The sequence below is a fragment of the Medicago sativa genome, chromosome 2 (assembly GCF_051527215.1).
Source record: "Medicago sativa cultivar Bolivia chromosome 2, Bolivia_mono, whole genome shotgun sequence".
Lineage (NCBI taxonomy): Eukaryota > Viridiplantae > Streptophyta > Magnoliopsida > Fabales > Fabaceae > Medicago > Medicago sativa.
In genome coordinates, this window is record NC_140750.1 from 68947554 (window position 1) to 69019642 (window position 72089).

A 72089-nucleotide genomic window follows, 5' to 3' on the forward strand; every position below is an offset into this window, starting at 1 on the left:
GAATTTAATCATGAAGCATGTTCTTATCTTAAATTCTTAAACTGTACCACAATGCACCCAATATGTTATACATAACAAATAGTGTTGTCAATGTGGATCGTGGAAAATAGTGGTATGTTCAAATCCCGCTATGCAACAGTGTCACAGCGGCGCCTATATCCGCACCTTGACAAAATTTTGTACTAAATAGCGCACTGCGGAATAATAGTGGTGTGTGCAAATGCTGCTGCACTACAACGGCTATTCAACATTGATAACAAATAAAAAAACATACCTGGGTTGAACTACTGGGGTAATACTTTTACTACATGTTGCTGCTGTTTGAAGTTGGCTAGTTTGAGTCTCTTTCGACTCCATGCATGGATTGCATACTAGTTTTGACTCACCCTTGTTGGATTCAAGAATTTGCATTGCTTTTAGGATTCCTGGAGCATGATCACCAAAATTATTTGTATCAGCTGATGATGTGGTTGTGTTGTAGCCATACAACCATTTCTTCAACCTATCAGAATTCATGGTGGTTGATTAAGGAGGAGGAGGAGGAGGAGGTGAAAGAGGAAGATGGGTGTTTTTCGGGGAGTGATTCAGGAGGAGGAGGAGGTGAAAGAGGAAGATGAGTGTTTTTTGGGGAGTGATTCAGGAGGAGGAGGAGGAGGTGAAAGAGGAAGATGAGTGTTTTCCGGGGAGTGATTCAGGAGGAGGAGGAGGTGAAAGAGGAAGATGAGAGTTTTTTGGGGAGTGATTCAGGAGGAGGAGGAGGAGGAGGTGAAAGAGGTAGATTGATAGTGTTGTGTACTTCATCCCTCAATTTATATAATTTAATTATTCATTTTCATGTTTTTTCCATAGTGTGTGCTATTACTTAACTATTAAAATACATGAATATATTTAATAAAATAATTAATATAGTTTATTTACTTTGAATTTTATAATTTCATAATACATTTTAAAAAAAAGTCAAGTCAAATCAAAACACAATCAATACTGTATTAATAAAGTCAAGTCAAATGTTTTTGGTCATGTACTTGGACCAAATACATTTGACTTCTTGAATACATTTTTTTCTTAAATTTCGTTGCTAAAGGAGTAATAGTTTAATTTGTATAAAAACCCACTTGAGTTGGTCTGGTGATTGGATTGGTCCCTTAGAGTATGCTCATTCTCAAGGTATATTATGACCTGTATGATGGCCAAGATAGGATAGAGATATGATAGGATATGAAGCTGGATAGGGACGTAATATGACATGGACATGATAAACATTAATCCTATCATGGGTTTGATGCGCATATGATAACAAATAGGATATCATTATAATTAAATAAACAAATTACTCTAATAATTATTTAAATATTGTAAAAATGACATGTTATTTAATTATAATAACAAATACATGATATCATTATTTTAAATAATTAAATAAAAATTACTCTAATAATTAATTAAATATTGTAAAAATGACATGTAATTAATTATAATAACAAATATATGATATCATTATTTTAAAATTACAACATTTTAAAAATGGCAGAATATTATGATAAAAAATAAGAAATGATCTTCTAATCATATAATGATAGTTTCTAACTCAGCTTATACTCAACATAAAAATTACAAAGGAAAGCCAAGATTGGATAGGAAAATTGTTTATTTTATCCAATCCCTTTGGTGCATCAAACATGAGATTTAAGCAAGATGTGATTAGTATATCATATCATGTCTCTCTATCATGACAATCAAACAGGCCCTTAGCTTAGTTTTGATTCTCCCAGGTGTCAATTTGAGTGGGGGCTAGTTTAGTTTCTTAAAAAAAAAAAAATTAAAAAGTTTAATTTGTATAAAATATTTTAATTTGTATAATATCACTGGAATATTATCATATTATTTAACAAGTATCTATATGGATGATGTGTTTGTTTTAGCGGCATCAAAAACAAAAATTCAAAGATATGATCTAACTTTACATTAAGGAAGGGTTCTAAAAAAAAATCAAGTCAAATCAAAATATAAACAATAAATACTAGCAATATTTATAACAATAAAGTTAGGTCAAATGGCAATAAAAAAAACTCAGGTCAAATGTTTTTTGTCGTGTATTGGGACCAAATACATTTGACTTCTTGAATATATTTTTCCTTAAATTTTGTTACTAAAGAAGTAATAGTTTAATTTGTATAAAAACTCACTTAGGTTGGTCTGATGGTATTGGATTAATGGTACCTTAGAGTATACTCATTCTCAATGTGTAAGGTTCGATTCTCCCCGATGCCAAATTAGATGGACTAGTTTAACTTCTTAAAAAAAGTTTAATTTGTATAAATTATTAGTAGAAAGGTTCGATTCTCCCCGATGCCAATGGACTAGTTTAACTTCTTAAAAAAAGTTTAATTTGTATAAATTATTAGTAGAAAGGTTCGATTCTCCCCGATGCCAAATTAGATGGACTAGTTTAACTTCTTAAAAAAAGTTTAATTTGCAATAAATTATTAGTAGAAAGGTTCGATTCTCCCCGATGCCAAATTAGATGGACTAGTTTAACTTCTTAAAAAAAGTTTAATTTGTATAAATTATTAGTAGAATATTATCATTTATTTTGTTTAACAAGTATCAAAAACAAATTCCTTAAAAAAAAAGTATCAAAAACAAATATTCAAAGATATGATCTAACATTACATTATGGAATGGCTGTAGCAACCTATTATGGGAAGCAGATCTTGTTGGGCCATTTTTTTGCGTATAGAAATCATATTCATAGTCATGCCATATGCTCCCTTTGATTGATGACTACATTTTTTTAGTTTGATTTTGTTTAAATGAAATTAATAGACGACAGAAAAATGAATCATGTCATGGGAATTAAATTCCTAATCATCCTTCTTAAAAACAATAATGTCTTTTGGAATCATTCCCTCGACACCAAAACTAATCGTAAATGCTAGGACACTAGATATCCTCTTCAGAAGGAGACTTTTTGTCCAGATCTTGCAGCACCAGTTTTTGTTGTTGTGGGATTTATGTTTCCATCTCCAGCAGCAGCAACAACAGTAGTAGAAGAAGAAGATTCTCATGCTGATTTCTCTTTCTCCACTTCTGCAATAATCTAATTAACCAATAGATACCGTCTCACATGTATTTTTCAGTCAATATTAAAGAAATTAAAGATTGTTAACATGTTTTTCATACTTCAATAGGGCCGTCTGCTATGAGGGAATTCACACCGGTACTTTCAAAAGTGTTTCCCTTATCATCGGTCAATAAAACGGAACATGCTGCCTTATTGCGACAAGGACGACAATCTTCATCAGCGAGACATTGTAGAGATAAAGAAGTTTTATCTGGAGACGGTGATAAAAGGAATTTATGATTTATTGTTATCAAGAATGATAGTCCCTTTGGCCTTGAGACTAGATACAATGCATAATACTACTTTGGTCCAAACTCAGCAAGTAACAATCAAATGAATTATCATACTATAGTAGGATAATCATAAAAGATATAAAATTAATAGATGACAGAAAATTTTCATTAACAATATCCCATGGTCCAAATTTTATATCCACTGCTAAAGTGTCAGAATTATTCATAACTCTAATACGATTATCTCCACTTTCCTCAACAAGAAAAATGAATCTTGTCATGGGAACTAAATTCTTAACCATCCTTTCTAAAAACAACTAAAACAGCAGAAAAGAAAACAATGATGTCTTTTGGAATCATTTCCTGAATCTTTGCACATCCTCAACACCAAAACTAATCGCGATAGGACTCTAAATGTCCTCTTAAGAAGGAGACTTTTTGTCCTGATCATTTGCAGCACCAGTTGTTGTTGTTCACTACAAGAATTCCCCAAACTACTAACCAAATCCAAATTGCATTACTGAGGGATTTAGACCCTCAGTAATTACTGACGGAATAAACCTTTAGTAACATAAAAAAAGGCCCTCAGTAATGTTACTGACGGAATAAACCTTCAATAATTTCGAAAATTACTTTACTGGCAGATAAATCCGTCAGTAATGTTAATGACCAATCTACTTTGGATTAGTGGCGGATATTTTCGGACAATAATGTTAAGTGTCACATTGAGGGATTTTAATCCGCTAGTAATGTTGTGAAAAATCCGCCAGTACCCTTTTTTTCACAAAGAAACACATAACACCCTCACTCTTCTCTGACGCTGAGATCTATCTCTTCCCTTCACCTTCACAGTTTTCTCTTGCCGCCCATCACCACCACGATGCAAACGTCCCTCAACCTCAAAGCCTCCTCACCTTTCAAGTCTTACCTCATCTCTGCCTCCCGTCCTCGACCTCACTCAAGACCCAATCAAGTTCAACACGACACGACAACACCGTTGGACCAGAAATCCTGTCTCCTCGCTGCTGCATCAGGTAAGCCATTTGATTCCTTCTCTAATTTTGATGCTTGTTGTTGTTAATGGGTTGGATACAATATTGATTTTCCCCAGTTTATTATGCTTGTTTAATCCCCAATTTTGATTTCCCCAATATCAATTTTGCAAGGGATGAATCATGAAATACTGTTTTGATTTCCCCAATATTGATTTTCTTTCAGGTGGAGCTAGCAAGAATTTTTTTAAAACATGGAAGAGATTTTGATTTAGAAGGCTCGTCTCATATTTTTTTGCTAGATAGAGTTGATCACTCAGTATTTAATCTTATGTGTGATGAACTGAACAAATATATACATTAGAATATGTAGATTGGTTATCGAATATAATACATCAGAATTTTAATTTTTTTAAAGAATTGCTGCTTGCCTATTTCGAAGTTTTGGTTAAAAAATGAAGCTGATATGGAGGAGTGACAAATTAGTAGTGGTTTTGGCATATGTCAGGATTATTATATATACTAGTGCAAAACATGTTAGTTTTTTTTGTAACTTTTGCTGAACAAATGTTATGGTTCTTTCTTTTGCAAAGGCCAAAGTGAGTTTTATTAGTATGGAATAAAGATCAGTTCATTGGTATAAGATGTTCACCTTCAACATTAAGGACAGACTCAAAATAGTTATAGAAATGAAACTATGCAACAATGAATATTTCAACAAGCCACCATTCACGTAGACAAATATATTAGGTGTTGTCTATCATACCAAAGTTCTTCACCACTTGATTAATTGAAGCTGCTGCAAAATTCACATGTGATGTTGTTGATATGGGATGTTGTGGATAAAGCTAAGGGAAGAGTTTTCATGCAGTAAGATTCTTGTGATGTTTTGTTTTAGTTTCATTTTATCGTTTGAGACACTTTGGTGATTTTTTATTTACCTGTTATGCAGATTTGTTTAGAGATATGCTTTGAGCCAAGTACCACTCCTTGTTGTCACAGGTATTAAATCGTAACACAAAATACCCTATCAGATTTCATTTTTCTGATTTGGACAATTCAAGTTATACCAAATGTTATTTGGAATTGGAATTTGTTAGTTTATGAACTGTCTATGATGTATGAAACACACTTGCTGAGTAGCTTTGATTTTCAAATTGTTAGTTTTTGAAAATTATGATTTCTTTGATAACGAGGGATTCTGTGTTTGGATGATTGTGGTTAATGATCATGATAAGGTATTCATGGTTTCTAATATTATCATGGTTTCGGTCAGTTGTAGTTAAATTTAACTAATGTACCATGCTTGCAGATAATGGATTTTCAGCCTGGAGAGTTTCTTAATGTTAAGGTATTCATATATGAGTCTACGAGACAGTTAGTTTGTTAAGTTTTTTGCAAGTCTTGTGCAGGCTTGGTATCTAATAAATTTGTTGATTTACACAAAAATAGTTTATTTTGTTAGTTTTTTGGATTATATGAATATTATTGAAATATTTATAATTTTGTACGAAAACTCTATATAAATTATATGAAATTATGATGATATGTCGTTTAATTAATTTGTGTCTTTTTAAATTTTATTTCCTTAATTTATTTGTGTTATTTAATTTATTTCTTTAATTAAAATAAAAAGTGGGAATGGAATAAAAAAAAAAGTGTAAAGTACATTACTGGCGGAAATTTCCGTCAGTAAAGCAAATCTACATAATCATTACTGGCGGAATTTTCCCTCAGTAATGTAAAAGTGGTTTTGACAAAGCATTACTGAGGGAATAATCCCTCAGTAATTACTGGCGGATTTGTTCCCCCAGTAATTACTGAGGGAATAACCCCTCAGTAATGCTTTGTCAAAACCATCTCAGCATTACTGAGGGAAAATTCCGCCAGTAACATTACTGACGCCAGTATTACTGAGGGACACCAATCCGTCAGTAATGTGTATTACTGAGGGATTTTCTCCATTACTGAGGGTTTAATTCCGCCAGTAAAACACAAAATTCTTGTAGTGGTTGTGGAATTTATGTTTCCATCTGCAGCCGGAAAATTTGATGGAAAAGCTTCTAATTCTTCGATGGCCTTTATGGAATCTGAATTACCATCTTGAGCACCAACAACAGTAGATTCTCCAGCTGATTTCTCTTCCTCAAGTTCTGCAGTAATATAACTAACCAATAGATAAAGATTTTTAATTCAAAGATACTCACTTTTCATAAAACAAAATGTGTGTAACATTCTCTAAAACTCTTTTTAACACTTCATTTATTACCGAAGTGAAATATATGTAAGTTCTACGATTTTGAAATATAAGTCTTACATGAATTTTTCAGTTAATAGTAAAGATATTAAAGATTGTGAACATGATTTTCTTACTTTTCAATAGGGCTGTTTGATATGAGGGAATTCACACCGGTACTTTCAAAAGTCTTCCCATTATCACCAGTCAATAAAACGGGACATGCTGCTTTGTTGCGGCTAGGACGACCATCTTCATCAGCGGGACATGATAGAGATAGAGAAGTTATCTCAAATACTCCCTGCATACAGGAAATTGAAATAAACCAAAAAAATATATTATAAAAGAGAAAAAGAACTTTTTTTTTTGGAAACAAAGAGGGCCTAAGCCCGAAGAGAAAAAGAACTTTACATAATACATATTATAAGATTCAAATTTCAATTTACTGAGATTTGGAGCTTCATTTAATTACCTTGCGCGTGAAAGTACCGAACTGATCACAAATGAGAATGTCTGATACAGAACTGGTCACAGAAATTACGTTAACAAATCTACGATGATCATATTTCTCAGATAGTAGGTATATAGCATCCACCACATCCTGCAAAATAATTAATTAATTCAAAAACTTTTTAATATTTAGTCAATGAAATAATAAGTTCTCCAATGGCAAATTTTTCAGTTCCAATTCAGTGGATAATAGTAAGTTTTCTCTAGAAACAAGAAAAGATAGATAAAACACATAAAGTAATGTCGTTCAATTTTTTTTAAGAGTAAAACAAATGAAAATCTTGTTAAGAGTCATAAGGTTAGAATCATGAGTTCGAATCCGACATTGAGCATGTAGCATTTTCAAAACTCTTAAGAAGAGTTTGTTGTCCATTTATATCTCACAAGGCTCGAGAGATTAGTCTCTGCAGTTGCGCGCAGACGATAGATACAAATTTATACTCTAGAAGATACCAATCATCATTAAATAATTCTTTAACCTTATCAAACAAAGCCAAAATATTATAACTTTTTTTAATAGTGTAATAATCAAAACAAAGAAAGTAATTGTCGTGAATTCGGACTCAAAATCACACCAATACAAACTATGATGTGTGGAGCAAAGGAAAGTAGTAACCAATTTCAAAGTAAACACAAGCAATAACAACAATAACAACACCTAGATCTAATCTAGGAATCAAAGTGAAAAGCACAAAACCACAAGCAAAAGATAAAGAGAGAAGAGAAACAAACACACCAAAGATTGTTGACCGAGTTCGATCCAACTTGACCTACTCTGGAGGAGAGATTGATCTCTCCAATCCACTATCAATGAGTTCTTACAAAGTGATACAAATGGGTTACAAGAAATTAGCTTCAACAAGCTCACAAAGAACAACCCTAATTTCTACCCATTTTCCCAATCTCACAAATGAACAAGACACTCAATGATTTTCACTCACCCAAGGTGTTTACAACGTTTCCCAACCCAAGAGAACTCTAATCAAAGACCCTCAACCCTAAAGTTACCTCCTTTGATTTCCCAAGTTTCTCTCTCTTGAACCTCTCTTGAACCACACTTCAAAATCTGCAAAGAAACACTTAAATAGCACTCTTCAGCTGTCTAAATCGTGTCACGTTTTGCCAAATCGTGACATGGTTGGTACGTACGACCCAAGGCACGACCAACCTTATCCTGAAAACGTGCCCAGAAAGCCGAAAATCGTGTCACATTTTCCCAAAATCGTGTCACGATTGGACACCCTGCAAAACATGCTCACGACATTACGAAATCGTGACACGCTTCACAAATCGTGTCACGATTCCAAGTTTTCCCAACTTCACAATTTTGAAGCCAATTACAACAGTAACAGTTTATAATTTTCAAAATAGAGCATACAACATATCTAATTTCTAATTATATCTCCATGATGACTGTAAAACGCAAAGCGAATTGACGGGCATAGGAAGTTTCAACTCCATCACCAAGATCATAATCAAATAATCTCTCATTGAAATCGAACAATTCAAGAACTTCAGGCACAAGTCTTTGTGATGGTTCCTCAAGTGATTCATAGGGAAAGTCATGGTGGTACACGATACACCAAATTGTATCTTGACCCTGTTGAAAGAACCTTTTGCAACTCACTTCTTCATAATCATGGAATAAGGTGTTGAGGCACGTAACTGAGCTAGAATCAACTGAATGTGATAGAACATTGTGTGAAAAACTATTCGATTTGCAGGCTTGAGCTTGGGTTGTTGCACCTCTAGATTGTAGTTCATACTTCTAAGGTATTCATATTGCTCTTTGTATTATGCAGACAATCCATAATGGTAGCGTGCTGGTTCTAAACAATGTGAATAAAACATTATGTATATGATGCATAAAATAAAATTATTTAAAATTCTATACACACACAAAGCAGGATTCTCATCGGGAGTTTAAATTACAGTTGTAATAACCTCCATGATCACAAAGCATGCTATAACCTTTCTTTTTATACAAATTACTGACCTATTCATAAAATTATAATCCTCATAAATCAATTAATAAATTAAAAGGTAGACAATTATCTTAAAATTATATATAACAGAACCATTAACATGCACAAACTTGAAAAACATAAAGAAATAAAGAGCATCGTCAATCAATTATGCATGATTACAGTAAGTGCCATAGTAACATAGCATGATAACTTTTTCTCAAAATTATGGTTTTTCTTACAATATCAAAGATTTCAAATTAATGGTTGAACCTATTAAACAGGGCCAAAATATTTGATATTAATTCAACATATGCATTAAATAGTATGATCAAGACAAGGAAAATAATAGTTTTTAATTTGAAAGATAAAGCCTACTATATATCTAAATATGTCTAATTATATCTCCACAATGCTCAACAAAAAAATTAAATCTCCACAACAATTGTAAGGCGCAAAGTGAAGTAGCGAGCATTGGAAAGTCCAACTCCACTGACAATATCAGAACCGAATAATTTCTCATTGAAATCGAACAATTCATGAGCTTCGGATATGAGCCTGTGTTAGTTGCTCAAGTGGTTCAGACAGAAAGTCTTGGTGGAACAAGAAAGACTGAATCTAATCTTGACCCTCACGGTAAGTCTAGAGTAAAGTGTTAAGGCGCCTAATTGAGTTAGAATCAACTAAATGTGAAAGAACATCGATGAGAAAATTTAACCGATCATTGGGTGTGAGTTTGGGGAGCTGCACCTCTAGATTTTACTTCATGCATCAAAGGTATTCGTATTCCTCTTGGTATTGTGAAGACAGTCTATAATAGTAACGTGCTGGTTCTAACTAATTGCCAAAGGAACTATTATAATTTTTGAGTTATGGTTAATTTATGGTATCCATGTATCTGTTTATTTTAGAGGTAAATTGAATGAAATTTTCAATGGTTATTGCCATTTCGTCACACCAATGCTGGTTGCCCTACCAATTGTGAGATCTTTACCATAAATGATTTCATAAAGTGGAGCCATCAAAGTATTCAATGGTTTATGTGTACTTCATTCAAATTAACTATTTTCCAAATAATTCAGAATAAATTATATTAAAATTAAAATATATCGCAAAAAATTATTTTACTAAAAAGGGAAACAGTTATGACTAATGAGTGAGCATGAAAAGTTCTGTTGCTAAGCAGAGAATTTCACAATATCTGAGAAGCTAAGCTCTGTGGGTGGTTAGGGATAGTATTCTCTGCTACTTTTCTATCTTTTCTTCAATAATATACAAGCATTTCCAGTATTTTCCGTTGAATCCTGTACTGTCTACTTAATTGTTTCTGGTTTACTTTTACCTGAATTAAAAAATATCAATACAATGCACAAAATATTTGCACCCTACAGATCCGATAAAAGAATTTAAACAAGAACTCACGGCTTGCGTCGAGATGACCATCCAGCGTGAGCTTCAAACGTAGTAGCACTAACCACTGCACTGCAACAGGTACAAAAAATTCCATATCCCTTTTTGTAACCGACCAATAGTTTCTGAACACACCACAAAAGCACAATCAGGAAAGATGAAAGTCATTAAAAAAGGTAAAGTAGAACCCATCTTTAACCGAAGCTACCTTTCCATGAGAATAGTAAGCAACTTCAGTTCCATCTGGTAATGCATATAATATATAATAGACATCTAAATTAGTAAATTCTAATTTTTTTCCAAATGTGTTAAGTGCTTAAAAATCATACTTACGTTCTAGCTATTTTTCCTCGACTCTTGCAACGAGATGCACTCTGTTTCATGCCATTATTCAATGCCTTTGGAATCATATTTGTGTCTAATGACTCTCGAACCATATTTGTGTTTGATGAGGTTGGAACCACCATCTCAATGTTCGATGACTTCTGAACCACCTTCTCAGTATTTAATGACTCTGGAAGTACTACCGTTTCTAGCGATCTGAAATAGTAGGATCACTCGTCATATATGCTATGATTCCAGTGAACTTCGATACATCACACAGCATCTCTACTATTCATATTCAAATACAAGTAATTAATATGCTCGATTATCACACGTACACATAGCTTGTGCCATAGTACATACAACGGAAAGTGACGTTAAATAAAACAATATAGGACAATGAGCCTTCTGATTTTAGCATAAGTAACAGTAAGGATCTAAAATGGCCAACAAACATTATGTCATTACAGCGTTTTAAAATGAATTTAATCATGAAGCATGTTCGTATCTTAAATTCTTAGAATGTACCACGATGCACCCAATATGTTATACATAACAAATAGTGTTGTCAATGCGGATCACGGAAAATAGTGGTATGTTCAAATCCCACTATAAACAGTGTGACAGCGGCTATATCCGCAATTTGACAAAATTTGTACTAAATAGCGCACTGCGGAATAATAGTGGTTTGAGCAAATGCTGCTGCACTATAGCGGCTATTCAACATTGATAACAAATAAAAAAGATACCTTGGTTGAACTACTGGGGTAATACTTTTACTACAGGTTGCTGCTGTTTGAAGTTGGCTAGTTTGAGTCTCTTTCAACTCCATGCATGGATTGCATACTAGTTTTGACTCACCCTTGTTGGATTCAGAAATTGACCCTACAAACAATTGTTCATCAAAATTACATGTTTAATCAACATAATTGCAAATTACATAATGTAACATCTAGGAAAGAAAATATGTGCATTTCAAACCTCTGCAATTGAAACAGATATTAGATTTCTGCATAGTGAAATCACCCAGGACCACGACAGACTTAGAACCGAAACAAATTACCACTACAAAAGACACTAACAACCAAAAAGAGATAAGCAAATCAAGACAACAACCAAACTATGTGGGCTTTTTTTTATACGGCTTGGAGAAAACATAGACATAGTTCCATATATATCATGTTTATACTATTACTCAATCCAAGTGTAACACGGTGGATTTTTTTAATTCAGTAAAAAGTTAACGCTGGAGATCCGATAGTGGTGAATTTTTTTCTTTGGGTAGCAGCCGTAATTGTAATTGTTATTATTGATTTTTTTAATTCGTGATTTTCCTTAATTTGTAATTTTAAATATGTTTCTCTTTAGTCGTATTCTTTGGATAGTAGGTGCCTTTTTCATTGCCATTCTTGATTTTTCTTAATTCGTGCACTTTTGTTAATTTGCGGTTTTAAATTTATTTCTCTTTTGTTGTATTATGGATAGCAGGTTCGTAATTGGTGTTACTAAGTTTCCTTAATTCGTGATTTTCCTTAACTTAAAGATTTAAATGTGTTTCTCTTTAGTCCTATTCTCTTTAGTCTTTAGCTATCTTGTATTTTCTTTAAGGAGCAGGTTTATTTGTAATTGGTTTTTTTTTTTTTGAAACAGCAAAATATTATTAGGCAAAGTTAGCACAAGGAGTGCGAACCAGCAAAGGAGGAAAAAGAGTACAAAGAGAGGGCCTTATAACAATAGCCACTCCCCCAATGATCACTCGATAAAAAAACCCCTAAAAACAAGCTTCCTACAAACAAGGAGCAAGCAAGCAATACAAACAAACACCTAAAAAACAGAGAGCAGACCAAAAAACAAACAGCCCAACACAGCTACAGACTCCCACCGCAATGACAGAGAGCGAAGCCTACTGCTGATAGCAGAAAAACCTGCAGACATACACCCACGCAGCCACTGCCCACCGCAAAAAACCTACCCAGCAGTAAGGACAACCCACCAACCGCGGCCCTATACACACACCAGTTGCTCTCTATCCCAAAGCCTTCCAACAGCCACCATACAGATCAGCCACGCAAGCAATAGCCCCAATATAATTTATTTTTAGTGTTGCATAATGCATATAATTATTTTTATAATATTTTTATTTCGATTAAAAGTACAAGTATAGATGCCTAAAAAATTATACTTATATATATTTTGCACCTAACAAACTATGCATATCTTTTTCTTATTCAAAAAAATTAAACATATCTTTTTCAGTGACACCTACAATGTAACAAAAATATGGTATTCTTATAAAGAAATTTGTTATAGATTATAATTGGAAAAGAAAAAAATCAACTATTTTGATATTATTTATGTTATTATTTGAGCCTCCTTAAATTATTTCTCCTATTCAAATATTTAACAAGTCATTTATACAATGATACGAATTTGTATTAATGTTACACAAAATAAACGTCATTGAGTAAATATAGTATTTGTGAAAAATATCTTTTATATTTTAAACATTTTTTTCCTTCAAAAAATATTTTAAACATTTTTTTATTTATTATGTTAATTCATAATAAATATAAAATTTTGTCCTCGTGAGCTTAACACAGTTGATAGGGACAATGCATAAATATATGCAAGGTCCGGGGTTTGAACCCCGGACACCACCAAAAAAATAATAAATTCAAAGTTATGTATAATATTTTGCCAAACAACTTTTAACTTAAAAATAGTTTTAAAACTAAAAAAAATAAAGAAACCAAACAGCTTTAACTTCTTTCTCAAAGACCTTTTTTTTAACTTCGTTTTAAAGTAGCTTTTAGACCGTAAAAAAGTCTGGTCAAACGGTACCTAAATGAATAATATAAAGCTTTGATTTGGTCTTGTCGACCCCGATCATCTACAAGATAATAAACTATTCAAAACAACTTATGTACGAGGGGACCTCAACTAGTGTGATGAGGACATAGAGTTGAGCCACAAAAGGTTTTTCCACTACAATAGTTTTGAACATACCTACGAAACACATTGAAAAGCCAACATTGAGATGGATGCTTTTAGCAGATGATATGGTCCTACTTGAAGAGTTAAAGGAGAAATTAAATGGGAGTTGAGAGGCTTGGAGATAAGTCTAAGAAACATATGGCTTCCGTCGTAGAAGCAAGAGAGGGTATATTGAATAAAACTTAGCAAAAGACAACATTTCCATCATAGATTTGAAAGTTTACGATAATCTCATTCCACAGCTTACACAACTTAGATATCTTGAGTCCAAAGTGTAAAATGGAGGTCTCATGTGGCTGAAATGGAAGATCCTCCGAGGTGGTTTATGTGATAAAAAAATAGATTGAAGAGGAAACGTTATCGTATGTTGTAAAACCGACTATATTTTATGATACAGAGTGTTGTCAGTAAAAAAAGTAACCCTAGAATAAAATAAGCATTGCATAGAGTGAGAATATTATGTTGAATGTCTAGTAAGACTAGACAAAATAGGATTAAAAATGGCAATATTATAGAGTTGAGGCAACACCTATCTGGTAAGACTCGACTTAGGGAAAACCTGTAGATTATGTGGTAAAAATAACATCAAATGGAGGATAATCAAATTCTAAGAGGCAAAAGAAGATCTAGAAAAACTATTAGAGCGGCTATTAAGAAAGACCTAGATACTACTGAGTTGGAATGAGATGTATATATGGCAGATTATTGTGATGTCTATTGATCAATGTAGTTGACCCTAAAGGCTGGTTGTTGTTCTTAATAATCTTAACAAGAAATGATAGTACTAGCAAACCTTGAATTATAATGCATAGCTTATCATGTGCTAAGACAACCATTCATTTATTAACTTTAGACTGATAAAATAAGGGGATCCATGATTTAAGAAGAACTACAACAAAGTGAACTACTACAACATGTTTTGCAAAATCATTCACCGCCATAATTTACACAAGATATGTCAAAAAGCTACTCTTCTAAGCTATCAGTTTTCTCATGGGGAAACTCTCTGTATAAAATAAAATAAAATCAACTATAACAAGAATAAAAGTAAAGGAAAAAAGGTCTGAGGATTCCATATAAAAGAGTCCATTGAGGAGCTGATTGTACTTCAACATTTCAACCCTATATCTTTCTTTATCTCTCAACCTTTTCTTCTGATAAACCTGCATTAAATTAACAAAATAAAGTACAAAAAAGTCTAAGATAAATAATACCAAAATATAAGACCAAGTTCTAACAGATAAGAGCAGCTTCATGTCTTTGTTTTGTTTTTGACATGCAAATATGTATTTTGATTCTGTAGTTTGCATGCAACTTTTTCTCTAAAAAAAATGAGTTTTATTGATATGCACTGTGAGTATAAAAAATGTAAACACGTGTATCCAATCACATCTCACTACATAGATGATAATGGAGATATTTTAGAAGCTAACATAGCACAAAGTTGCATAATCATATGAATGGATGCATGTGTACTTTTTTACACTGACACCGCATACTAATTAATTCGAAGAAAAAATTATAACTACAAGTGTATCCTTACTATTATATTATAGCCCTATTTTCATATAGACCTAAGAAGCCATTTTTTCATAAGTAGATTTTGAATGTGGTTATTTATCACAAATAGCCTCTTAAGAAGCCAGTAGAAAAATAGTTAGGTCTGTATACACTATAAAGCCTGTGGGAGCAATCTCAAATGCTGAAAAGACAACATCATAACTATGGCTACAACTAGAAAAGGGCCTGCTACTTTATAATCTTGTACAGACGTTATCATGTTACTTCCTTTCACACACTCCGACAATAAATCTATAAATGTTTTAAGGAAAATTCCATGAATCCCACTTTTGGCTTTTCCAAGGAACATCAAGGCAGTTTCGCAAATGAAAGGCTAAGGATTTGTCAAATTTAGCTTTGTTACAAATAATAGATCACTAGACAACAAGGTTGCAGATCGGAGATTGCAAAAAATGGTAGTTTGATCAAATTCCGCTGCGCAGCAGCGCAATAGTGCCTCTATTTAACAACACGGCTTTGCGCCTAGCTTAGTTTGCCAATCAGAGAACAAATGTATTTTTTTAAAAGTTAACGTGCATCAAGTTATGGAAAATTCAAAGTAGAACAATACCATACAGATATTACTAATTTTATGAATCTCAATGAATCTTAATGCAATGTTTGCCTGATTTGCAAGACAAAAATGAAAGAAAATGTCTATGTGCCTGAATAAACTATTCCAGATATACAATTAACCTTTCCTTTACCTCCCCTTCATCATCGTTAAACAAGCCAGAGACAAATATGTTAAGGCTTTGTTTGCGAGTTTTGAGGGGAAGGAAAGGAAAGGCTAAGGAGGGGGAAGGGAAGGGAGGGGAAACCAACAAGAAAGGGAAAAGGAGAGCTTATGCTATAATTTTACTATTTTACCCTTTTCTTTTCTTCTTAAAATCAATAATTTGTGTTATACTTTATAATTATTATATAAAAATATTTTTTTTTTGCCGATCTTATCAAAATTCTTGAAAACATTTTTTTAAACAAGTGATACAATAATGAGAAATTAATTTCACTATATATACAAAAATTATATTTCCTTTTATTTCATAATTATTATTTTTAGGTACAAATTTCATTAATAATTTTTTAAAAAATAAAAGAATGATACAAGAATTGAAATTTTGAATTATTGTAAGGATAAAATTGTCAATTTGTATTTTAACCCCCCGAAAACCCCCCAATATGGGGGAACATTGAAATTGGACCAAATAAGCCATTCAAAAGCATAAAAAGAAATCGTAACCACTCCTATTTGATTTCGGTCGATATAATCACATAATGACAATCTTGATTTCTTTTGTATGTTTGAAATAAGTGTACCTCCAATCGAAGAACCCTTAGATGCATTACTTCAAACATGATACAAGACACCTTTCAGCTGTTCAGAACCCAGGTCCACCGTGACTATATATCCGTCATCAAATTTCCCGTCAATTGTTCCATGCACTGAAGAACCGAGTGTCTGTGCTGGACTAATTGGACTAACTGCATATAAGAAAGCAAATCTTTAACAGACATAAACGAAAAGTATATCTACTAACCAACATAGATAAGAACTTTGTTTGCATAACAACTTAATAAAGTGCTTATAGCATAAGATCTTATCATTTAAGTACTTATGTATAAGCTACTTCTATTATGAAAGCTAAAACAAAGTCAAACTGTTTTCATAAATAAAAACTGTTTTCATATAACCTATAAGTTGTTTCCATTAGTTCTCTAGGGGAGTTTAAGAAAAAAAGCTGAAAAGAGTTTTTTAACGTCATAAGTTGTTTCCAATATCCATAAGCTCTCCCAAACAGTCACCTATGTGCTTATGGCAGTAAATAAGCATTAAATAAGTCAATCGAAAGCTTTATCGCACTAGGTGAGATCAGCTACCCAGATTAAACGATGTCATAATGTTCTATCATAAGTTGTGTCGATGGTAAATCTTTCTCAAAAGATTAGATGTACACGAAGCTAATAAAAACAATGCCAAGTCTAAATTAAAGAAACGAATCATCTATGAATGGTTATTTGTTTCGCAACTACCAGTTTCAAAACAAAAGAATCAGATATTTTCTAGTATTTTATTCACGTAACAAGAGAAAAAACCAAAAGAAGTCAACCAAAACTCATGCTCCTTACTTCTATTTCCACATCACAGAAAAATATTTCACATAACAGCTGTTTGTAAGTGTTTTCTTCAACTTTCTTAATGTTGACAACAATATGTATACCCTAACTCATGATGGACGTATAGTCAATATTATTGGCAAAATAAAGTTGCAGACAATTGTATGTTTACAAGTTTCTAAGTCATGTAATACCTCTTATTTTCTTGCAAGAAGTTTCTGCAGAAGTAGTTTTTTCGGAAGGTCCTTCTTCTCTCTTATTTTTTGATCCGAAACCAAGAGCGCATCCTCTTCTTTTCTTGGAAGAAGTTCCTGCAGAAGTCTCTTTCAACTCCATGCATGGATTGCATACTAGTTTTGACTCACCCTTGTTAGATTCAGAAATTGACCCTACAAACAGTTCATCAAAATTACAAGTTTAATCAACAGGATTGCAAATTACATAGTGTCATAGCTAGGAAAGCAAGTGTGTGCATTTCAAACCTCTGCAGTTGAAACAAATATTAGAATTCTGCATTGTGAAATCACCCAGGACCATTTGGACCTCTTTATCCAATGTATCCAACAGAAGACTTGAACAGGCATTCATGACATCCCGAAGGAGTTTTCCATTCTCAAGGTAAGTATAATCCGGAGGACGTTTACTAGCACTACCAGCATGCAACTCAAAAACATTCGGCGACACAACCTACTCTCAACAAAAAACAACAAATAGCAAAAAAAACGTATTAACCTACAAGATGCTAAACCCACACAAGCAAAAAAACAATAACCATCCCTCCATTTACTTGCCTGATTCCCCTTACAACTCCCACAAAAGCACAAAATTCCCGAATCTTTGATCACACCTTGTAAATCCTTTTCTCCCGATTTACGCGCCTACACATCATTTACGAATAAACTCATATCACACTAATGCACCACAAGATAGAAAAAAAAATCCGAACATCATTCACAATTTCACAAACCAGACCAAAATCAAAAAAGTTCAAAACAATATACCTTCTGTCCCTTGACATATCTCACTTTCAATCCCTCCAGAATCCCAGTAGCCAGAAGATCCTTCACCTTGACATGAAACCTCTTATCAGGCTTCACCATAATCGGCGAAACCCCAGAAACCCCATTTTCCCTTTCAACAACATTAGCAGCAACATTATCAACATCAACTCCAACAACAACATCGTTATCCTTGATTTCTTCATCCTTTTCCCACCAACTACCAGAGCCTCCCTTCATTGTTTGGTCACAAGAAGAGAGAGAGATGGATTTAATTTGCATATACAGAGGGAGTTATATTGATAGTATGAATGAAGAGCCAACTTTTTAATAATTGTTGACCATTTAAAAAATTCTTCTAAGTTTTTTTGGTATCTAATTATTTTTGTTTGTAACTATACCATTTGAAACCTGCCAACTTATCAACAACTGTTAACCATTTCAGCTATCACTTTTGAGTTTTAAGGTAAAAAAAAAAGGGATAAGTAAAAAAGTCATTTCAGCTATCATTCCTCAATTTATAGAAATTTAATTATTCATTTTCATGTTTTTTCCATAGTGTGTGCTATTACTTAATTATTAAAATATACAAATATATTTAATAAAATAATTAATATAGATGATTTACTATAAATTTTATAATTTAAAAAAAATAGTCAAGTCAAATCAAAATATAAGCAATACTATATTAATAAACTTCGACACCAGACTGGACGTTGGATTACATGTTTTTAGGTTACATTGCAGGCACATCTGACATCCTTCTTGCTGAGTTTCATGCCATTCATCGAGGGTTGTTACTTGCTAGGGAGATGAACTTTCAAGAGGTTTTCTGCTACAGGGATTCTCTCCATTATGTTCAAATCCTTAAAGAGCTAACCCCTAGATTTCATAAGTATGCTACGTTGATTTAAGACATCAAGGACCTCCTCAATCTTGACTGGCTACCGCGGAGTATGTTGTTCACACCACCCCTCCGACAGGATTATCTGATCTATTAGCTTCAGACTCTGCGGGAACATCCGTAGACTTTAGTCTTTTCTTTTTTTGTGTTTTTGTTCTCTTTTTTTCCTTTTGTTTTTCTAAGCTTTGTAACAAAAAAAAATATAAAGTCAAGTCAAATGTTTTTGATCATGTACTTGGACCAAATACATTTGACTTCTTGAATATATTTTTCCTTAAATTTCGTTGCTAAAGGTGTAATAGTTTAATTTGTATAAAAACCCACTTGGGTGTGTCTGGTGATTTGATTGGTACCTTATAGTATGTTCCTTCCTTGTATTTGTTTGATGGTAATGATATGAAGCAGATACAAGATATGATATAGACATGATAAGCATTAATCATATCATTGATTTGATGCGCACATGATAACAAACATGATATCATTATAATTAAATAAAAAATTGCTCTCATAATTAATTAAATATTTTAAAAATGACATGTAATTAATTATAATAACAAATACCTGATATCACTATTTTTAAAATTACAACATTTTAAAAAAGACAGAATATCATGATAATAAATAAGGAATGATCTTCTAATCATATCAGGATAGTTTCTATCCCATCTTATACTCATGATAAAAATTACAAAGGAAAGTCAGGATAGGATAGAAAAAAGGGTTTATTTTATCATATCCCTTTGGTGCATCAAACATGAGATTTAAACAGGATATGATTAATATACCATATCATGTCTTCCTATCCTGACCATCAAACGGAAGGTTTGATTCTCCCCAGTGCCAATTTGGTTGGGGGATAGTTTAGCTTCTTCAAAAAACAAAAAAAAAAGTTTAATTTGAATAAAATATCACTGGAATACTATCATATTATTTAACAAGTATCTATATGGATGTTATGTTTGTTTTAAAGGCATTAAAAACAAAAATTCAAATATATGATCTAACTTTACATTAAGGAAGGGTTCTCAAAAAAAGTCAAGTCAAATCAAAATATAAACAATAAATACAAGCAATATTTCTATCAATAAAGTCAGGTCAAATGGCAATAAAAAAAAAGTCTGGTCAAATGTGTTTTGTCGTGTATTTAGACCAAATACATTTGAGTTCTTGAATATATTTTTCCTTAAATTTTGTTACTAAAGGAGTAATAGTTTAATTTGTATAAAAACCCACTTGTGTTGGCCTGGTGGTATTGGATTGATACCTTAGAGTATACTCTTTCTCAATGTCTAAGGTTCGATTATCCCTTGTGCCAATTTGGGTGGATTAAGAGTATACTCTTTCTCAATGTCTAAGGTTCGATTCTCCCTTGTGCCAATTTGGATGGATTAGTTTAGCGTCTTAAAAAAAATATTCAAAAAAAAAGTTTAACTTGTATAAAATATCACTAGAAAATTATCATTTATTATGTTATTATGTTTAACAAGTATCTTTAACAAGTATCAAAAACAAATTCCTTAAAAAAAAGTATCAAAAACAAATATTCAAAAATATGATCTAACTTTACATTATGGAATGGTTCTCAATTGCGAATGGACATAGAATACACAAACTTAAAGCAAATCCTGCTTTGTGCAAACAAGCAGGAATGGCTGCAGCAACCTATTATGCGAAGCAGATCTTGTTGGGCCATTTTTTTTGTGTATCAAAAACATATTCATAGTTATGCCATATGCTCCCTTTGATTGATGACTACGTTTTTTTAGTTTGATTTTGTTTAAAGGAAATTAATAGACGACAGAAAAATGAATCATGTCATGGGAACTAAATTCCTAATCATTTCCTCGACACCAAAACTAATCGTCAATGCGGTATTGGACTCTAGATATCCTCTTCAGAAGGAGACTTTTTGTCCTGATCATATGCATCACCAGTTGTTGTTGTTGTTGTGGGATTTATGTTTCCATCTCCAGCAGCAGCAACAATAGCAGAAGAAGATTCTCCTGCTGATTTATCTTTCTCCACTTCTGTAATAATATAATTAATCAATAGATACTGTTTCACATGTATTTTTCAGTCAACATTAAAGAAATAAAGATTGTTAACATGTTTTTCTTACTTCAATAGGGCCGTCTGCTATATGAGGCAATTCACACCGGTACTTTCAAAAGTGTTTCCCTTATCATCGGTCAATAAAACGGAACATGCTCCTTTATTGCGTCAAGGACGACAATCTTCATCAGCAAGACATTGTAGAGATAAAGAAGTTATCTCAAATACTCCCTACATGCAGACAAACAAACAAATAAATAATACTATACAAGATAAAGAACTTTACATATTATAAGATTTAAAGTTTAATTTAATGAGATTTGCAGGTTGACTTAGTTACCGTGTGTACGTGAGAACCATCTTGATCGTGAAAGAGAACGTCTGATACATAACCGGTCGCAGAAACTATACTAACAAGTCGTCGATGATCAAATTCCTCAGATAGTCGGTATAGAGCATCCACCACATCCTACAAAATCATTTATTATGTTCAAAAGCATATAATATTTAACGAATGAAATATAAAATTGCATAAGAAAAATGAAGATTGATTAATGTTATACACCTCTCCATGGTTCAAATTAGTGGTATACAACTCGCCAGAAGAATCACTCAATTTGAATAGTGATTTGTATGCACAAAAGGAATTATATTATGTGCCTGACTCATTCATTACTGCAACATCACCACTAATAGTAGTGAAATTGATCATCTTTTCCCACCAACTACCAGAGCCTCCCTCCATTGTTTGGTCACAAGAAGAGAGAGAGATGGATTTGATTTGCATGTCCAGAGGGAGTTATATATATTTATAGTATGAATGAAGTGCCAACTCATTAATAAACTGTTAACGATTTAAAAATCCTTATAAGTTCTTTTTTGGTATCTAATTCCTTTTAGTTATAACTAGACCGTTTGGGGATTCTTTTGAAAATAGTAATGGATCATATATTTTGGAATTTACGTAACTAACTTGCCATGTAAGTAACTATCTAATTCATGACAGCTAGACTACAATGTACTCTATTTAGAAGCAAGATACAAATTACAACTCATCAATAATTGTTAACAACTGAAATGTTCTGTCCTTTTTCGTAGTATCACTGAACTATAAATTTCCGAAAAATGGTAAAAGACCCTTGCTTTGCAGGTCAATCACGGAAGTATTTAGGCAGCACAAGATCTATTTTTCATAGGACAATTTGGTAGTTGCCATTGTTGTGATCAAACATATAGTACTAAATAGCGTATAATGAAACAATTGCGCAATAACACCACTATTGCCTCTATTTGACAACATTTTTGTCAACTACGCAATAGTGTTGAAGTGCCACTATAGCCGTTATTTGACAACATTTTGTACCAAAGAGCATATTGTGGAACAATTGTGGTTTGTCTTAATTATTTATTATACTCACTTCCTATTTCCCTAATTTGAAAAATCTGAAAAACCTAGGAATTTTGTTGTGTTAGTTTTGCATTGAGAAATGCAATGATGTGCAACATGCAAATTTACAATCCTAAGAGGCAGATTTAAGGACTACTTTTATATTGAGTAAAAAAAAAGACTACTTTGTTTTTTCTTGTCTAGTGACTATAATTTCATCCAATAAGTAGAAAATCTAGGGTTCGAGCAAAACATACATGCAGGCTGCGGTTTTCTATGATGGCAATTTCCATACCTGGAATTGACCACCCAACCCCATCCTAAACCACTTCTACGTCCCACAAAACCCCCAACCCGTTTTGACCCGCCCGCTGCTACTTTTTTGCTTATGGATCAGTCGGGTTCGGGCGGGTGTGAGCCATTCCACCCCTAAGTAGAGGCGCACAAGTGAAAATTATCCTCCAATTTGTCCTGCAACCTCCACAATTAGATGCTTATTAATCTGGAAAAAATGTATCTAGGTTAAAACCCTATGAAAGTTTTTATTTATGACAAAACACCCTATGAAAGTTGAGATACAAGAAAAAACTATGTGGGGCTTTTTATAAGGCTTGTAACACGTGGATTTTTTTTTAATTAAAAAAAGTTTAACGTTGAAGATGGACGAGTGATGAATTTTTTTTCTTCTTTGGGTAGCAATTGTATTTGTAATTATTATTCGTGATTTTTCTTAATTTGTAGTTTTAAATATGTTTCTCTTTAGTCGTATTCTTTGGATAGTGGGTGTATTTGAAATTAGTATTTGTGATTTTTCTTAATTCTTAGTTTTAAATTGGTTTCTCTTTTGCCACATTTTTTGGGTAGCCGGTTAATAATTGGTATTACGGACTTTCCTTAATTCATGATTTTCCTTAATTTAAAGATTTAAATTTGTTTCTCTCTAGTCCTATTCTCTTTAGTTATCTTGTATTTTCTTTGGGTAACAGGTGTATTTGTAATTGGTATTATTTGCCCGTTATTCTCTTCTCAAGAATCCTATCTATCCTATGTAGGACTTAATCCCACTGAGTGTTGGCCGCTAACATGTACCTCTTATAAAGCAAAGGGGTAATAAATGTAGAGCATTCTCAATTTTGATGATTATATTTGAAAATATTAATTGATCATATATTATAGTTTGGAATTTAGGTAGCAAAAATGAGTCACATTTCATTACTAGAGCAAACACTTCATTCAATCTTATGCTGATTTAATAACCTTTTCTTGAACATTCTGAAAAAATAAATGATGATTGCCTTTTCATAAATAACAGTGTTGATATCTATAGAGATATTTTAATTATACTCACAACACCACCTTGATATCCCCTCCAACGAAGTACATTGTAAGAAAAAAATTATATCTCAAGTTACAAGTTTCACATCAACTAAAATATCACAACTGAAAATTGAAATTTCACAACAATGAGTTAGAAACCTAAAATATATCGTCATCGCTTCTACAAAGAATTAGATCAAGAGGATCTATTGCAAGAACAAGAAGAATCTATATTTTCTCAACCGAACAATCAAAATTCAACACTCTCACTCACCCTTGATGATTTCCAATGCACTAGTGATAATAACTTTGGTAATACCGACATACACACTATGATACCAAACACACTCTTAGTTCCCAACACTACTAAATTTCTTATCACTAGTGCATTGAAAATCATCATGGGTGAGTGAGATGGTTGAGTTTTGATTTGTCGGTTGAGAAAATGTAGATTCTTCTTGTTCTTGCAATAGATCCTCTTGAACTAAATTTCTAATTATTTGCAGGACAGAAGGACTAAAAATATACCATGTGACTCTTTATCATGCAAATGTCATAGGCTCTCATCATTAGAGAAAATATACTTCATACATTCTTCTGCTAGGTTATAATAACCTCCTTGGGCAACTATTGAACATATACAAATTTCATTCATGTTTTGTGAAAAATTCTTGGATTTTTACAAAAAAAATTTAAATTAAGTAATGATTTCCTTCTCATAAAAAATGAAGTTACAATTTCAATATGCAATAGAAATAATTTTGAAAAATAAATTCAGAAAAGTTCTAAATCTAAAGCAAATCTTAAAAAGTGTTGTAATAAATTAACCACTAGATTGTCATTTACTATATCGACCTCAAGTTACGAAGTTTCACTGCATCATCAGAACTAAAATATCATCTCTTCTACAAAGATTTAATAGATGATGGAAAAAGTGTCGTAATCACTTTTGATTAGATACGCTAAAAGATTAAAATTATAACAATATATATAGCTAGGAAGTAACTAAGAAATTGCTAGGAACTTGCGGCTTGAGATTTACTTTAAGATTATTGTGTCAATATCCTAGCCAAATAGTTAGGAAACTAAAATTTTTAATACCATTTTGCTAGGTATTAGTTTGAAAATAGCTAGCATTTTCTATATATTAGTTGCCAATTAGCTAGAAAATATTTTGCTAGGCAATTTGCCGCCCAATCCATGCTACGGCGAGTATGACAGCTAAATCACAACTAAAAGGTAGCTAAATGAGTTTTGCTAGAAATTGGCTGCGCGTTAGCTACAATTTCTTTCGTAGCAAATCGGTGATTTTCTTGTAGTGTATAAAAATAAAGAGCTAGCTAAGAAGGAACTAACTGCTTCTAACTAATCAACTACCATAACTGAAAAGTTGCAACTAATCAATAACTGTTAACCATTTGAAAATTCTTTAAGTTTCTTTAAGGAGCATAATAATACTCCTTGTCAACTATAAATTATGTTATTGGATGAAATTTTTTATAAGCATTGATACAACACCTGCTACACAAAGTACGCTTAAATTTTAGGGATTAAATTATAACTAAAACTTTACAATTTCAATTATTATAACGTTTAACCGTATTAACTATTTAACCATATAAAGAAAGCCAAAATACTAATATTCAATCAACATATGCATTTAATAGTGTGATCAAGACAAGAAAAGTAATCGTTTTTATTTGCAAAATACTACCTATCTAATATCTAATTATATCTCCACGACAATTGTAAGCCACAAAGTAAGTTGACGAGCAATGGAAGTTCCGACTCCACTAGCAAGATTAGAACCAAATAATATCTCATTGAAATCAAACAGTTCCTGAACTTCAAGCACGAGCCTTTGCGCTAGTTGATCTAGTTATTCAGAGGGAAAGTCTTGGTGAAACAAGATAGACTGAATCCAATATTAATCCTCTTGAAAGAACCTTTTGCTACTCACTTCTTAATAAACATGGAATAAGGTGTTAAGGCGCGTAACTGAGTTAGAATCAACCAAATGTGATAGAACATCGATGTAAAAAACTAGTTGATCAGTGGGCTCTAGATTGGAGCGTTGCATTCTCTTGATTGTGCAGAGAATGCAGAAGGCATGACTATTTTTTTCTTCTATAAACTGAACTTGCTTATCTCCTTGAATTCTTTAGTTCACTTTTTTTCATATGGTTGGTTGCAAACCTATTTATAGAGGATGAGAAGGTTACTTTTTGGGATTGCTTTGTGACAAGAATACAATCTCTTATTCAAAAAGTAAATCCAAAATATTCAAACAAATTTCTAATGTTGTTACCGAAAAAAATTACTAAGGGTTTGTTTTTCTTTGAAGAAAAATCAATTAATGAATTAAACGGTAAGTAATTATCTTTAAATTATAGTAGAACCATTATGTTAGTTATACAAACTAAAAACCAAATCTCTAATTTGGCATATTTTGCCAATTGCTTATTAAAGTTATAAACAATTAGATTGAGAATTTCTAATTTGATCTTAAAGGTTGGGTATCCTTTAATTAAAATGTGAGTACTTAGCAGTAACATCATATAGTACAAGTGAATTAAAAACTTGACCCTACTTGAGAGCCTGTTGAAGAAAGATATCACACCATGCTGAATCTTCAACATTTACCAAGACTTATTATTACTATAAAGTACATATCTTCAGGAAATGTTAATCAAATGGTAAAATTTACAACTGCCAACAATTGCTCCCTTAGCCTATAATCATGTTGTACCAAAACCAAAAATCATATTCTTCTTTTTCTTTTTAACACTTGTTTTTGTAGATCAAATTTTTTTAATTAATTGTCGTTTTAAAAATTTAATGTAACAGAACATGATTTAACTGTTTTTATTTAACTGACAACTGAATTGCAATATTTAATGTTTTCAATAAGGATACTAGAGTAGATGGCCATGTGTATTCTAAATATATTCATAACAAATTGTCTTAATTGCGCAATTGTTTCAAGATACACCTATTCAGTGATTAAACTGCAAACCAAGGGTCTCTTACCATTTTCAGAAATTTACTAGATACTACGAAAAAGGACAGAACTTTTCAGTTCTTAACAATTATTGATGAGTTGTAATTTGTAACTTGCTTCTTAATAGAGTACACTGTAGTCTAGCTTTCACGAATTAGATAGTTACTTACATGGCAAATTAGTTACATAAATTCCAAAATATATGATCTATTACTATTTTCAAAATAACACCCTATTGCCTCTATTTGACAACATTTTTGTCAACTACGCAATAGTGTTGAAGCTCCGCTATAGCCGTTATTTGACAACATTTTGTACAAAGAGCATATTGTGGAACAATTGTGGTTTGTCTTAATTATTTATTACACTCACTTCCTACTTCCCTAATTTGAAATCTAAAAAACCTAGGAATTTCGCTGTGGTAATTTTGCTTTGAGAAATGCAATGATCTGCAAAATGCAAATTTACAATCCTAAAGAGGCAGATTTAAGGACTACTTTTATATTGAGTAGAAAGTGAGATGGATGCCCAAGGGCTTTTCACATAGGTGAACATCATTTGTTTCTATTGTGTATTATTATTTAATGTCTAGTTGATTTGTTTCATATCGTATAGAAACTTATTTTGACTGGTTTAGTTTCTAAAATGGTTGTTTAGTACTCCCTCCAGATGGTAATTCAGATTCCGGAAAGGCCATCGAAGAATTAGAAGCTTTTCCAACAAATTTACCGGCTGCAGATGGAAACATGAATCCCACATCAACCACAACTGGTGCTGCAAATGATCAGGACAAAAAGTCTCCTTCTGAAGAGCAAGAGTCTCTTACAATTTTCTGAAATTTCATAAAACAAAACATGGTTCATAATTTTCAAACGTTAGCGCAATAAAAAGAGTGGAAAGACGGGCACGTGAGTACCCGTCTTTTCGCTATTAATAATAATAATAATAATAATAATAATAATAATAATAATTGATCTAAGCGAAAGTTGTCGGTGGTCGGTTTGGGTTGCATGTGATCAGTTTGAATGACGTAAAACCGATACTCAAACCAATAGATATCGGGCTTGATTGGTTTGTTTCAACTTAGACCTGAACTAAAAACCAAAGCAAAATAATTGGTTTTAATTGAATTTTCAGATTCATTTGGGTTATTGGTGTGGTTCGTATACCCCTGCCATTTGTTCTTTAATACAAGAAGAAACAACAAAAATCAAAAAACGAAAGAGACTTTTTTTTAGTAAGACCAGAAGACTTATTCAATGCAGTCATTTAAAAAGTTTGTACTAAAGTAACCTTCACATTAAATGTTTTCATATCCACAAATATAAACATTGAATGAATTTTTGGTTTTTTGTTTTGATTACAACATTGCATTTTTATTAAATATAAAAGAGTACAAATTTATTTAAGCAATATATATACCTTGAAATTTGCATTTTTTTCTTATATTTGAGAGAGAGAAAAGGTATTATATAAAGGAGCAAAGAGAGTATGATGCATGACTCAAATCACCTCAAGGTAGGGAAGAAAAACACACAGATGGATTATCTTGTAGTGTTTCTTAATAGAAAATCAATTGGAGAAGATATTTTTTGGGCCATAAGAGGAGGTAGTGCTGCTAGTTTTGGAGTCATTCTTGCATGGAAGATAAGGTTATTTAGAGTTCCACCTATTGTTACAGTTTTCACCATTCATAAAACTCTGGAAGAAGCATAATAACATAACAAATTGTCTTAATTGCGCAATTGTTTCAAGATACACCTATTATTTAGAGTTCCACCTATTGTTACAGTTTTCCCCATTCATAAAACTTAATAAATACATGACTTCTTATGTTTCAAAGTCTCCAAGAGCTGCATATTACAACTATAGGGATCTTGCTGATATAGGAAGGAACAAGCATAATAACACAAGCTACTCATAAGCAAGTACTTTAAGGGAAACTTTAAGCGTTTGGCACCAATTAAGACAAAATTTGATCCCCAAAACTTTTTCAGGAAAGAGCAGAGTATTCCTCTTCTAAATTTCATTACTCCTTCACATAGAGGTGGTGGAATTAATTAGGAGCACCTAGAACGTTTGTGCAATGTCTTAATATAACTCTTGCTTGATAAACAAGTACATTAAGCGCTTACATTATTTTCTGTTATAATGTTAGTGCTTATGTATAAGTTATTTCAATAGCAGCAAAAGGTAAAATAAAATTAAACTATTTTCATATAAGTTATAAGACTAGACAAAATAGGATTAAAAATGGCAATATTTTAGAGTTGAGGTAACACCTATCTGGTAAGACTCGACTTAGGGAAAACCAGTAGATTCTGTGGTAAAAATAACATCAAATGAAGGATAACCAAATCCTAAGAGGCAAAAGAAGATCTAGAAAAACTATTAGAGAGGCTATTAAGAAAGACCTAGATACTAATGAGTTGGAATGAGATGTATATATGGCAGATTATTGTGATGTCTATTGATCGATGTAGTTGACCCTAAAGGCTGGTTCTTGTTCTTAAAAATCTTAACAAGAAATGATTAACTTTATAATGCATAGCTTATCATGTGATGTGCTAAGACAGCCATTCATTGATTAACTTTAGACTGATAAAATAAGGGGATCCATGATTTAAGAAGAACTACAACAAAGTGAACTACTACAACATGTTTTGCAAAATCATTCACCGCCATAATTTACACAAGATATGTCAAAAAGCCACTTCTAAGCTATCAGTTTTCTCATGGGGCTGAACCATTGGATTTGTACTTCAACATTTCAATCCTATATCTTTCTTTATCTATCAACCTTTTCTCCTGATAAACCTGCATTAAATTAACAAAATAAAGTACAAAAAAGTCTAAGATAAATAATACCAAAATATAAGACCAAGTTCTAACAGATAAGAGCAGCTTCATGTCCTTGTTTTGTTTTTGACATGCAAATATGTATTTTGATTCTGTAGTTTGCATGCAACTTTTTCTCTTAAAAAAAATGAGTTTAATTGATATGCATTGTGAGTATAAAAAAATGTAAACACGTGTATCCAATCACATCTCACTACATAGATGATAATTGAGATATTTTAGAAGCTAACATAGCACAAAGTTGCATGCATGTGTACTTTTTTACGCTGACACCGCATACTAATTAATTCGAAGAAAAAATTATAACTACAAGTGTATCCTTACTATTATATTATAGCCCTATTTTCATATAGAACTAAGAAGCCATTTTTTCATAAGTAGAATTGAAAGCTGTTATTTATCACAAATAGCCTCCTAATATTTCTTGACATAGACTATTTCTACAGGGGAACCTCTTAAGAAGCCAGTAGAAAAATAGTTAGGTCTGTATCTATAAAGCCTGTGGGAGCAATCTCAAATGCTGAAAAGACAACATGATAACTATGGCTACAACTAGAAAAGGGTCTGCTACTTTATAATCTTGTACAGACGTTAACATGTACTTCCTTTCACACACTCCGACAATAAATCTATAAATGTTTTAAGGAAAATTGCATGAATCCCACTTTTGGCTTTTCCAAGGAACATCAAGGCAGTTTCGCAAATGACAGGCTAAGGATTTGTCAAATTTAGCTTTGTTACAAATAATTGATCACTAGGCAACAGGGTTGCCGATCGGAGATTGCAAAAAATGGTAGTTTGATCAAATTCCGCTACGCAGCAGCGCAATAGTGCCTCTATTTAACAACACTGCTTTGCGCCTAGCTTAGTTTGCCAATCAGAGAACAAAGTTAACGTGCATCAAGTTATGGAAAATTCAAAGTAGAATAATACCATACATATATTACTAATTTTATGAATCTGAATGAATCTTAATGCAATGTTTGCCTGATTTGCAAGACAAAAATGAAAGAAAATGCCTATGTGCCTGAATAAACTATTCCAGATATACAATTAACCTTTCCTTTACCTCCCCTTCATCATCGTTAAACAAGCCAGAGACAAATATGTTAAGGCTTTGTTTGCGAGTTTTGAGGGGAAGGGAAGGAAAGGCTAAGGTGGGGGAAGGGAAGGGAGGGGCGAGGAGGGGGGAAGGAGGGAAAACCCTTCCCTTGTTTGGGAGTTAAGAAACCAACAAGAAAGGGAAAAGGAGAGCTTATGTGATAATTTTACTATTTTACCCTTTTTTTTTCCTTAAAATCAATAATTTGTGTTATACTTTATAATTATTATATAAAAATAATATATTTTTTACCGATCTTATAAAAATTCTTGAAAACATTTTTTAAACAAGTGATACGATAATGATAAATTAATTTCACTATATATACAAAAATTATATTTCCTTTTATTTCATAATTATTATTTTTAGGAACAAATTTCATTAACAATTTTTTAAAAAAATAAAAGAATGATACAAGAATTGAAATTTTGAATTATTGTAAGGATAAAATTGTCAATTTGTATGTTTAACCCCCCAAAAACCCGGAACATTGAAATTGGACCAAATAAGCCATTCAAAAGCATAAAAAGAAATGGTAACCACTCCTATTTGATTTCGGTCGATATAATCACATAATGCCAATCTTGATTTCTTTTGTATGTTTGAAATAAGTGTACCTCCAATCGAAGAACCCTTAGATGCATTACTTGAAACATGATACAAGACACCTTTCAGCTGTTCAGAACCCAGGTCCACTGTGACTATATATCCATCATCAAATTTCCCGTCAATTGTTCCATGCACTGAAGAACCGAGTGTCTGTGCTGGACTAATTGGACTAACTGTATATAAGAAAGCAAATCTTCACCAGACATAAACGAAAAGTATATCTACTAACCAACATAGATAAGAACTTTGTTTGCATAACTTCTTAATAAAGCCCTTATAGCATAAGATCTTATCATTTAAGTACTTATGTATAAGCTACTTCTATTATGAAAGACAAAACAAAGTCAAACTGTTTTCATAAATAAAAACTGTTTTCATATAAGCTATAAGCTGTTTTCATTAGTTCTCTAGTAGAGTTTAAGAAAAAAAGCTGAAAAGAGTTTTTTAACATCATAAGTTGTTTCCAATATCCCTAAGCTCTCCCAAACAGTCACCTATGTGCTTATGGCAGTAAATAAGCATAAATAAGTCAATCGAAAGCTTTATCGCACTAGGTGAGGTCAGCTACCCAGATCAAACGATGTCATAATGTTCTATCATAAGTTGTGTTGATGGTAAATCTTTCGCAAAAGATTAGATGTACATGAAGCTAAAAAAAACAATGCCAAGTCTAAATTAAAGAAAAGAATCATCTATGAATGGTTATTTGTTTCGCAACTACCAGTTTCAAAACAAAAGAATCAGATATTTACTAGTATATTATTCATGTAACAAGAGAAAAAACCAAAAGAAGTCAATCAAATATCATGCTCCTTACTTCTATTTCCACATCACAGAAAATTATTATACATAACAGCTGTTTGTAAGTGTTTTCTTCAACTTTCTTAATGTTGACAACAATATGTATACCCTAACTCATGATGGACGTATAGTCAATATTATTGGCAAAATAATGCTGCAGACAATTGTATGTTTACAAGTTTTTAAGTCATGTAATACCTCTTATTTTCTTGGAAGAAGTTTCTGCAGAAGTAGTTTTTTCGGAAGGTCCTTCTTCTCTCTTATTTTTTGATCCGAAACCAAGAGCGCATCCTCTTCTTTTCTTGGAAGAAGTTCCTGCAGAAGTTGTTTTAGCTTCAGGTCCTTCTTTTCTCTTCTTGGGTGTTCTGTTGAGAGAAGAAGCCAATTGCAATGAAAATGTAGAATCATTCATGGCTACATCATCACCCTCTTTCTGATGATGATCAGTAGTAGAACTGATCATCTTTCCTGATGCCTTGTTCTTATCATCCTCCTCCATTTTTTGGCTACAAGAACAAGAAGAATAAATTTTGATATGCTGTAATTAATGTCAAGAAACACTATTAACAAATTTAAAATTCTTGAACTTCTGTTTAATGCTTATAATATATACAATATTGTTTATCACTTTTGATTGAAAAATTTATATGAATGAAAAATAATACAAGTAAATTATTTTGATTAGTTTTACTGTTTCAAATTTACATACGCCAATTTCACGACCTATAAATTACTTTGGTGTCCTTTTTATGCTTATGAAAGCTACTCTTGGATGGTTCAATTTACAACTCACTACTGCTTATAATGGTTATGAAAGCTATTCCCATATACAGCCGTTCCACAAGGCCTTCCCCATATTTTGTTTGTCTCATAATTACTCCTTCAAACCCCCAAGAGTATTCCATCTCAACTCTTTGTTTCTTCAAACCCCCTCGAGCACTCTTTTGTATGTTAGAAGCAATAGGTACATTGCAAGTTTCAATCATTTTCGTTTTATGCATTTGTTTTTTCTTCCTGTTCTGGTATGTCCAGACCCCACATTCCGGACTCTATGAACGAGGGATCTGGACCCTACATTCCAGACAGTCTGAATGCAGAATGCTTATCTTTTTGTTCTTAAGCTTATTCAATGAATGAGTGTGTTGACCGTATTAAGTGTGATAGGGTTAAAATGACTTCCTCCTCGAGCAAGGGCTTGAGCAGCAACGGTTAGACCAAAGTTCCCAGACACAAGCAGATGTAGAATAGGCGCCACGGAAGACATAGCGTGTGCCAGAGTACACACAACTGAAAGTGACGTTAAATAAAACAATACAGGACAATGAGCCTTCTGATTTTAGCGTAAGTAACAGTAAGGATCTAAAATGGCCGACAAACATTATGTCATTACAGCGTTTTAAAATGAATTTAATCATGAAGCATGTTCTTATCTTAAATTCTTAGAATGTACCACGATGCACCCAATATGTTATACATAACAAATAGTGTTATACACCGCAATTTGACAAAATTTTGTACTAAATAGCGCACTGCGGCATAAAAGTGGTTTGTGCAAATGCTGCTGCGCTATATCGGCTATTCAACATTGATAACAAATAAAAAAGATACCTGGGTTGAACTACTGTGGTAATACTTTTACTACAGGTTGCTGCTGTTTGAAGTTGGCTAGTTTGAGTCTCTTTCAACTCCATGCATGGATTGCATACTAGTTTTGACTCACCCTTGTTAGATTCAGAAATTGACCCTACAAACAGTTCATCAAAATTACATGTTTAATCAACAGGATTGCAAATTACATAGTGTCACAGCTAGGAAAGCAAGTGTCTGCATTTCAAACCTCTGCAATTGAAACAGATATTAGAATTCTGCATAGTGAAATCACCCAGGACCATTTGGACCACTTTATCCAATGTATCCAACGGAAGACTTGAACAGGCATTCATGACATCCCGAAGGAGTTTTCCATTCTCAAGGTAAGTATACTCCGGAGGACGTTTATTAGCACTACCAGCATGCAACTCAAAAACATTCGGCGAGACAACCTACTCTCAACAAAAAACAACAAATAGCAAAAAAAAACGTATTAACCTACAAGATGCTAAACCCACACAAGCAAAAAAACAATAACCATCCCTCCATTTACTTGCCTGATTCCCCTTACAACTCCCACAAAAGCACAAAATTCCCGAATCTTTGATCACACCTTGTAAATCCTTTTCTCCTGGTTTACGCGCCTACACATCATTCACGAATAAACTCATATCACACTAATGCACCACAAGAAAGAAAAAAAAAACTCCTAACATCATTCACAATTTCACAAACAAGACCAAAATCAAAATTTCAAAACAATATACCTTTTGTCCCTTGACATATCTCACTTTCAATCTCTCCAAAATCCCAGTAGCAAGAAGATCCTTCAGCTTGACAGGAAACCTCTTACCAGAACCTCTCTTCATTGTTTGGTCAGAAGAAGAGAGAGAGATGGATTTGATTTGCATGTGCAGAGGGAGTTATATTTATAGTATGAATGAAGTGCCAACTCATTAATAACTGTTAACCATTTAAAAACCCTTTAAAGTTCTTTTTTGGTATCTAATTCTTTTTAGTTATGACTGTACCATTTGGGGATTATTTTGAAAATAGTAATAGATCATATATGAAACACCCTACTAGAAATTACCTAGGATATCTAGCATGTGTGTTAAACTTGGTATTGGATACATTAAAATTACAATAACAAAAATTTCCTCTAAATAAGATATGAAAATTTTTCGTCTTATGCCTCTGAAATAATAACACTGGCGTGAACTTCATATGATCCAACGACTTCTGCAACTTCATCACGAGCCATTTTGTCGTCTAGTAACCTGAATATCTGAAATAAATAAAAGGGATTGGGGTGAGACATGATGTCGAGTTCCACCTATCCTAGGCTGTAGGCAATCTCAGGGAACCTAGGATCGCCATCTGTTCTAAACTCAACCCATTTCGGATTTATACAGTCTTTATCATACATAACTGAGCGATCGGGGATAACTAGGATCGCTACCTAATACTATCATCATTCTATCATAATGTCATATTCTCATTTTTACACATACTCATAATCATAATCATAATTCTTTACTTAAAGTTCATGTCATTATTTATACATTTCACTGTGTGCATATAGACCACGTTATCTTTTAGTTATGGCGAACGATATCTATTTTATTTTGTTACTATGAGTCGTACCTCATAGGTTACGTTATCTCTTCGTTGTAGCAAACGGTATTTTTATCAATTCGTTACTATGAGTCGTACCTCATAGGCTACATTATCTCTTCGTTGTAGCAAACGGAGGTTTTCGCATTTGTTACTATGAGCCATACCTCATAGGCTACATTATCTCTTCGTTGTAGCAAACGGAGATTTTCTCAATTTTATTATTGTTTTTTTTTTTCTATGAGCATGTTACTCATTTCAATTTTCCTTTCAAATCATTTCTATAAGTATATACATCAATTGTCTTGCTTAGCATTTTATTGATAGAACCAATTCATATGATTTTGCATAATATGATATCATATAAAATTTCATTCACATTATCATGACTTTGCATAACCATTAAAATCTCGTTTGTATTGAGTAAAAGTAAACAACACAATTTTAAAGAAATGATTCAAACTAAAGGAATTCACCTCAAACATTTTGCGGAAACTAAACTCAGCTTTTCTCCGGCTTAAACTTCTGCCATTATCTCAACCCCTGCGTCAAATTCTTCAATAACTAAATCCTTGGATTAGCACAAACTTAACATCAGACCTCGTACTTTAAAATCATCTACAGGTTTCAATACTGGACCGAAATTCATCAAACGTTTTAATGGAGCCCTGTCCCAAAACCCCGCGTAAACAAATTACAGCATTCATACACATATGAAACTTATAGCCGAATTGAAGGGAATTACGCGTAGAATCTAAATATCCAATAATTGCTCAATTATGATTAACACAGTAAAAGAATCGACCCAAATAATAACAGAACTCAACAATTCATACCTCAGCTTCCCATAATCAGTTTTCCAAACAGCTTATACACAGCTTCTTAAACACTTGAGCTTAAACCCTAGTCCAACAATTTTAACATGCCCAATCAGTTCAACAATCATACGAGCTTGGCCTCTGAACCATGCGTGTACTCATCCATCAAACCTTCCCTTGATTAACAAGCTCTTGTTCTTACTAATCTTCAAGCAATTCCCAAGCTTCAGCTCAATATTCCAGCCCTAGATTTAATCTTCCTTACTGCTATCCCTTTGCTCCTAATTACAAGTTAAGCCACAACCAGAAACAACCTCATACATTTTATGCATTATTCTAGATCAAACTTCGAATATGAAAGAGGGAAAGAGGGGGGTCGGTGTTGGAAGAGAGAAAAGGGAGAGATTGAGCTTGTATAAGGTCTTAAAATCTCAAAGGATTTAGTGGGGATGGTTGCATGTTGATATTGGGTGGGCTTTGGGTGAAAAGATGAAGATTAGGATGGGGAAGGAGGGAGGTTGCCGAGAGAGAGAGATGGAGGAGAGAGAAAATCAGCTTCTTAGAGAGAGAATGGACTTGAAGAAGAATGAGGGGAAAAGAGGTTTCTACTCTTATATAGCCTTGTGCAAGCTCAATTTACCAACTTGCCCTTCTCATTGAAAGTCTTGCTAAGAAACACTGGAGTTTATACCAACAACTTAACATGTGTGTTTAACTGACACTGCAACTTAAATATTTCCCGTTATAGTTAATCTACTTTGTTTTTTCTTGTAAGTAGTGTAGTGACTAGAATTTCATCCCTACATATTGCAATATACCTAGAAATTGAGCTATTCTTATGGGATAACTACTTTTTATATTATGTCTAACAAAATATACGAACCTAGGAACCTTTATTGTAAATAAATGCATGTTTTGCTCAGTGATCCTAAGCATGCTCACCGATAATATATAAATTTATTCTTGGCCCACAACTTTGCTCAAAGATCTAGAGAAATGCATTAGAAATTTTATCAGGAGACAGTGATAAAAGGAAGCCATTATTTAATGTTTTCAAGAATGATAGTCCCTTGTGACTGGATACAATGCATGAGGACTACTCAACACAGTGTAAATGGCCAATCCATGGTCATGTGTATCCTGCTTTGTGGCCATGATTTCCTAACTAGATTTGCATAATTACTACTTCTGTCCAAACTCAGCAAGTAACAATCAAATGAATTATCATACTAGAGTAGAATAATCATAAAAGACACAAAATTAATAGATGACAGATAATTTTCATTGAGAATATCCCATTGTACAAATTTCATATCCACTACTAAAGTATTGGAATTATTCACAACTCTAATATGATCATCTTTAGTACACTTTCCTCAACAAGAATTAAGAGATGAACAGAAAAATGAATCTTGTCATGGGAACTAAATTCTTAATCATCCTTCCTAAATACAACTAAAACAACAGAAAAGAAAACAATGGTGTCTTTTGGAATCATTTCCTGAATCTTTGCACAGCTTCGACACCAAAACTAATCGCGATAGGACTCTAAATATCCTCTTCAGTAGGAGACTTTATGTTTCCATCTGCAGCTGGAAATTTGTTGGAAAAGCTTCTAATTCTTCGATGGCCTTTATGGAATCTGAATTACCATCTTGAGCAGCAGCAGCAGAAGATTCTCCAGCTGATTTCTCTTCCTCAAGTTCTGCGGTAATCTAATTAACCAATAGCTAAAGATTGTTAATTCAAAGATACCATCCCTCGCTAACTGTTACAGTGGCTGATTTCATTCATGATGGGAGATGGAACATTCCCGGTTATTTCTTACAAAAAGATGCTGCTCTGTACCAGAGAATTGTTAGTTTAGCTTTGCCTATCAGTCCTGTTCCGGACTCTTTGCATTGGACCAACTCTACAGATGGTGCTTTGACTAACAAGTTGGCCTACGTTCATTTTAAAGGTTCCTTCTTACGACCTTCTTGGTGTAAGTTGGTTTGGCAGAAGTACATTCCTCCTTCGAGGTCCTTTGTTTACTGGAGATGGGCTCATGGGAAGCTTCCAACGGACGACAATTTGCAACTGAGAGGTTGCAGTTTAGCCTCTGTTTGCCCTCTGTGTATGCTGTATCCAGAGTGCTCTGCACACCTCTTTCTATTTTGTCCGTTTTCTTTAAAAATCTGGAACTGGTTTATAGTAGGATCTGATCAGCACCTAGACCTTTCTGGCTGGTCAGCGCTTCTGCACAGCAGCATTGGGAGTAGTAATGAATTGGTTAGGCTGGTGATGAATGCAGCTATTGTGCAAACGGTTTGGATATTGTGGGTAGAAAGGAACAACAGAATTTTTCAAGGTAAGGTTAACTCAGCTGAAAGCCTAATACATAAATTGACAGCTGAAGTAAAAATGAGTTTCAAGGTTATGTTGCTTAAGAGTCATGACTCGGTGGCTGAATTCAAAATTAGGCAATTGTTTGGTCTGTCATATTCTCCTCCCGTGCTGTCAGTTTTGCGGTCATTAGTTGTGAGTTGGATTCCCCCTGCGCACGGTTGCTTTAAAATTAATGTCGACGGATCAGCCTTTGGTGCGCCCCCTAGTGGTGCGATTGGAGGTGTCTGTCGTAACTGGCAGGCACAGTTTGTGGGTGGCTTTGCGCAAAACATCGGTCACGCTACTAGCCTTGAGGCGGAATTCTGTGCTGTGATGTTTGGTATCGAAAAGGCCGCTGAGCTGAACTGGAATTATTTTCAGGTGGAGAGTGACTCAATTGCGGTTGTGAAGGCTTTTGAGGATCCATCTAAAGTGCCTTGGCAGCTAAAGATACGGTGGCTTAACTGTCTAACAACTTCTAAGCAACTTCATTGTTCTTGCGTGCATATCCTCCGTGAAGGTAATACCGTTGCAGATGCCATGGCTAAAAATGCCCAAGGTTTACCGTGTTATACAACACAATGGTGGGATTCCCCTCCCCTGTTTGTTATTCCTCTTTTGTTTAAGGATAGTTCCGGCTGACATCCGTTTTAAACTGTTATGACTTGAATTTTGTATACGGGGTTCAGGCCCTCTCCTGGTTTTTCTAATTTTCATTACTTTGATTAAAAAAAAAAAGATAAAACAAATTATGTGTGACATGTCTAACACTCTTTTTAACACTTCATTTACTGTCGAAGTGAAATTTATGTAAGTTCTACTCCCACATGAATTTTTCAGTCAATATTAAAGATATTAGAGATTGTTAACATGGTTTTCTTACTTCAATAGGGTCGTCTGATATGAGGGAATTCACACCGGTACTTTCAAAAGTCTTTCCATTATCATCGGTCAATAAAACGGAACATGTTGCTTTGTTGCAGTTAGGACGACCATCTTCATCAGCGGGCCATGATAGAGATAAAGAAGTTATCTCAAATACTCCCTGCATGTAGGACATTGAAACAAACAAACAAAATAATAAATAAAACTATACAACTGAAAAATGAACTTTATAAGATTCAAAGTTTATTTAATAAGAATTGGAGCTTGAGTTAATCACCGTGCGCGTGTGAGAACCATCATGATCACGAAAGAGAACGTTTGACGATGATCATATTCCTTAGATAGTTGGTATATAGCATCCACCACATCCTGAAAAATCATTAATTAATTTCAAAACTATAAAATATTTAATGAATGAAATATAAAATTGCATATGATAAGTTAAGATTGATTAATGTTATGCAACTCGCCATAGTTCAAATTGATGGTATACAGCTTGGAAGAATTTTCTGCAGAAGTAGTTTCAGTTTGTGCAGGAACCCATTCAAATTTTCTATTGTTTGGTGTTAAGTTGATAGAAGAAGCCAATAGCAATTTTTCACCTGCCTCATTCATTGCTGCTATTAAACATAGAAGAGAATGAACAGAAGAATTTAGATAGCTTGCAGCCCAAGTAATTGTTAGGGGCTTTTTGGTACTTTTAATAGCTTCTTCTTTGTTAGTTAAGTCTGTTACCAAACTCTATATATATAAGAGTGTTGTAATAGTTTAGTAAATAATGAGAATAAACATTTCATTTCATTCATTTTGTTTCCTTGATAATATGGTATCAGATTTACTCTCTCTCTTCTTGAGAGGAGTTTGTTACGATTCAGTTACAAGCTTCCGCCATTGATGCTCAAACTCAAGCTTTTCATCTTCTTCGTTTTTCGTTGATTCTTTTACAGAATCTTCTTGATTCTTCTTCGTTTCTTCTCGATTTTGTCTCAATTTCACTTTGAGATTCTTCATTCTTCGTTTTTTCTCTTTGATCGTTCTTCTACATTTTCTTACGATCATACTCTGTTTTCTCTGATTCGCATTTCTTGCTTCTTCTTCATCATGCCTCCTCGTCAAGCACCAGTTGCTCATCAACCAGATACGAATTCTCCATACTATGTGCATCCTAGTGAAAGTCCAAGCTCTGTGTTAGTTACACCTCTTCTTGATGGTTCTAACTACCTCGCTTGGCATCGTTCTATGAAGCGTGCTCTAGGCGCGAAGAACAAGCTTTCCTTCATTGATGGATCTATTCCAATTCCTCCTATTGATGATTTGAACCGTAGTGCTTGGGATCGCTGTAACTACTTGATTCACTCTTGGATTCTGAACTCTGTTTTTGCACAAATTGCTCAGACTATTGTATTCCATGAATACGCCATTGATGTGTGGATAGAGCTTCAAGAACGTTTCTCTAAGGTTGATAGAATCAGAATTGCTTCTTTACGCACTGCTATCAACAATTTGAAACAAGGTACCAAATCTATTCTTGAATACTTCACTGAGTTGAAGTCTCTTTGGGAAGAACTCAATTCACATCGTCCTATGCCTATGTGCACCTGTCCTCATCCATGTCGTTGTGAATCTATGAGATCTGCTCGCAATTTTCGTTTGGAGGATCAAGTCATTCAGTTTTTAACTGGTTTGAATGATAACTTTGGAGTTGTCAAAACTCAGGTTTTACTCATGGAGCCTCTTCCCTCTATCAACAAAGTATACTCTCTTGTTGTTCAGGAAGAAAGTAACAATTCCACCATTATTACTTCTCCATCTATTGAAGATTCTAGCATTTTGGTGAATGCTTCTGAAGCAAGAAAACCTTTTGGACGTGGCAAACCTAATTATGGTTCTTATCCTCCAAAGAATAACTCCAAATATTGCACCTTTTGCCATAAGACAAATCACACTGTTGATTTTTGTTATCAAAAACATGGTTTCCCTAATGCTAACAAGGGAACTCCTTCTACTCATGCTGTGAATTCAGAGGTTGTTCCTGATTCACAAGGTGTTGTTGTAGGTTCTTCAACTATCTCTCAAACTGGTTTGACTCAAGATCAGTATCTTCATCTTGTTAACTTGCTCCAACAATCCTCCCTGATCCCTCCACCATCAAATACTACTTCAGCCAACACTAATCATGTTCTTTCTGCACCTGTTTCCTCTTCTGCAGGTATAAACACTATATTTTCCTGCTCCTTACATGTTAAATCACCCCACTGGCTTATAGACTCAGGTGCTAATGAACACATTTGTTCTTCTATTTCATTGCTTCATTCCTTTTACAAAATTAAACCTCTCAATGTTACTTTACCAAATGGTCAATCTGTTTTAGTTCATTATGCTGGTACTGTCTTCTTTTCCTCTTCTTTTCATATCACCAATGTCTTATATTCTCCTCATTTCAAGGTCAATTTGATTTCTGTTTCTAGACTTCTTCAACTTATGACTTATGCTATACATTTTGTGATAGATGTATGTACCATACAGGATGTGAAATCACACAGGATGATTGGTTTGGGTGAACTCTGTGATGGACTTTATAGACTGAAAATGCCTGCTACTTCACTCTCTGATTCTGCTTCTGATAGCATTCCTAAGTTTCATTCCAATAATAGTTCATTGCAATCTTGCAATTCAGTTTCTTGTACTTTCAATATTCATGTACCTTCTTCAGCACTGTGGCACTTTAGATTGGGACATTTGTCCAATCAAAGACTGTCTCAGATGCATCAATTGTATCCCAATATTCATGTTGATAATAAATCCACTTGTAACATTTGTCACTTTGCTAAACAAAAGAAACTACCCTATACTTTAAGTACTTCTATTGCCTCCTCTAATTTTGAACTACTTCACTTAGACATTTGGGGCCCCATTGCTAAAGTTTCCATACATGGTCATAGGTATTTTCTCACTATTGTTGATGACCATAGTAGATTTTTATGGGTTATATTACTCAAAACCAAGTCTGAAGTACCTTCACATATTCAAAACTTTGTTCATCTCATTAAAAATCAATTTCATGTTACCCCTAAAATCATCAGGTCAGACAATGGACCTGAATTCCTTTTGCCTGCCTTTTATGCCTCTCATGGCATCATTCATCAAAGGTCTTGTGTGGAAACCCCTCAACAAAATGGTAGAGTTGAGAGGAAGCATCAACATATTCTGAATGTTGCTAGAGCCCTCCTTTTTCAATCCAAACTTCCTAATTTCTTTTGGTCTTATGTTGTTTTACATGTTGTGTTTCTTATTAATAGAGTTCCAACTCTTGTTCTCAAAAACCAGTCCCCTTATCAAGTCCTTTACCATACTTTACCTGATGTTAATTCCTTCAAAGTTTTTGGTTGTCTTTGTTATGCTTCCACTCTTCAAGCTCACAGAACCAAGTTACAATCTAGAGCTAGAAAGTCTGTTTTCTTGGGGTACAAGTCAGGCTTTAAAGGGTTTGTTCTTTATGATTTAAACACCAAAGAAATCTTCATTTCTAGAAATGTTACATTTCATGAGTCCATTTTGAAGGTGAGAAAAAACACAAGAAGGGGGGTTGAATTGTGTTTTTTAAAAATTCTTCGTTTCTCCTAAAAACTGAACACACTGATCAGAAGCTAAGTGAGACAGCTTCTGAAGTGATAATCAGAATCTAAATGCAGCGGAATAAAACAGAGAGAGAGAAGAAGAACGACACAAAGCAATTATACTGGTTCCTTCCACAATCCGGAAGTAGTCCAGTCCCCCTTGCACTTCCAAGGAGATTTCACTATGAGTAATATCTGATTACAAATGCTCAAGCACACAAGCAAGAGACTTCCAATGCTCAAGCACACAAGCAAGAGACTTCCTTTGCTCAAGAACACAATCAAGAGACTTCCTGCTCAAGCACAACTGCAAGAGACTTCCTAACTAAACAAAATTACACAGAAAATTGTTTAAGGTTGAACACTTGATATACAATCAGAGGTGCTCACAATACAAATCAGATACAGACTCAAAGGACTTAAGAATTTCTAAGATATGACTTTTAGACACAGAAATTCTAAGTGAATGCAGAACAATTTCAGCAGAGATTTGGCACTTGTAAAAATGTTATGAGTCTTTCGTTCAGTGTTCTTGCATTACCAAAACTCTAATTCTTCACTCCTTTATATAGAGGTGTGAAAGAGACGTTGTGAAATTGCCAGCACACCAAAGAGTCGTTGTTGAAGCTTGATCTTTCACCAATGATCTTTTGCCTGATTTGGTTGTTGTCCTATGAAGAACCAATTTGAAATCCATTCCTTATCCAAAGGAACATATATGCAGGCGAGACCGTATTCTAGAGCTGTTTTCTTGTCTTGAAGCGTGGACACAAAACAGAGTAGTGGAGAACGTGGTTGTACAATTCGTACAAAGTACAATGTCAACGCTTTCGTCCAAATTGCAAGCATAAGCCTTCAAACACCTTTGAAATGACGGTTGCAAAATTCCACTAATCCTTTGTTTGTGTTTTCGAATCCAATAGACACCTTTTGCATTGATAATTCTTCAATTCTTGAATCTTTTGCAAATCCAGTTGAGATTCAGCTTCTGGTGAAATAGCTTCTGATGAGGCAGCTTCTGATGATGCAGCTTCTGATGATATGACTTCTGCAGCTTCTGATGATGCAGCTTCTGATGATATGACTTCTGGACTTCTTGTCTTCAGGAGCACTATTCTTACTTCAGAAGCGTCTTAACTTCAGGAGCACTATCCTTACTTCAGAAGCGACTTAACTTTAGGAGCGCTTTTTCCCTTCAGTAACAAGTTGCCTTCAGGAGCGTCCAAGCTTCAAATTTTTGTTGTTTCCTTTGCTCTTTATTTGCTCATTCAGAACCAATGATGATGTAACTTTATAATTATGGTCCTGTACACTTGAACAAATATTAGCTAGTCCAATTTACAATTTTTAATACCTTGTTATCATCAAAACTTTTTAAGGTTCATTGTTAAACACATTTTGTTCCAACAATCTCCCCCTTTTTGATGATGACAAACAAAAGTATTTAAAATTGATCAATTGTTGTTAATCTAATTAACAAGTTGACTTTGGGGTTCTGAGGTTTGTAAGCTCAGAATCTGAGGTTTGTAAGCTCAAACTCCCCCTGAGTCTGATAGTCTTTAAGGTGAGGTTTGTAAGCTCCCCCTAAGTTCTATCCAGGTTAATTAAATTCATTTTTCGCACAATAAAAGTATCAGAGCTTTAAAAAATTGAATCATTGAAAGAATTAACTTATAGATAAGAAGAATGGTTCAATTAATTTTACTTGAATTTTGATACTTCTTCGTTCGTTCATAGCTTATACCAATAAGGTAAAAAAAAATGATAGAAGTTTTTCAAAAATTTCAAGTGCCATTAATGTTAATGGGGCTCAGAGCCTTTAAATACTTGTCACATATACTCCCCCTTTTGTCATTATCAAAAAAAATGATATAAAAAATAAGCATAAAAGACAAAAAGATTTGAGAAAAACTTAAACATGAGAGAGTATACTAAGAAATTAACTAAATAAATCAGACCAAAGTATATGAACATGAATATCCAAATATCAGAAACAACTACGCAGTCAGAATCATTTAAGCATTCAGAAGCATAGAAAAATAAAACAGGATGGTTTCAGAAGCAAGGACTAAAAAAAATTTAAAACACACAGCAAACAAAAGATAACACTAAGGTGTGCAACTAATGGTTGGTTTGTTGTTGTTTCTTCATCTCCTCCATTTCTTCAATTTTCTTCTGCAACAGTTCTTCAAGCTGTTGTTGCCTCTGGAGAAGAGCTTGTTCCCTTTCTCTAGCCTCTTGCTGCTGCTGTGCCATCTGTTTCTTTAGAAGCTTACACAACCTTGCTTCTCTGGTCAAGTAATCCGTTTCTAAGAAGAAAGGCTGGTTTGCCAGGAGTAGTGTAGAACTTCGTACTCTGAGACTCTGATTCAAATGCTCCATAAGCCTTCTGACTGAAGCTTGCTTGACTCTGATGCATTTAGCCTTTATATTTTCAATAAGCTCAGCTGCCCGGTTCTGAAGAGATGCCCAGGAGTCTTCATATGCGTTGGTGAGATCAATTGACCTTCTTTGATTCACCAGATTATGCATTTGACTAGGGATTGTCAGAAGCTCAGCATTTATATATTCAGATTCCAGGATGTTTGTGGGTGGTTGTTCAAGGGTTTCAAGATCAGAATCACTGATTTCCAGGTCTTGAACAGGGTTAGGAACTGGAATGGTAAAGTGTGTTTGTGTGTTTGAAGATGAGGGCTGGTCAGAAGCAATGTGTGCGGTAGAGGTTGAGGCTTGGACATTGACTTGAGAGTTGTCAATATCCATGGGAGTTGGTTGTGGGGAGTGTTCAATTTCAGTTGATGGTTGTTGTGGTGAAGTTGATATATGAGTGTTGAGTTGGGGGTCAATGGTAGCTGTTGGTGATTGTGGGGGTGTTGTGGGTTTATGTGGTTCAGGTGTTTGTTGATGGGGGTTTTCTGAAACAACATTTTCAGAAGCAGCTGCTTCTGGAGTTGTTTCAGAGGCCTTTTCTGAGGTAGATTTGTCTATAGGTAACTCACCTGAGTAGTGGAGAGCAAGACTGTCTAAGACAGAAGTGTCTTCTATTGGTTCAGGTACTTGTGGTGAAAGGGGTGAAATGGAAGTAGAGGTGACTGGAATCTGGATTACCTCAGCTGCAGGGCCACCTTCAGAAGTGATCTTCTGTGGACCAGCAGCTTGAGGAACTACTTCTGAAGTTCCCTCTTCTGGAGCATCTTCCATAAAAATCATCATTTCTTCATCCTCATTGTCTTCAGTAGACTTACCAGCAATGGCTCTTACTTCAGCCAATTTCTCTTTGAAGTACCTATCACAATCTTCCATACCCAGAGCCTTGAGCTTTTCATCTCTTTGATGATTGTATTGTGCTTTTAGATCCTTTTTGTCTGATATAAGATCAGAAGCACGTTCATCTGCCATCCTTTTCCTTATTGGAGTCATCTCAACCATAGGACTCACAAGTTGAAGGGGAGCCTTCTTCTTCTTCAGCTTGGGCTCAGCCTCTTCTTTCTCTATATCTTCAAAAGCTTGCTCCAGCTGCTCTTTGGTGATTACCAAATCTGCCTTACCTTTTCTTCTTTTCTGAGGAATAGAAGCAGCACCAATCTTCTGCATCTTTCCTTTATCCTTGGCAGAAACAAATTTAGCATCAGACTTAGCAACTTTTTGCTTCTCAGTTAAAGCAACAGCAGCTTCTGACACAGTACTAGTTCTGGCCCTTTTTCCTTTAGCAAGAGCAGCTTCCTCCTGAGAATTTGCAACTTCTTCCAAGACGTACTCAGCAACTGATTGAACTAGGAAATCAGAGTTACTTTCCTTAAAGATGGGAGGAAAGTCCCTGATTATCTCAGTTTCAGCAGTTGTCAACTCTAACCACTTCTCATCTTTAGGGGCTTCCTTGATGAACTTCATAGAGCATAAGCTCCTGCTACTGATAGTCCTTTCAGCAGTAGAGACATCGAAACATCTATCAGAAGCATTCCTTGTCCTCTTTAAGAACTCCAGCACCCTTCCTTGAAAAAAGATTTCAGACAGCAATCTCCCATAGGGTACTTGTTTTCTTCCTCTTATAGTGCTTTCGTTTATGGCCCAGCAGAGATGATCCATTACATATCTGGGGAAGTTTATCTTTTCCAGAATAGCCATGAAGTAAATTGCTAGCTTCTGTTGGTTGTTGGGTTGGTCAGACCCTCCTGCTCTTTGAAAGAAGCAATCATTACTGAATTTCACCAACATCCTGTTGTGAATCTCCATTTCAGAAGGCTTGGCATCTTTCTTCCCACCCAGAAGAGTGTTGTAGTAACCTTGTAGCAGGACATCTTCCTTCCTGACTATTTCTTGGAATCTACCCTCTGCATGCATTCTACAAGCTTTAGCTATAACGTCCTCAGTGATGGTTATAGGAATGCCCATCACTTCAGACCTTATTTCTAAGCTATCAAATGATGTAGGATTCATATCCATGGCCATTTTCCCTTTCTTTGACCCAGCTTGTTTGCTTACAACTTTTGCAGGCTTTTCATTGTACACTTCAGCTTTTAACCAAAAGTCCTTGACCAAGTTCACATATGTTGGCCCATTTAGCATCTTGAAATACTCAGACAGCATCTGAGTCTCTATCAATCCTTCCATGTTTACTTCGTACTTCCTGAGTGAAGCAAAATCCACCGGTGACTCTACTTGAACTATTAAGGATTCCCATGGAATATCCATAGTCTTCTCTTTGTAGATGGACCCAGATCCTGGTACGCTTTGCATGGTTGATGTAGATTCTGAAACTTTTGAGCTTGATGATGCCATTTGATGATTGACGAAGATTTGAAGAAGATGAAGATTTTAGGGTTCTAAGGTTGAGAGAATGCGCTTACTTCGCAAGAGGTTTGAGAGCAAATGTGTTTGTTGTGAGTGAGAGTGTGTGAATTGTCAAAGTGTTAAAAGTAAAACAATTGCAATTCAAAAGAGACAAACAAACATAACATTAATGACAAAATTGGGGGCGCGTGAAAAGTACTTTCAAATACTTGACCTGATTTCAATTCCTGTAAATGGCTCAAGTCCCATTTCTTCTCTGGTCTTCCCTTCCAGTTCGGGATAAATCAACACCATCTGACTTTCTTCAGTTATAGACGCAGCTTTGTCATAAACCTTAGCCCTCACCCAGAAGTGTCTTACCAATGCTTCGTATGTTGGTCCATTCAACATCTTGAAGTAATGCGTAAGTTCCTGCTTTTCATAGTAGCTTCTGATCCAACACTCATGGAAGGCGAGTGATTCAAAATCCACCGGATTTTCTATTTGAACCTGTAGTTCCCATTCTTCCAATTTCATGCTTCTTCCTTTGTAGTCAAATTCAGGGACCATCCGTGAAGTAGATACTGAAACTTCTCGTTGCGAGCTTGATGATGCCATTTGATGATTGACGAAGATTTGAAGAAGATGAAGATTTTAGGGTTCTAAGGTTGAGAGAATGCGCTTACTTCGCAAGAGGTTTGAGAGCAAATGTGTTTGTTGTGAGTGAGAGTGTGTGAATTGTCAAAGTGTTAAAAGTAAAACGATTGCAATTCAAAAGAGACAAACAAACATAACATTAATGACAAAATTGGGGGCGCGTGAAAAGTACTTTCAAAGTTTTTAAATCATCATTGCCCTTTTAGTTATACACCAACACATACAGGCCACGTAAGAAGTTCACAGAGTAACTACCAAGTTAGTGGGCCAGAAGTTACTTTTTAAAAGGTAACTTCCAACGTTTCCACTAATTCAACTATTCAGAAGCAACAAATCCAGCTTCTGGACTTCAGATGCTGACGTCATCATCAGAAGCGAGTTTTCCTCAGAACCTCAATAAAGAGCTTCTGATGGACTACCGCTTCTGAACTAACTTCAGAACCTAAAATCCTATTCAGGAGCAAGCAAGCATTTAATCAGATACAAAGTGCATGTTCAAATTTTTCTTTATAAAATCAAATCTTTCAACAGTTAAAGGCTTAGTAAATATATCAGCCCATTGATTTTCAGTATCAATGAATTGTATATCTAAAATTCCTTTCTGAACATAATCTCTGATAAAATGGTGTTTGATTTCAATGTGCTTAGCTCTTGAATGCAAAATTGGATTTTTAGACAAACAAATAGCAGCAGTATTATCACAATAAATGGGAATACTGTTAGCAGTTATCTGATAATCTTCCAACTGATGTTTCATCCAAAGTAGTTGTGTACAACAACTTGCAGCTGAAATGTATTCTGCTTCTGCTGTAGACATAGCAATAGTTGTTTGTCTTTTGCTAGCCCAGGATATAAGATTATCACCCAGAAATTGACAATTGCCACTGGTTGACTTTCTTTCAATCCTATCACCAGCATAATCAGCATCACAGAATCCAATTAGCTTATAATCTAAGGATTTCCTATAAAGGAGTCCAAGATTAGTTGTTCCTTTCAAATACCTGAAGATTCTCTTGACAGCAGTCATATGAGATTCTCTAGGATCTGATTGGAATCTTGCACACAAACATACACTGAATAAAATATCTGGCCTAGATGCAGTGAGGTATAACAAAGAACCAATCATACCTCTATACAGCTTCTGATCTACTTTAGCTCCTCCATCTTCTTTGCTTAAGTTACACGTAGGGTGCATTGGAGTGTTCATCACTTTACAATCTTCAAGTTTGAACTTCTTCAGAAGCTCCTTTGTGTACTTTGATTGATGAACATAGACTCCATCTTTGCATTGATTGATTTGAATGCCAAGGAAGAACTTCAGCTCTCCCATCATGCTCATTTCAAATTCATCCTGCATTAACTCAGAAAATTCCTTGCAAAGAGATGCATTAGTAGAACCAAATATTATATCATCAACATATATTTGCACAACAAGAATATCCTTCCCAAGGGTCCTTCTGAAGAGTGTAGTATCAACCTGTCCTCTTTTAAAATCATTCTTGATTAAGAAATTACTTAGTCTATCATACCAAGCTCTGGGAGCTTGTTTCAAGCCATATAGTGATTTCTTCAGTTTAAAAACATGGTCAGGATATTTAATATCCTCAAATCCAGGAGGTTGCTTGACATACACTTCTTCTTCTATGACACCATTTAGAAATGCACTCTTGACATCCATTTGATATAATATTATGCCATGATTAACTGCATAGGAAAGAAGTAACCTGATTGCTTCCAATCTTGCAACTGGAGCAAACGTTTCAGTGTAATCAATGCCTTCTTGTTGACTATACCCTTGTGCAACAAGCCTGGCTTTGTTTCTTGTTACTTCACCTTGCTCATTCAGCTTGTTTCTGAATACCCATTTTGTTCCAATAATGTTCTTGTGCTGAGGTTTGGGTACCAGATCCCACACATCATTTCTTTGAAATTGATTCAACTCTTCTTGCATAGCTAGGATCCATCCATCATCTGAAAGTGCTTCATCAACTGTTGTAGGTTCAATCATTGAGATTAGTCCAATCATTGACTCTTCTTGTCTGAAATGTGATCTTGTTCTTCTTGGACTATCTTTGTTTCCAATGATTAGCTCCTCAGGATGTGAAGACTTGTGTTTGAATGTGTTTCTGGGAGGATCTTCTTGATGTGAGCCATCTTGTGCTTCATCAGAAGCAGTTTCATCTTGCGCTTCTGATGTGGGTTCAGCTTCTGGACTATCTTCAGACTCAGCTATCTGATCAGGTTCTGGAGTAGCCTCAGGAACCTGTATCTCTGCAAAACTTTCACCTTGCTTTGAAGTTTTATCTTCAAGCTCCTTGTCATCAAATTTAACGTGCATAGATTCTTCAACACAAAGTGTTTCTGAATTATACACTCTGTATGCCTTTGACCTTTCAGAGTAACCTAAAAAGATTCCTCTTTGGGCCTTGGCATCAAATTTCTTTAGGTAGAGCTTGTTGTTCAGAATGTAACATGTACATCCAAATTGATGAAAGTAAGAGATATTGGGTTTTCTTCCTTTAAAGAGTTCATATGCTGTTTTCTCCAAAATAGGTCTAATATAGATCCTGTTTTGAACATAGCAAGCTGTATTCACTGCTTCTGCCCAAAAATGTTTTGGTAAATTGTTTTCATGAATCATGGTTCTGGCCATTTCTTGTAAAGTTCTATTCTTTCTCTCTACAACCCCATTTTGTTGTGGTGTTCTAGGAGAAGAGAATTCATGGAAAATTCCATGTTTTTCACAAAAAGCTTCAAATGGCTCATTTTCAAATTCTCCACCATGATCACTTCTGATTTTCAAAATTTTTGATTCTTTTTCAGATTGAATTTGAGTGCAGAAGCTACTGAATACATCACACGCAACATCTTTACTCTTTATGAATTTCACCCAAGTCCATCTGCTGTAATCATCAACAATGACTAATCCATATCTACTTCCATATAAGGATGCAGTACTTACTGGTCCAAATAAATCAATATGGAGTAATTCTAAAGGTCTTGAGGTTGAAACAATGTCTTTGGTTTTAAAAGATGATTTCACAATTTTCCCTCTCTGACATGCACCACAGAGTGCATCTGAATGATAGTCAATGTCTGGTAGCCCTTTCACAAGTTGTAACTTACTAAGCTTAGAGATTAACCTCCAGTTAGCATGTCCCAACCTTCTGTGCCACATCCATTTCTTATCATTCACTGATAGTAGGCACATCACCTTCTGATCAGCCAGTTCAGAAAATTTGATTTTATAGACATTGTCAACTCTCTTTCCTTTGAACACAATGGATTTGTCTTCCTTGTTGATTACTGTACAGTTGGGTTTTTCAAAAAGCACATCATAACCATTATCACAAAATTGACTAATGCTCAAAAGGTTATGTTCAAGACCATCTACCAACCATACATTATTAATTGAGGTAGAGGAATTACCAATAGTTCCTGTACCTATGATCTTGCCTGACTGGTTGCCTCCAAATTTCACATTTCCTCCCTCTTTCATTGTTAGGTTGAGGAACATGGACTTGTCTCCTGTCATGTGTCTTGAGCAACCACTGTCTAGGTACCATGATCTTTGCTTTGGCACTGCTCTTAGACATACCTGCATCATTGACATTTTTAGATTTAGGTACCCATTGTTCTATGGGTCCTGGAAGGTTAGTACTTAAGGCTTTACTCTTCACTTCTTGTACCTTGTGCTGTGAGTTGGGTTGCTTCTGATTAACCATCACCTTAGGTTTTGGTACTTCAGAAGCAGTAACTGTCTTCTTCTGAAACTTAGACTTCAGAGCCCCAGATTTTGGTTTCACCAGACTCTGAGGAATAGGTTCTGATCTTTTCAGGATCCTGACCTTTGAAGTCTTGGAATCAGATTTGATCATAGCCTTTGACTTAGAGTTCTTTGGCTTTGAAGTAATCTTAGCCTTAGGACTAGAAGCTTCAGGTTCTGATTGAACAACAGTTTCCAACTCAGCCCCTTCTGGTACAAAGAATGTTTTCAGACCTTCCTTGATGCATTCACAACAAGATTTTAGATTGGTTTTCTCAAGTTTCACCTCTGGAAAACCAATTCCTCTGCCATTGTTCTTGTAAATGCTATAAATCATAGAAGCCACTCTGCTTCTGTCAATGCCAGATATAATGAAATCTTCAAGAGCAATTTCATGGTTACTTAAAGGTTTTTCATTACACTTTTCTTGTAGCTTCTGACATAAGAACCTGAGCTGGTCTTCATATGTTTTACACATGAAGTCAAAGCCCCTAAGTCCTTGTTCAGAAGCTTTCAGATCCAATAGAGTTGATTTTTGCTGTTGTACCAAATCAGCATATTTTTCTTTTAAATCCTTCAACTCATTGGTTCTTACTTCAAAATGTGTAAGAAGTTCTTTAAGAGACTCAACAAGTTCATCTCTGGGAATTTTGGAATATACCTCGTTTTCATCTTCTGAGTCTGAATCTGATCCAGCTTCTGAAGTTGCTGTTGCTACCAACCCAACAGCTACCTTTGCATCTTCATCAGCTTCCTCTTTATCAGATCCAGATTCACTACCCAAATCATCCCAGGTTGCCATTAAACTCTGCTTAATCTGCTTCTTGAGTTTGCTTGGTTTGAATGTAGACCTCTTTGACTTATCCTTTGACTTTTCTCTTTGAAGATCAGGGCATTCAGCAATGAAGTGTCCAGGCTTCTTACAGTTGAAGCATCCCTTCTGATCTTCTTTCTTTGAGCTTCTGGAGTTACCCCTTCTGGAGAGAAACTTTCTGTTCTTCTTGGCCAGATATTGAAGTCTGTTTGAGAGCATGGCCATTTCAGCAGCATCTGGTTCAGAATCTGAACTTGACTGTTCTTCCTCTTCAGATTCAACTACTTTGAGAGCTTTTGATGACTTGCCTTTGGATGAAAGAGCTATTGATTTACTCTTCTTAGTAGTCTCATGTTCATTAAGACTTAACTCATGAACTTTGAGAGAACTAACAAGATCTTCGACACTTAAAGTGTTTAAATCTTTAGCTTCCTCAATGGCAGTCACTTTTGGTCTCCATCTTGCAGGTAAGCTTCTGAGTATCTTGCTTACATGATCAGAAGCAACATAGCTCTTCTTTAGAATCTGTAGCCCAGAAACTAAGGTTTGAAACCTTGAGTACATCTCCTCAATAGTTTCATCATCCTTCATCTTGAATAACTCATACTGATGTACAAGCAGAAGAGCCTTTGCTTCTTTGACCTTCTTGCTCCCTTCATAATTTGAACAGAGAGAAGCAAACATAGCTTTAGCAGTGGATTTTTCACTCATTTTCATGTACTCTGCTTTGGGTATGGCAGTGACAAGAGCTCCTCTGATAATATGATGCTTCTTGTAGAGTTTCCTCAGTTCTGGAGTATGTTTCTTTCTATCCACAGCAGCTCCTTCTTCATCAAGGACTAAATCACCAACACCATCTTCCAGAATATCCCATAATTCTTCATCTAGGCTCATGATGTAACTGTAAAAGTTGGTCTTCCACCAAGAGAACTCTTCAGCATCTCCATTGAACTTTGGAACTTTTCCAACGCTGGTTTTCTTACTATCACTATAATCATGTGAGACATTCTTATAGCTAGTATCACTAGGACCAGTAGGAGGAGGAGTAGACATGTTTTTCTCAGATCTTTGACTGTTGCACGGTTAAGTGTTACACAACAGACCAAGGCTCTAGATACCAATTGAAGGTGAGAAAAAACACAAGAAGGGGGGTTGAATTGTGTTTTTTAAAAAATTCTTCGTTTCTCCTAAAAACTGAACACACTGATCAGAAGCTAAGTGAGACAGCTTCTGAAGTGATAATCAGAATCTAAATGCAGCGGAATAAAACAGAGAGAGAGAGAGAGAGAAGAAGAACGACACAAAGCAATTATACTGGTTCCTTCCACAATCCGGAAGTAGTCCAGTCCCCCTTGCACTTCCAAGGAGATTTCACTATGAGTAATATCTGATTACAAATGCTCAAGCACACAAGCAAGAGACTTCCAATGCTCAAGCACACAAGCAAGAGACTTCCTTTGCTCAAGAACACAATCAAGAGACTTCCTGCTCAAGCACAACTGCAAGAGACTTCCTAACTAAACAAAATTACACAGAAAATTGTTTAAGGTTGAACACTTGATATACAATCAGAGGTGCTCACAATACAAATCAGATACAGACTCAAAGGACTTAAGAATTTCTAAGATATGACTTTTAGACACAGAAATTCTAAGTGAATGCAGAACAATTTCAGCAGAGATTTGGCACTTGTAAAAATGTTATGAGTCTTTCGTTCAGTGTTCTTGCATTACCAAAACTCTAATTCTTCACTCCTTTATATAGAGGTGTGAAAGAGACGTTGTGAAATTGCCAGCACACCAAAGAGTCGTTGTTGAAGCTTGATCTTTCACCAATGATCTTTTGCCTGATTTGGTTGTTGTCCTATGAAGAACCAATTTGAAATCCATTCCTTATCCAAAGGAACATATATGCAGGCGAGACCGTATTCTAGAGCTGTTTTCTTGTCTTGAAGCGTGGACACAAAACAAAGTAGTGGAGAACGTGGTTGTACAATTCGTACAAAGTACAATGTCAACGCTTTCGTCCAAATTGCAAGCATAAGCCTTCAAACACCTTTGAAATGACCGTTGCAAAATTCCACTAATCCTTTGTTTGTGTTTTCGAATCCAATAGACACCTTTTGCATTGATAATTCTTCAATTCTTGAATCTTTTGCAAATCCAGTTGAGATTCAGCTTCTGGTGAAATAGCTTCTGATGAGGCAGCTTCTGATGATGCAGCTTCTGATGATATGACTTCTGCAGCTTCTGATGATGCAGCTTCTGATGATATGACTTCTGGACTTCTTGTCTTCAGGAGCACTATTCTTACTTCAGAAGCGTCTTAACTTCAGGAGCACTATCCTTACTTCAGAAGCGACTTAACTTTAGGAGCGCTTTTTCCCTTCAGTAACAAGTTGCCTTCAGGAGCGTCCAAGCTTCAAATTTTTGTTGTTTCCTTTGCTCTTTATTTGCTCATTCAGAACCAATGATGATGTAACTTTATAATTATGGTCCTGTACACTTGAACAAATATTAGCTAGTCCAATTTACAATTTTTAATACCTTGTTATCATCAAAACTCTTTAAGGTTCATTGTTAAACACATTTTGTTCCAACACATTTTGCCTTACATTTCACCTCCCACTCAATTTTCTTCCAATTGGCAGTATTTCACATCTTCCCCCACTCCAACACCTTTTACTGATGAACCTGTTTCTCCTTCTTTACCTATTATCACCCCTCCTAACCCTCCACCTATTAGAACCTCCACTAGAACTAAACATAAACTGCATATTTACATGATTTTGTTTGTCATTCTGCATCTCATAATCAGTCACATCATTTAACTAGTAAATATCCTATTTCTGATTATCATTCATATGCAAATTTATCTAACTCTCATTCCTTGTTTTCTTTGTCCATAACCACTCACACTGAACCTAAAACCTACACTGAGGCCATTAAACATGATTGTTGGAAGCAAGCCATGCAAAATGAAATTACTGCTCTTGAACAAACTGGTACTTGGCAGATAGTTGATCTTCCTCCAGCAGTCAAACCCATAGGGTGCAGATGGATCTTCAAAATCAAGCACAATGCTGATGGATCCATAGAGAGATACAAAGCAAGATTGGTGGCCAAAGGATACAACCAGATTGAAGGACTGGACTACTTTGACACATACTCACCTGTAGCCAAATTCACTACAGTCAGATTCATCATTGCCTTAGCTTCCATCAATCACTGGCATTTACATCAACTTGATGTAAACAATGCATTCCTGCATGGAGAGTTACAGGAAGATGTTTACATGACAATACCTCCTGGTGTCTCTCACTCTCATCCCAACCAAGTTTGCAAACTCACCAAGTCTTTATATGGACTCAAACAAGCTAGTAGAAAGTGGTATGAGAAGTTAACCACTCTTCTCCTCTCCAATGGTTACAAACAAGCAGCTTCTGATGCTTCTTTGTTTATTAAGAGCACCAATTCCTCTTTCACTATATTACTGGTTTATGTTGATGATGTGATCTTGGCTGGTAACACTCTTTCTGAGTTTACTTTGATTAAAAGTGTTCTTCATGATGCTTTTAAAATCAAAGACATTGGCCAACTGAAATATTTTTTGGGCCTGGAGGTTGCACATTCAAAGTCTGGCATATCTTTATGTCAAAGAAAATATTGCCTTGATCTCTTAGAAGATTCAGGTTTACTTGGGTCTAAACCACTTTCCACTCCTTCTGACCCTTCTATTAAGCTCTATAATGATTCTGCACCTTCATTTCCTGACATTTCAGCTTATAGAAGATTAATTGGCAGATTGTTGTATCTCAATACAACAAGACCTGATATCACATATATTACTCAGCAACTTAGCCAATTCCTTAGTAACCCTACTCAAACTCATCATAATGCAGCTATGAGAGTTTTAAGATACCTTAAAGGATGCCCTGGTAAAGGTTTATTCTTTCCCAGAAGTTCATCTCTTCAACTCAAAGGATACACTGATGTTGACTGGGCTGGCTGCAGAGACACTAGAAGGTCCATATCTGGCCATTGTTTCTTCCTTGGTAATTCTCTTGTTTCATGGAGAACCAAGAAACAACTCACTGTTTCCAGGTCATCTTCAGAAGCTGAATACAGAGCACTTGCATCTGCTTCATGTGAACTGCAGTGGCTTACCTATCTGCTCAGAGATTTGGAGGTCACATGCATCAAGCCACATGGGCTCTATTGTGATAATCAGAGTGCTATCTACATTGCAGCCAATCCTGTCTTCCATGAACGCACCAAACATCTGGAGATTGATTGCCACATAGTCAGGGAAAAGTTGCAAGCTGGCTTGTTCAAACTACTGCCCATTTCTTCCAAAGATCAGCTAGCAGATTTCTTCACTAAATCACTGCTTCCTCAACCCTTTAATCTCCTTTTATCCAAGTTGGGGTTGCTCAACATTTACCAACCTCCAACTTGTGGGGGGATATTAAACATAGAAGAGAATGAACAGAAGAATTTAGATAGCTTGCAGCCCAAGTAATTGTTAGGGGCTTTTTGGTACTTTTAATAGCTTCTTCTTTGTTAGTTAAGTCTGTTACCAAACTCTATATATATATAAGAGTGTTGTAATAGTTTAGTAAATAATGAGAATAAACATTTCATTTCATTCATTTTGTTTCCTTGATAATAGCTGCAATTTACTATGGAATGTGGAGAGAGAGAGAGAGAGAGAGAGAGAGAGAGAGAGAGAGAGAGAGAGAGAGAGAGAGAGAGAGAGATGGATTTAATTTGCATATACTTCAGGAGTTATATTGATAGTATGAATGAAGAGCTAGCTAAGAAGGAATAATGTAACTCACTAATTATAACTATACCATAACACCACTATAGCCTCTATTTGACAACATTTTTATTAAGTCTTTTATCTATCAAAACGTGACAAGTTGATCCTTTTGTTGATTTTTTTATATATTAAAAACAATGAAATAATAATTTTATTAATAATTTTACTAGAATATGTGTTATGTGAGTTAAGTGATGAATAGAAGATAAAATGCTAGCTGAAAATGCAAACCATTTTTAACATTTTCATTGTTTGTTAACAATTTGAAGAAAAATAAACCAAGTTTTGTTAACAATACATATCACCCATTAAAATTATCCAGAATTTAAATTATAATATTTCTTAACAATATTTTTTCACTTCTTTTTAACAATACAAAACTAATCAAGAACTTTCAGTTTTGTTGAAAATTAGATACTTAATTTCAAGTGTTCTCTCTAATAGGAGAGTACATGTCCTGATCATTTGCTGCACTAGTTGTCCTGATCATTTGCTTATGAGAGCATGAATATTGGAATTCAATGTCAATTTCCATTGATTTGCTGCTGTCTAACAAACCATGGCTTACAAGATCCGACAGATTCTAAGCCTTTAGAGGCAAATGTTTAAGTCTAGAAAGTCTGTCCAAATCTATCAACCACCACATTGTTGTTTATCTCATTAATTGTCGTATTTAAGGACTCGGTTTTCTTCTCTTGATCATCTTTTGGCTCAACGAATTCCTTCTTGGCATTTATCCCTCTCCTGCTTGAATCCAATTCCGCCTTCTATTCCTTGTTCGTCATCATCAATAATAATGAGTTCCTTTCTGAGAGTAAACGTACTGTCGATTTCAATTGTGTTTCTGTTGTCTATCATGCAATAGATGATGGAGTCTGGCGCAATAGACGATGGAGTCCGACTCATCTGATATTTGACCAGCTCCTTAGACTTTCATGAGAATCATTTTAGTCTTAGAAGTCAAATCATAAATCATATAGTTCTTTTTCTCAGTAACTTTTGTAATTGAGGACTTTGTCATGAAAATTTGTTAGAAAGCACATACCCTTCTCATCATTGTACTCTAAGGCTTACACTAAAACAATCCCCGTTGTCAAGCCAAAACTTCTTCAAACCTTAACTACTTGTTTTCCCATATGCCTACTATTTGGAGAGTGTAGTTCAATAATTTCCACGTCGTCTTAAGTAAAACTAACAGAAATTCTTTATTTTCTCTCTATCGTTTCCTTCTGCCTTGCGTTGAATTGTTTTTCTTCTCTCTTTGTCAGTTTTTTATGCATCATCAACCTACACTCCATATTTTTCTTTGATGTGGGAATTGGGTATGTAACATAAGAAAACTTACCAAACCATATCGATCAACACTATATTTCTAACAAATATCACATACGCACATGAAGTAGATCTATGATCGATGCCTAATCATGTTTGAGTCAGTCTAATATTTTGGTTTGCAACACACACATCAACAGTTTTTAAACAGAAAATGTTAAAAGGAAATTTTTTTTGCATATTTTAAAAGATAGAAAACCTAAACGGAAAAAGGAGATACATGCCTAAACTGTTAAAAATATAAGAAAAAAAATCGCGGAGGATTTTTGCCTATTGTTAAGGCGGAAAACAGGTATGGGAGGACATTGATACAGGTATGGAAGTTACTACTCACGCATCTATGGGTCTAGGTACAAGTATTTTTTTTAAATGGCGATATGTGAGCAGGTACCATAGTATTCTACCAAGAACTTACCCATTGTCATCCCTAACCGAGTTCAATTGCAATATGTAGAGAAAACAAGATCAAAGATTTCATAGAAAAATTCGAGAAAAAGTATAATTACCAAACAACTTTATTTTAATTATACAAATTCATATGTTGAGGATGTCTATCATAGATTAATGGTTTAACCTTATTAAACAGCAAAATAACAATAACTCAAGGAAGAACATTTATTAAATAATGTTGGAATCAAAGAGGAACATAATCACAAATTTGTGAAAAAGTACCTACTATATATCTAATATCTCTAATTATATTTCAATGACAATTCTAAGATGCAAAGTGAACCGCCGAGCAACGGAAGGTCCATCTCCATTGGCATGATTAGAACCAAATAATCTCTCATCGAAGTCAAACAATTCATGAACTTCTTGCACAAGTCTTTGTGCAAGTTGCTCAAGTGAATCAGAGGAAATGAATTGGTGGAACAAGATAGACTGAAACCAATCTTGACCCTCTTCAAAGAACCTTTTGCAGCTCACTTCTTCACAATTGTGAAGTAAAGTGTTAAGGCGCGAAACTGAATTAGAATCAACCGAATGCGAGAGAATGTCAATGTGAAAATTTAACCAATCAGTGCGCTTAAGTTTGGGGCGCTGCACCTCTAGAGAGTGGTTCATGCTTCGAAGGTATTCATATTGCTCTTGGTAATGTGCTTGCAATCCATAATAGTAACATGGTTCTGAAAAATATAAAACATTATATATATATATATATATATATATGTGCATATGTATATGTGATGCATAAAATAAAATTATTTACAATTGTATACATATACATTAAAATTATCATAAAACACTTATCTAATTCTCATAAAACATACCTGACTGTGTAGAGATTGAAGAAGCCATAGTTATTTCTTTTCTTCCGAAAACTTTATCTCCTTAGTTTCTTTTGTGCACTTTTTTTTCATATGGATGAAACCCTATTTATAGATGATGAGGAGAGAGTTTCGTTTGGGGATTGCTAGCTTTATGGAAAAGAAAACAATTTGTTCCGATTATATATTTTGCTAGAATAATTAGTTTAGATTTTGATTTTATATATCTTTGGTGAGAGTAATCCTAAATATCACTCAAATCAATTAATAATAAATTAAAAGGTGAGTAATTATCTTAAAACTGTAACAAAATCTTTATTTTATTTTACTAATCAGACTCATTATCTTATTTCTATTAATATTATTTATAGATGATGAGAACGTTTCTTTTTGGGGTTTATTTTTGGGATTGCTTTTGATAAGAAAACAATTTGTTTAGATTTAGATTTTTTTTTATTTTAAAAAAGTCTTTTAAAATCCCTTGAAATCACAATTCAATACACCCCCCTTAGATTTCTTCAAAAAAAAAAAAAAAATACACCCCCCTTAGATTTTATATTTCTTCGGAGAGACCAATCCTGAAATACAATCTTTTATTCAAATAAGTTACTAAATTGTTGCCGAAGAAATTTACAAAAAGTTTGTTTTTTAGTGGAATTACAAACAAATTTTTTTGAAGGGTACAGACATTTTTTTTTTAAGTAAAAGCAATTGATAAATTAAAAGGTAAGCAATTGTCTTATAAGTTATAAAAAAAACTATTATCTTATTTCTGTTGATTATCACATATATAAAAGTTACCGCATTTCTGTTATAGTTATGTATTAGATTGAGAAGTTAAAGATAAGTTTTAAAAGCTAGGCTTAAAAGTTTGGGTATCCTTTAGTTAAAATGAACGGGAAATGTGACTTACCGGTAATATCATAAGACAAGTGACTTAAAACCATGACCTTCTAAGCATTTTGAAGAAAGATGTCACACTATGGTGAATCTTCAATATTTACCAAGAACTGCAAACGAAACCTTGTTAAGATTATAAAGTAGTCCGCAACAACTCATACAGGAAGTGTTAATCAAATGGAAAAATTTACTAGACTTTGAAGCTAATTTGGTGAAAAGGGGAGTACATCTATAACTGCCAACAATTACCCCCTTAGCCTCTACGTTAAACTGTAATTAGATAACAGGTTAGGCAATTACTTGTTGCACAAGTAATTGATTGTCTTAGTATAAATAAGTGTTGTTGCACAAGTAATTGATTAGCTTAGCATACATATGTTGCCAGCCAGGGCCGTCCCTGGGGAGGTGCAAACAGCTCTATTGAGTTGGGCCTCCCCAATTTTGGGGCCCAATTTTTTATTTTTTTTTCATATATAATGCACTGAAAATTTTAATATAAACTAATAGGTGGTAAAACTTGGAGATGTTGAACTTGTGTACTTTGGTTTAACTCTCGTGAAGGCTGATTTTTGTTTTTTTCATCATTTAATTTTTTTTTCCAGCATAATAGAGTCTCTTTTTATATATCCTAAATACTATTTCTTCTTCTTCCAATAAGCTCTAACAACAAACATTATAAAAAATTGTATTTTTATTTTAACAAAGGGCCTATTTTTATTTGAGAGTCGAGCCTCCATTTTTGTAAGAACGGCCCTGTTGCCAGCACCTTTCTTAACTCAAAAGTCTCCTGACCAAATTCTTTTCATCTATTTACCTAACATTTCTTTATTTAAAGATTTTGGTTCTCTAGTTTTTAATTCTACTTTACAATCAAATAGAAAAATTTGGACTCTAGATCAAGAAAAAGCATTTATTTGGGGTCTTAAAATTGGTGTCAAAGGACACATCTTATTTGACTTACACTCAAAAGAAGTTTTCTTTGAAAATATTTTTCCTCATCAATCCAAAATGTCTACTGATAATATTGAACAAAATTGCATATGCTTCTCCCGATTATTTATTCCTTGATGAGTAATGACATCATTATCTCTTGTCACCCTCTAAATTAAATACTTCCCATAATTCTACTCATTCATCTGCACAAACTCGACCACATGGTTCCTTACATATATCATATTCTCAATCTCAACATCATTTCCATTAGAAAATCAAATAGGCTTACTTGCTACAAACCATGCTCCACTCCTATGTAACCTCAATTGCAATTGCAAAAAATCCTCTGGTGAACTGCTATCTAAGCCAACAACTTACAGAAGACTAATTGGAAAATTGCATTATCTCACTCATTCAAGACCATAACTAGCTTATGCAATAAGTAAGGTAAGTCAATTTCTAGATGCTCCTACTAATGAGCACATGCTGGTTGACTTACATGTCTTGAAGTTCCTTAAAAACAAACATGATTAATGAGCACATGCTGGATGAACTATTTGCTTTTATTTAATTGCCATTTTAAAATTCTTTGCAACATCAACTATTTTGTCAATAGTATCTTAATAATTTGTTGATGAGAGAAGATATAAGTATGTATGGTCTAACTCAACTGGTTATGTTGTTATTTGTATATGTACTGACAACTGAATTGCATAATTTAATGGTTTCATGAATGAGAGTTCCCCCTGAGACAGTGTAAATGACCAATACACAGTCATGTCTATCCTGTTTTGTGGCCATGATTTCATAACTAGGAGTTGCACAATTACTACTTCTGTGCAACCTCAGCAAGTAACAATCAAATGGATTATTTTTAAAATAAATTAAAAACAAAATTGTCTTAAAATTAAAATATATCATACAAAATACTATAAGAAATCTGTTCACTGTATATAGAGTAGCATAATCATAAAAGACTCAAATATTTCATATGGCAATATCCCATGTTACAAATTTCACATAGACTGCTTAAGTGTCAGAATTATTGAAAACTGCAATATGATAATGTTTAGTTAACAAGAGAAACCTGAAATATATCATCATCTCTTCTACAAGGAATTAGTAGATGACAGTATATTAATTGCATCATGGCATGAAAATTAAATTCCTAATCATCCTTCCTAAAAACAACTAAAAGAAAAGAAAACAATTATGTCTTTCGGAATCATTTCCTGAATCCTTGCACAGCCTCTACAACAAAACTAATTGCGAATAGGACTCCAAATGTCCTATTCAGAAGGAGACTTTTTGTCCTGATCATTTGTTGCACTAGTTGTTGCCGGATTTATGTTTCCATCTGCAGTCGGCGAAGTTGTTGGCAAAGATTCTAATTCTTCAATGGCCTTTTTGGAATCTGAATTACCATCTTCAGCAGCAGCAGAAGAAGATTCTCCAGCTGATTTCTTCTTTTGTTCCACAGAAGCGGCCGCAGTAATCTAATTAACCAATAGATAAAGAAGTTACTCACTTTTAATAAAACGTAATGTGTGCAACTTTCTCTAATACTCTCTTTTTAAATTTATTTATTACCAAGGAGAAATTTATGTAAGTTCTACCAATTGTAAGATGATTCAAGATTTCAGACATGAATTTCAATCAATGGTAAATAAATTCAAGATTGTTAAGATGATTTTCTTACTTTAATAGGACTTTGTGCTACAAAGGAATTCACGGTTTCACTTTCAAAAGGTTTTCCATTATCATTGGTCAAAGAAATGGAACATGTTGCATGTTTGCGACAATGACGACCATCTTCATCAGTGAGACATGATAGAGATAAAGAAGTTATCTCAAATACTCCCTACATATAGGAAATTGAAACAAGCAAATGAATAAATAATACTATGCAAGAGAAAAAGAATTTTACATAATACATATTATAAGATTCAAATTTTAATTTACTGAGGTTTGGAGCTTGATTTAATTACCTCGCGCGTGTAAACACCGAACTCATCATGAATTGAAACGTCTGATACAGAACCGGTCACAGAAATTACATTAACAAATCTACGATGATCATATTTCTGAGATAGTAGGTACATAGCATCCACCACATCCTGCAAAATAATTAATTAATTCAAAAACCATTTAATATTTAGTCAATGAAATGTGAAGATTGATAAATGTTATGTACCTCGCCAGCATCCAAATTCATCGTATGCACCTCGTCGGGAGGGCTTCCATTTCTTTTCTTGGAAGAAGTTTCTGCAAGAACCCATTCTGATTTTCTCTTCTTTGGTAACAGCAATGTTGAAGAATCACTCAATGATACATCATCACCACTACTAACATCTTTCTGATGAGAAGTTGAAGAATCACTGCCGGTGCCTCCCTCAATCAATGCAACATCATCATCGCCACTTTCTTTCTGATGATCCTCCTCCATTTTTGCGCCTCCCAGATTCATTGCTGCATGATCACCACCACTAGCCTCTTTCTGATCAGTAGTTGAAGAATCACTACCAGTGCCTCCCACATTCATTGCTGCATCATCTTTCTGATCAGTAGTGGAACTGATCATCTTTTGTGTCTCGTTTTCCATTTTTTGGTCACAAGAAGAATCAAAATCAAGAAAGTAACTGTGGAAATGTGAAGAGTGAGAATGAGAGAGAAAGAGAGAGAGAGAGAGAGAGAGAGAGAGAGAGAGAGAGAGAGAGAGAGAGAGAGAGAGATGGATTTGATTTGTATGTACACAAGGAGTTATATTTATAGAATGAATGAAGAGCAAGCTAAGAAGGAATTATGTAACTAACTGGTTATAACTAACTTCTTCTAACTAATCAACTACCATAACTGAAAAGTTCCAACAAATCAATAACTGTTAACCATTTGAAAATTCTTTAAGGTCTTTTTTCTGATGGTTTCAAAAATTCTTTAAATTCAGGTTTAATTTGAAAATTATTTTTCTGATACATAACTGTTTCTTTCTGTCTCTTTTTAGAGTCTATTTTTATAACCACATAAGCATTGTCTGTACTCTTAGACCAATGAAGCAGACAAGAAATTCAAGCGAGTCATTCTATTTCTTGCATTCTAGATCATCAAGATACAAGCATAAAAATACAGAATCTACATCATCCTCTCTACACTTTTAGTTACATTCAGTTTCAGTGAATTTGTGTGTGAATTAGTGATTAGAATTATTTTTTATATTATAGTAGTAGTAATAAGAATGAGCAATAATCAAGATCAATTTTTTCTAGTGTTTGTCAACTTGAACAACATTGCAATTTAAGATTTCGGCTCTAGCTCTGTTGCATTCTTCTGTATAAATATGAAGTGAAGCTGATATGACCAAAAGCTATTTAAGTAGCATTTAGTCTTTTACTGAACTACTAATATATTTGCTATTCACAGTTTCAGCTTTTGTTAACTACTGCATTGGTTTTACTCGTGCTTGATGATTTGTTTGGCTATAGTGAAATCGGATAATTCTATTAGTTTACAAAGCCATGCATACCTCCAGCATGGATCATATATAGGGTCAGATTACTAGAGCAATGTTTTCAAGTTACCTGAAACACATTTTTAAGCTCAATTTCTACTTATATACTAACAACAGAATTGCGTGCTATGTCAATATTAGTCCAAATTTCATGCTTTAGAACATGAGAGTCCCTTAAGACTAATTACCGTGTGCCCCTAAAGTCTCAAAATGAAGGGCCCAGTGCATGGTTGTGAGGAAGGAGATATACCACAAGATAGTACCACTGAAGTTGAACTCATTCTTGATGACAATCATGTAACTGTTAGTGCTCAGCACAATGCAGACAATCTCACACTTCGCAACTCTTTTGAGTTGCTTGAGACAGATACTGAGCAGGTAATAGGGGAGGCTATCCCAAATGACTTGGAATCTACTCACACTATACTCGATATGCAAATGGCTAAAAATCCAAATGTGGAAGAAAATTCCCCAGAGAAGGTGACCTTGGCTCAAAGCACAAACATAGAGGATCTTGGTAACTTGGTCAAAAAGAACTCTCAACCTGTTGCTTTGAACTCAAGTAAGGACACTGCTAATGGTGTTGCTAGGGATCCTATTTTTCATGATAATTTGACACTACAGCCTATCATTTCTCCCATCCCTACTAATGATGAGATTTTAGGGCAAGACAAGAGAAAGATTCACTTCACTGCTGGCCCTAAGAATTTGTCTGCTGCCTGTTTGAAAGATGGTAAAATCTTGAGTAAGTATTGGGGGGATGAGGACACTGATACTACTGATGGCACACTAGAACCTGATACTGACCATGAGGCTCACAAGAGCAATGGTCAAAGCTCATTGGAGCATGATATAGACACAGCTGGTACCCTAGCCAATTTAAAGGAAACTGCTGACCAGTACCTTCTGCAACATTCTCATGAAGATGGTTTTATTAAACCAGGCAGGAAAGGCTGGAAGAAAGCTGCTAAAACCTTAGATGGTAACAGTTCTGTCAGAGTTTCAACTAGACATAAGAAGACTAGTGTTCGCCTTAAGGACCAAGCATGAAGTGCATCTTTTGGAATTTTAGGGGAATTGTCTTCTCTGGATTTTCTATGCTTTAGCTGTTTTTCTTCCCTCCTTGCTGTTTTAGGAGGGTTTGTTTCTTTTTGTTGGATTTGTTTCTTTTTGTTGGATTTGTTTCTGAGACTTTTTGTATGAGGTTCAGGCTGCACCTGACAACATTTATTGAATTTTTAGCTTTATCAAAAAAAAAAAAAAAAGTCTCAAAATTATTCAAAACTGAAATATCATCTTTAATCCACTTTACTCAACAAGAGAAACCTGAAGTATATCATCATTTCTTCTACGACAAATTAATAGATGGCATAAAAGTGTAGCATAGCTTGGGAATTAAATTCCTATAAACAACTAAAACAAAAGGAAACAATTACAGCTTTTGGAATATAATTTCCTGGATTCATGTTTCCATCTGCAGCTGATGGAGTTTTTGGCAAAATGCGACTCGTTTGTCCTTCTAATGACATTTTAGAAGCTTCTTCTTTAATAACCTTTTTCAAATCTGAATTACCATCTTGAGCCGCAGCAGAAGATTCTCCAGCAGATTTCTTCTCTTTCTCCAGCAGAAGATTTTAGGTACCCCTTGCTTGAAACTGGCCGCAATAATCCGATTAACCAAGAGATAAAATTGTTAATTCACAGTTCCTCACTTTAATAAAACAGATGACTGTCTATTTCTCTACCATTCCATTTTAACACTATTTATTACTGATTAAAGTTTATGTCGGTTCTACCATTTTGAATATAAAGTCTCACATGTCGGTTCTACTCATTCCATAAATTAAATATGATTTGCTTACATCAACAGAGCCGGCCACTATGGGGGAATTAACAGGAATATTTCCAGAAGTCTTTCCCTTATCGTCGGTCAACATAAAGGAGCACATTGCATTTTCACGACAATGCAACCATCGTCACCAACGAGACGTGATCCAGATAAAGAAAGTATCTGAAATTCTCCCTGCATATAGGAAGTTGAAATAAACAAATAAATACACACACAGATTATGAAGAAAAAGAGCTTTTAATATAGTATACTGTATATTATAAGATAGATTGGTTAATTTATGCTATACCTCGCCAGCATTCAAATGTAAGGTTAATTTCCCCACAGAGTAAGAACCAGAAGGTTGTCCTTTTCTTTTCTTGGAAGAAGTTTCTTCAGAAGTTGTTTCAGTTTCGGAAGGTCCATCTTTTGTCTTTTTGGATGGCAATGTTGAAGAATCACTACTAGTGCTGCCTTCATTCATCGCTACATCGTCATCACCACCCTCTTTCTGATGATCAGTAGTTGAACTGATCATCTTTGCAGCTGCCTTGTTCTTATGATCCTCCTCCATTTTTGTGCCACCGGCTTCATTCATTGCTACATCATCTTTCTGATCAGTAGTGGAACTGATCATCCTTTTCCCCTTGTTTTTATCATCCTCCTACATTTTTAGGCCTCAAGAACAACTTAATCTATAATTTCCAAGAAACACTATGAATGAAGAGCTAGCTAAGAAGGAACTATGTAACTGATTATAACTTTCCTCAAAAAATTGGTTAAATTGTTATCATGGTGCTCGCGGGACGTTAAAATTTACTGCATATAGCAGCTCTCATCCAAAAAATGTAGAAATTCAAATAATGTTTCAGTGATCGACTTCATCATTCTCAACGGAACACAAATATTGATGTGTTTCTGCAAAAGCATTTTTTTGTTTTCATGTTCTAGAATATGTGTTTATTTTAATTTACTAATAAGAAGATGACAAACTTAAGTGAGTCATTGTGACGGAGAGAAGATAAAAAGCAAGTATTCACCATTTTTTAATCCCAACCCTAAGTTCATTGGCAATGGCATGAATTACTATTATGTTGCCAAATCTATTTCACAAATTGGCGACACTTGAAACCTGAGACTATTCAGGTAAAAAAATATATTACCAAACACAGTAAAATGTATCCTCTTAGCTAGTGGCCATGATTCCCTAATTACTCGAATTGTATAATAAATTCAGAACAAGTTATATTATAATATATCTTCAAAAATACTGTATAAATCATTGCACTACATATATCTTAAAAAATCCTATAGAAATCATTCCCTATGTTACAAGTTTTACATCCACATCAATATCAGAACTAAAAATATACCATGATAAGTGAGAGTGTTGAGTTTTGATTGCTCGGTTTAAAAAATGTAGATTTCTTCTTGTTCTTGCAATAGATCCTCTTGAACTAAATTTCTAATTATTTGCAGGACAGAAGGACTAAAAATATACCATGTGACTCTTTATCATGCAAATGTCATAGGGTCCCATCACTAGAGAAAATATACTTCATACAATCTTCTGCTAGGTTATAATAAACTCCTTGGGAAACTATTGAACATATACAAATTTCATTAACGTTTTATGAAAAATTCTTGTATTTTTACAAAAAATTAAAATAAGTAATGATTGCCTTCTCATAAAAAATGAAGTTACTATTTCGATATGCAATAGAAATATTTTTGGAAAATAAATTCAGAAAAGTTATTCTAAATCTAAAGCAAATCTTCAAAAGTATTGTAATAAATTAACCACTAGATTGTCATTTACTATATTGATCTCAAGTTACAAAGTTTCACTACAACATCAGAACTAAAATATCATCTCTTCTAAAAAGATTTAATAGATTAGAAAAATGCATAATGACAATTTGTTCAAAAAAAAAAATGCATAATGAAAAATTCTTGTATTTTTACAAAAAAAAAAATTAAAATAAGTAATGATTGCCTTCTCATAAAAAATGAAGTTACTATTTCAATATGCAAAAGAAATATTTTTGAAAAATATATTCAGAAAATTTATTCTAAATCTAAAGCAAATCTTAAAAAGTATTGTAATAAATTAGCCACTAGATTGTAATTTACTATATCAATCACAAGTTATAAATTTTCACAACAACATCATAACTAAAATATCATCTCTTCTACAAAGATTTAATAGATGATAGAAAAATGCATCATGGGATGTGAACGAACTATTTTGTTGATGCGTGTGATTGGACTCTAGAGTTTTTGTGTGTACAACATTGGTGAGAATATAAATTTTGATGTAATATACTTTTCCGTGCAAAATTTTGTTTTGGAAATATTTGCTTTTTGTAAAACTCTTTCAAAAACAAAAGGTAGGGAAATTATAGTTCCAAAAACAAAAGAAGACCCAAAAGCAAATGTCAACGGAAAAATGTGTAAAACCCAAATTAGAAAAGGTAGTGATGCGATGAGTACAAAAATACTAATTTAGTTGGCGGCATTATGATTTTTGAACCAAGACAAAGTAAAATAGAGGGTATGAAGAATGTTTCGAATAATAATGATGATGTCGAGTCTAACATTCTTGATAAAGGAAGAGAGAAGAGGATTCAAACTAATGAGGATTTAGACTCTTTATCCTCTTGGGAAGACAGGGAGCTAGGATTTGCATTACAAAATTTCCCAACTCTTTCAATATACACTACAATTCGGGAATGGTGCCTCAAAACTTTTTCAAGAGGGAACTAATTCAAGGCCCTAACTCAATATTGAGGAAGTATTTATATAAAATTCATTGGAAGGTTTTAACATCCCACCAAACAATATCTAAGTAAATACTCGTAACTTATAGTACTCACTTTCTAAAATTATTTTCTTCGTGCAGTTTGGTGCTAGAATTGTCAAATTCACAGTGATTTTGATAAAATCAATGTAATTTTGACAATTCTTGCACCAAACCAAACATGCACTAAGATTACGAGTATTTACTTCCATATTATTTGGAGGATGTTAAAATCTTCTAATGAATTTTCTTCAATGTCTTCCTCAATATTCAGTTGGGGCCTTGAATTAGTTCCTCTTGAAAAGGTTTTGAGGTGCCTTCCCCAAATTGTAGTGGATAGTGAACGAGTTGGGAATTTCACAATGAAAATTCTAGCTCCTCGTCTTTTCAAGAGTTTAAAGAGTCTAACTCGTCATTAATTTGTATCCTCTTCTCTTTTTCTCTATCAAAAATGTTAGACTTCCCATCATCATATTATTTGAAACATTCTTCATACCCTCTATTTTACTTTGCCTTGGTTCAGAATTCACAATGTCGCCAACTAAATTAGTCTTTTTGTACTCATCACACTTTTTTAATTTTGGTTTTACGCATTTTTCCCTAGACATTTACTTTTAGATCTACTTTTGTTTTTGGAACTATATTTTTAACATGTTTGTACATTTCATCCCAACACAATTTCAATATAACTGCAATCAAAACAATCAATCTAAATTACACCATAATCACAAAGAGCAATAATAAAATAAAATAACAATCATACAACAATTCAACTACAAAAGAGTTTCCTATTTCAAATATATACATCGTTTGATCCTACACCAAGATCAGCCCCGGCTAATAGCTTGTTAATACTTTGAACATATGTTAGATTCCTACTAAAGTTGAATCTCAAGACTAATCTTACACTCAGTGATGCAATCTATTTAAACCAAGAGAATACACCCACTAATATTGAGACTAAGACTAATCCTTCGCCTCACAAATGGTGACATCCCAAATAGAATTTATAAAAAGAAAATATTTGCAAAACAAAATTTCACTCGAAGTAGTATAATACACATCAGAGTTTATATACACCCCAGAGTATTACACATAAAACCATAGAATCCAATCACACACATCATCAACTATTTATTCTAATAACAACAAAAACAAAAAATAATATACTGAATCATATAACAACTACAACTATTGAATCATATAAAGAAGTTAAAATCACCACCAAAAAAATATAAAGAAAAAAAAAGAAGAAGAAAAAAGAGGAAACCTAGCCATATTGACTTTGTGTTGAAATTTT

General features: G+C 34.2%; 5 protein-coding genes and 2 long non-coding RNA genes across 9 annotated transcripts; 2 read left to right on the forward strand and 5 right to left on the reverse strand.

Annotated features, from left to right (window-relative positions):
- The first annotated feature begins 3856 nt into the window (after nucleotides 1-3856).
- On the forward strand, nucleotides 3857-5911 carry LOC146950100 (uncharacterized). Of its 2 annotated transcripts, XR_015027433.1 has the most exons (4): nucleotides 3857-4391; nucleotides 4576-5219; nucleotides 5302-5351; nucleotides 5662-5911. It is a non-coding gene; the product is annotated as an uncharacterized LOC146950100 (long non-coding RNA). The 2 variants fall into 2 exon arrangements; XR_015027432.1 differs by lacking the exon at nucleotides 5662-5911 and having other exon boundaries at nucleotides 3860-4391; nucleotides 5302-5639.
- An 8695-nt stretch (nucleotides 5912-14606) lies between these two features.
- LOC146950101 (uncharacterized) lies at nucleotides 14607-18689 on the reverse strand. Its single transcript, XM_085746056.1, has 5 exons — nucleotides 18467-18689; nucleotides 17948-18343; nucleotides 17660-17854; nucleotides 16668-16832; nucleotides 14607-14950 (listed from the first exon to the last, which is right to left on the reverse strand). The coding sequence occupies exons 2-4, from the start codon at nucleotides 18051-18053 to the stop codon at nucleotides 16699-16701; spliced, it is 435 nt and encodes a 144-aa protein (XP_085602182.1). The 5' UTR covers nucleotides 18054-18343; nucleotides 18467-18689; the 3' UTR covers nucleotides 14607-14950; nucleotides 16668-16698.
- Nucleotides 18690-20934: 2245 nt separating this feature from the next.
- On the reverse strand, nucleotides 20935-22873 carry LOC146950102 (uncharacterized). Its single transcript, XR_015027434.1, has 3 exons — nucleotides 21988-22873; nucleotides 21763-21891; nucleotides 20935-21653 (listed from the first exon to the last, which is right to left on the reverse strand). It is a non-coding gene; the product is annotated as an uncharacterized LOC146950102 (long non-coding RNA).
- A 6814-nt stretch (nucleotides 22874-29687) lies between these two features.
- Nucleotides 29688-37111, reverse strand: LOC146950103 (uncharacterized). Of its 2 annotated transcripts, none has more exons than XM_085746055.1 (9): nucleotides 36542-37111; nucleotides 36182-36248; nucleotides 34856-35376; nucleotides 34646-34732; nucleotides 34336-34540; nucleotides 34107-34242; nucleotides 32697-33004; nucleotides 31706-31870; nucleotides 29688-29944 (listed from the first exon to the last, which is right to left on the reverse strand). In XM_085746055.1, exons 3-9 carry the CDS (start codon nucleotides 34997-34999, stop codon nucleotides 29916-29918), a joined length of 1074 nt encoding a protein of 357 aa, XP_085602181.1. In that variant the 5' UTR covers nucleotides 35000-35376; nucleotides 36182-36248; nucleotides 36542-37111; the 3' UTR covers nucleotides 29688-29915. The 2 variants fall into 2 exon arrangements, with proteins under 2 accessions (XP_085602181.1, XP_085602180.1); XM_085746054.1 differs by having other exon boundaries at nucleotides 36182-36373.
- Nucleotides 37112-38099: 988 nt separating this feature from the next.
- LOC146950104 (uncharacterized) lies at nucleotides 38100-39532 on the forward strand. The gene is made up of 2 exons (XM_085748609.1): nucleotides 38100-38233; nucleotides 38275-39532. The coding sequence occupies exons 1-2, from the start codon at nucleotides 38100-38102 to the stop codon at nucleotides 39530-39532; spliced, it is 1392 nt and encodes a 463-aa protein (XP_085604735.1).
- Nucleotides 39533-60057: 20525 nt separating this feature from the next.
- On the reverse strand, nucleotides 60058-60899 carry LOC146950105 (uncharacterized). The gene is made up of 2 exons (XM_085746057.1): nucleotides 60827-60899; nucleotides 60058-60682 (listed from the first exon to the last, which is right to left on the reverse strand). The coding sequence occupies exons 1-2, from the start codon at nucleotides 60852-60854 to the stop codon at nucleotides 60252-60254; spliced, it is 459 nt and encodes a 152-aa protein (XP_085602183.1). The 5' UTR covers nucleotides 60855-60899; the 3' UTR covers nucleotides 60058-60251.
- A 6585-nt stretch (nucleotides 60900-67484) lies between these two features.
- On the reverse strand, nucleotides 67485-69529 carry LOC146950106 (uncharacterized). The gene is made up of 3 exons (XM_085746053.1): nucleotides 68300-69529; nucleotides 68024-68184; nucleotides 67485-67816 (listed from the first exon to the last, which is right to left on the reverse strand). The coding sequence occupies exons 1-2, from the start codon at nucleotides 68624-68626 to the stop codon at nucleotides 68092-68094; spliced, it is 420 nt and encodes a 139-aa protein (XP_085602179.1). The 5' UTR covers nucleotides 68627-69529; the 3' UTR covers nucleotides 67485-67816; nucleotides 68024-68091.
- Between the last annotated feature and the right edge of the window lie 2560 nt (nucleotides 69530-72089).

What these genes read in the sequence shown, in the direction of transcription:
- LOC146950106 (XM_085746053.1), bottom strand. Translation starts at nt 68,626, where the DNA reads ATGATCAGTTCCACTACTGATCAGAAAGATGATGTAGCAATGAATGAA. An exon ending in TACATTTGAATGCTGGCGAG is followed by an intron (nt 68,185 to 68,299) that starts GTATAGCATAAA and finishes TCCTATATGCAG; the next exon opens with GGAGAATTTCAGATACTTTC.
- LOC146950103 (XM_085746055.1), bottom strand. Translation starts at nt 34,999, where the DNA reads ATGCAAATCAAATCCATCTCTCTCTCTTCTTCTGACCAAACAATGAAG. An exon ending in GGAGTTGTAAGGGGAATCAG is followed by an intron (nt 34,541 to 34,645) that starts GCAAGTAAATGG and finishes TGTTGAGAGTAG; the next exon opens with GTTGTCTCGCCGAATGTTTT. An exon ending in TTCTTCCAAGAAAATAAGAG is followed by an intron (nt 31,871 to 32,696) that starts GTATTACATGAC and finishes TCTTATATACAG; the next exon opens with TTAGTCCAATTAGTCCAGCA.
- LOC146950105 (XM_085746057.1), bottom strand. Translation starts at nt 60,854, where the DNA reads ATGGCTTCTTCAATCTCTACACAGTCAG. An exon ending in TTCAATCTCTACACAGTCAG is followed by an intron (nt 60,683 to 60,826) that starts GTATGTTTTATG and finishes TATATTTTTCAG; the next exon opens with AACCATGTTACTATTATGGA.
- LOC146950104 (XM_085748609.1), top strand. Translation starts at nt 38,100, where the DNA reads ATGTTTCCATCTGCAGCTGGAAATTTGTTGGAAAAGCTTCTAATTCTT. An exon ending in TCTCTTCCTCAAGTTCTGCG is followed by an intron (nt 38,234 to 38,274) that starts GTAATCTAATTA and finishes GTTAATTCAAAG; the next exon opens with ATACCATCCCTCGCTAACTG.
- LOC146950101 (XM_085746056.1), bottom strand. Translation starts at nt 18,053, where the DNA reads ATGAATGCCTGTTCAAGTCTTCTGTTGGATACATTGGATAAAGAGGTC. An exon ending in TATTTGTTTCAACTGCAGAG is followed by an intron (nt 17,855 to 17,947) that starts GTTTGAAATGCA and finishes AACTGTTTGTAG; the next exon opens with GGTCAATTTCTGAATCTAAC. An exon ending in TTCTTGCAAGAAAATAAGAG is followed by an intron (nt 16,833 to 17,659) that starts GTATTACATGAC and finishes TCTTATATGCAG; the next exon opens with TTAGTCCAATTAGTCCAGCA.